Source organism: Zootoca vivipara, chromosome 1 (assembly GCF_963506605.1).
Source record: "Zootoca vivipara chromosome 1, rZooViv1.1, whole genome shotgun sequence".
Classification (NCBI taxonomy): Eukaryota; Metazoa; Chordata; class Lepidosauria; order Squamata; family Lacertidae; genus Zootoca; species Zootoca vivipara.
The window spans coordinates 71,949,133-72,017,350 of NC_083276.1; the positions used below are offsets into that span (position 1 = coordinate 71,949,133).

The 68,218-nt window shown below is 42.4% G+C and overlaps 2 protein-coding genes across 4 annotated transcripts; one reads left to right on the plus strand and one right to left on the minus strand.

Annotated features, from left to right (window-relative positions):
* Positions 1–2,118: 2,118 nt before the first annotated feature.
* Positions 2,119–22,688, minus strand: SPTY2D1 (SPT2 chromatin protein domain containing 1). Of its 2 annotated transcripts, XM_035120686.2 has the most exons (6): positions 22,469–22,688; positions 14,640–14,754; positions 12,265–13,740; positions 8,950–9,112; positions 8,072–8,149; positions 2,119–5,614 (listed from the first exon to the last, which is right to left on the minus strand). In XM_035120686.2, exons 1-6 carry the CDS (start codon positions 22,526–22,528, stop codon positions 5,518–5,520), a joined length of 1,989 nt encoding a protein of 662 aa, XP_034976577.1. In that variant the 5' UTR covers positions 22,529–22,688; the 3' UTR covers positions 2,119–5,517. The 2 variants fall into 2 exon arrangements, with proteins under 2 accessions (XP_034976577.1, XP_060132081.1); XM_060276098.1 differs by lacking the exon at positions 22,469–22,688 and having other exon boundaries at positions 12,265–13,760; positions 14,640–22,175.
* Positions 22,689–22,799: 111 nt separating this feature from the next.
* C1H18orf21 (chromosome 1 C18orf21 homolog) lies at positions 22,800–28,917 on the plus strand. Of its 2 annotated transcripts, none has more exons than XM_035120705.2 (3): positions 22,800–22,903; positions 25,358–25,444; positions 25,966–28,917. In XM_035120705.2, exon 3 carries the CDS (start codon positions 26,078–26,080, stop codon positions 26,684–26,686), a length of 609 nt encoding a protein of 202 aa, XP_034976596.1. In that variant the 5' UTR covers positions 22,800–22,903; positions 25,358–25,444; positions 25,966–26,077; the 3' UTR covers positions 26,687–28,917. The 2 variants fall into 2 exon arrangements, with proteins under 2 accessions (XP_034976596.1, XP_034976589.1); XM_035120698.2 differs by having other exon boundaries at positions 22,866–23,065.
* Positions 28,918–68,218: the final 39,301 nt, after the last annotated feature.

A 68,218-nucleotide genomic window follows, 5' to 3' on the forward strand; every position in this document is an offset into this window, starting at 1 on the left:
TTGTCTGCTGATTAGCATTCTGAAACAAGCATTGTATAATGAACTATAGCACATTTATCCTATTCTTCCCATGTAAATAAAGGGTAAAGGTAAAGGGACCCCTGACCATTAGGTCCAGCCATGGACGACTCTGGGGTTGTAGCGCTCATCTCGCTTTACTGGCCGAGGGAGCCGGCATACAGCTTCCGGGTCATGTGGCCAGCATGACTAAGCCGCTTCTGGCAAACCAGAGCAGCACACGGAAACACCATTTACCTTCCCACCGGAGCAGTACCTATTTATCTACTTCCACCTTTGAAGTGCTTTACAACTGCTAGGTTGGCAGGACTAGGGACCGAGCAACAGGAGCTCACCCGTCACAGGATACAAACCGCTGACCTTCTGATACCTATTCTTCCTATGTAAATAAGCCACACATAAAGGAGTATATAGCCTATAGGCTATCAAAGCCTATAGGGAGATGGACTTAAATAAATACTTAAACCAATTCCAGAGCCAAAGGTGTTAGCAGAGAACAGTCCAGATTATTGCATCTACTACACACCATCAAAGATAGTGCTAATTTATATTGGGGAAAATGTTGCAGAGCAGAGTACTTCTGTTCAGCATTCAGCTGCTTCATTCAATCCACACCACCTGACTCTTCATTCCAACATACTCTGCCCTCACTGGGCAAGGCTGTTTGGTTCGTTCCTTTTTTTGTACTTTGGCAAATATTGGTGTAACCTGGAACCCCAATACCCCCCCCCCTACTGTATTGTCTATAGATGGTGCTATTTTGGTACATAATATCAAATACTTGGGAGAACTGGATTCATTATTACGGTCTATGGCAGGCATCCCCAAACTGCGGCCCTCCAGATGTTTTGGCCTACAACTCCCATGATCCCTAGATAACAGGACCAGTGGTCAGGGATGATGGGAATTGTAGTCCAAAACATCTGGAGGGCCGAAGTTTGGGGATGCCTGGTCTATGGTGACTGTGTGAGAAAGCAGGTGTCCATGACAATACCTTTGAGAAGTTTTCTCATTTAATGAAAACGTCATTTCATACTTGAAAATGTCCTTTCAAGTCTTTTTGTTTCTCTTCAATAAAATGTGTCTATCCTGTTATCTTCTTTGGGAACATCCAGCACATCTTTCATGGTCATCCTTTGGGGTGTGAATGTCATCACCCTGGGAAGTATCTAGTTATCTGGAAGTCCAGAGTGTCTTTGCAGATGCTTTTTGTGTTTCCTTTGTTTGCTATTCTTAGTTGGACAAATCGTCAACCTCTGAGAATTTCAGCAGACACTGAATGTCTTAACTGGTTCCTCATCTTATAGCAATGCAGCACTCTCAATACATGCACCTGGCTCTTTAAAATTAGCTCTGTGGCTTGGCTATATTTTTGTCATCACCACTTTGCTTCCTTCTCTCTCTCTCCCCCCCCCCCCCCAAATAAAAAGAAATACAACTCATTTTTGTGCAGAAGGTATCTGGGGTGGCAGGTGGCTTTGGATACCAAAATGAAGCTGCTAAAAGTGTGGATGAAGGGGAAGAGGCCATAGGGTCATGCTGAGGGCTTGCATAATTATTTCAGTTAAATATCTAAGAGTCTTTGGCTCCCTCCTTGATTTACGGAGGCAATTACAGAATACAAAGTACAGTAAAAATATGGCAAGCATGACATGAGGTTTTTGATTTTTGTAGTAATTGGGCTAAAGCCATCAAGATGAAATTCAACATATATGCTGTGTTACAGCTCAACGGACAACTCCTTTTCCAGTTTTTAATTTCCCATTAAGATACAATCTTACACGTTACTGAACTATAGCACAGTATTTGTACTGAACTCAGTCAATATTATTCCCTAACATTAGTGACTATGACAAAGTAGTCAGAAACGGCATCATCCAATTAAAACTTTTAATATTTGATCTGCTATTTAATAACTGCTATTTTGATACTCTGTAATATGATCTAATAAATTCCAGCAGCTTCTGCATGGCTCAGACACTTAATAACAGAGCGAAAGCGCAAACATTAAGGATCAAAGACTATTTTGCAGGGAGTCCTGTGGAAGGAACACCGTGGTATTTTAAAGTCTCCTACAAATTAACGCAAACCAGTGAAAAATTCAATAAAATGTTTTAATGCCTGTAATTTATTATATACATAATTTGCTTTCAGACTGCACTTCAAATGTGCAAAAGCATACACTCTGGACAGCACCAGAAAAAAAAACAATAAGGTTAACAGTTTTTACCTGATTGGTCACATTGTGTTAAACACAATGAGCTTCACAAAAAACAGAACATGGAATCTAGAAGCATCCTCAGTTATATGCTAACACTTGATTGTAGTACTCTGACTCAACAAAATAAATAGAAATCCAACATAGTCATCACAATTAATTTACTAGTCTCTTCAAGACTGTATTTTCTTTCCAGTGTTTTGGTCTCCTGCTATATATGTAGAAATACACTTTGGGGTAATTAAATTTACAGAAAGCCAAAGCCAAATAAAAATTAGTTATGCTGGATAAAAATCAGGGGCTTATAAAAAATAAGATTTTATACATTTCGAAAGAGTTCTCCATTAAAGAATAAATCACAGTTGTTTGCTAGGATTTTCCATGAAACTTGCTGCCCTGGCTTGTCAGATACTGCTGTAAAAAGTGTAAGTACAGCCTTAATAAAATACATATAAGGCAATTGCAAAATTAAGTTTTAATTAAATACAAAGTGCCCTTCAGTTTTACTTAGTAATATCAATAAATACTAACTACTGTAGTTGTGCAATACAAGACCTGGAAGGACTTTATATAAAAAAAAACTATGCTATTTCACATGATCAAGCATCAACAAAGCATCTTTGACAGCAGAATTAACTCTTCATCCTACATTCCTGGAAAGATTAAAGTATGGAGGGGGGGGGGAAAGGCACATCTTCCACTGAACAGAACCAGCAACTTATTCTGCTAATGCAATCTATGACGTCTCTGTAAAAGCCTGACACCTCCAAAAGGAAAATATTCAATTTGTTTCTTTTGCTTCATTGTTGTATATGCCTTGGAAGAAATGAATATTCTAGTTGACTAATGAACCATTAAATAATTGATATTTTTATTTAAGGGGAAGAACCAAGAAAAATGATGGGAAAAAACATTTTCCTGCCACACGCAAATAATGCAAACAGACATGTTAAACAGCTCATCATCTCAAAAGAGAATACAATTATTCTCTAGAATGCATGATCACTCTCATGTTCAGGGCAAGTTTCTGTTTTGGAAGTTCTAAAGTGATAAAGAAATTGGCAGTATTGATTATGTTATCTTCTACAAGACAAGTAACACTGAAATGTTTCAGAATACAGTCTTGAACAGAACTTACAAGACGTGGTTAAAACATGCATGTGAATAATGAAGATTTCTGTTAAGACTTCTGGTGCTACAAATTCTTCAGCTTGCTGAGGACTGTACCTGGGCTGATGATTAAGAGACATCCTCACATTAGAATAATTATAAAATGAACAGCAGCCTGGTCATGTTTCCAACAGTCATTGCCTTGAATGAATTAAAAAGTCAAATGGGTGCATTTGCCAGATTCATGTGTGTATATATTAATCACAGCAAGATGTAACACAGACAAATGGGGGGAAATAGCACTAGTGATAACAGTAACTTTTAAGTTAAGAGTTCCAGTTCAGCTGCATGCTAATTACAGCAACTGCCCAATAGTTTCATTTCAACAGCCACCACCCAACAACAAAAAGGGGTGGCTGAAGGATTTTATAAGCAAAGGTTCTTTTATTTTCTTTACTTTACATTAATTCTCCTGATTAAACTCCACTTCCCATTTTGAAGGCTGAATTCATTCATTTCTGTTACTTATTACAATTTCACCTCCAATGATTCTTTAAACCGTAGCCAATCTCTGCTAGCCAATACCTCTCCACTAGAACACTAATCAGGCTACACTGTCCAACCTTAGTTTTAGCTTTTAGAAGAATATCATATTCTTCATTATTGGCCTGACGATGCAATTTTTAGCAAGCATAAGTTTTATTTATTTATTTGACAGCATACATGGAGACCAGAGTAATAAAATACATGAAACATGACACTGAAATCCCAAAACATAGTTCTTTTAAATGGAAAAAACCTAGAACTTTTTGTAACATACAATTACTGTGTTAAATTTGTAGTAGCTTTAAATTGGTGCGTAACCAAACTTTCAAAAACCAACAAAAACGACCTTTTGACAAACTATAAAGGTCTGTTTCTTGGTGGGGAATCTATTCAGCTGCTTTATTGAACAACTGTTCGGAGTAACTATGAAGATGCCTACAATCAGAGGGGTGTAGATTGAATTGGTGTCTATTCTGGAATAAACTAGTTGGTAATATACACCGACAGGCTTTGGGGTTGTTATACAATATGCACTTAATCTAGAAATGGAGACTGGAAAAAAATGGGGTATATTCTAAAAATATTCCTAAAATGTAGTTAAGCCAAAGTCATAGAAATTATATATCTATATAGAATGTAAGTTTGCATTTCCCAAGATAATTTTATTTTTATTTTTGGCAATGAAATCCCAGACCTACAAGGCAAACTCATCATTTGGTCCCATTTCTTATTGAAATAATTTCTAAATGACATGAAGTAGCTCAATTTTATCTTCTGCACAGCAGGAGAGGAAAACATCAGGCAGTGGACTGACTCTTATCAGCTCAAGGAAGACTTCAAACACATGGGAATAGATACAGGGTTTCCCAAGGCCCCACTTTACTGAATTCAAGAAGCCAGAGAAACAGCCTTTTATTACTAGAACCAGAAAGTTAGCTTTGCAAGGGGGACAGGATGAGATTTCTGTTGGCATGTATGATGCTTTTTTTCTTTTTTCTTCATGTCAGACACTGCTGTCTGTTTATTCCACAACAGCTACTTCGAGGGGATAGGTTCAGTCTATTAGTTTGCGAAGACAATGCTGATAACCTTTCATGATAACATTGCTTTTTCAAATAATCTTCTCCAATACAGGTCAATATTGCTTTCAACATCAAGAACAGCAGCGACAATTTTTTAATCTGTGCTTTATCTGAATGGGAAGAATGACATTTAAGAATCTTGACTCAGGACACAAATAACATTATTCCTTTTTAAAGTAAAATGAAGAATGCAGGCTGTCGTACTGGTGTGAGGGCCCACTTTTTGCAAGCCAGTGCATAGTCAGCCAGTAGTCTGCTGGCATCCTTGAACTAATTTAGGCAGTAGTAACATTCATTTCCACTTTAATTCCGTCTATATTCTCAATTAGTGCATTTATTTTATAAAAAGGAAGCATTGGCAAATATTAAAAATATGAATTTGTGGGTCAAATTAAAGAACCATATTTCTATATTTCCATTTTCTACTCAAGTTTTTACCCTTTCATATGCAAAGTAAAACTAAAGCTGAAATTTGGAACAAGCAGCAGAATGGGGGGAAAGAAATGGAAGAATAACAAGAAAACCATAGCTATGGCAAATTGATTAACGTGTTCTCAGCTTCTTTGCTTGCTTCTTTCGTTTCAATTCCTCTTCTTCACGTCTTAGCTCTTCTAGATCTTCCTGCATTCCAAGCCTCAAGCTGTGGAATAAAGATTTAGTTACACTAAAATCTGAAGATTATTAAACCCAAAATGTAGGACAAAAAATCCCTAGCCAGGTTGAAATCAACATAACCCTTTACCAAATGCACACCACTAGACAGCTTGCGGAAATCTTAGCTAGGTTTAGGATATTCCCTAAAGAAGCCATATTAGAAACTGCCTTATATTTCCTGAGATGCAACAGCACTGGAATATGCTACAATTAGACTGAGAATAGAAAAATAAAAATAAATGGTTCCCATAACATATTGAGACGGCACATGGCTACAAGCCTACAAAATACTAAAAACATGTTACATAAATACTTCCTAGAAATGCTGGCTAATTGTAATTGCTGCTGCTTGACCAAGGAGAAATTGCCTGAACAATAATGATATACCCCAATTAAGAATATAAATATAGTGAGTTAGAGTAGTTGAAATTTGTATTCACATGATGCTTTGAAGATGCTACAAGGATCAATAATACCTCCAGACGATCCTATGTATGACTAGACAGGAAACCAAACTGATCGCATTTATATTCTATTTTTGTACAGTACACTTCTGGAGGCTTAGGCATGTAAGCTTGTTGCAGCAAAACCACAGAACTGGGACCACCAATGTTTTTGGAGCAGTGGTCACTTTACAAATTTCAGGAGAGTCCTGAGGCACTAGTCACAAAATAGTGCACATGGACAGTGTGGTGTAAAACAAAATTAGAGAGAAAACTACCCCCGAAAACATTATGCTCACTGTTTAGGGAAGCTTTTAATGTTTAATAGATTATTGTATTTTAATATTCTGTTGGAAGCTGCCCAAAGTGGTTGGGGAAACCCAGCCACATGGGCAGGGTATAAATAATAATTAATAATAATATTAATAATTACTACTACTATGGGGAGCCAGCTGATTGTGGAGACCACACAACACAAACCTAGGTTACGAGTAGCAAGTATCAATTATACAACAAGCGTAACCGGCTGCTGTAACACAGAATAACTTAAATAACACAACCATAAACGTCATATCACTCATGATTCAATCCAACATCAGTTCAATGTATTCAGTCATATGGATACCCAATATGAACTACAACATATGACTGAATACATTGAACTGATGTTGGATTGAATCACGAATGATATGCCGTTTATTGTGGTGTTATTTAAGTTATTCTGCGTTTTACGTTTTAAATTAGTGTTTGATTACAGCAGCCGGTTACGCTTGTTGTATATTTGATTGTGGAGACCACACAATACACACAGTATTGCTATATAATAACAACAGAGGGCATTCCTCTGTACTAGGATAAATATACAAGGTGGCCACATCACACTCCCCCCACAGAGAAGGTACCTGTACATTTTGCCCCATAACTTTCATTTTAGGAAAGCTAGACACTTGCTTATTTTAAATGAAAACTCAGAGTGGGGGCAGTGGTGTTCCCAGGGGCACAAACAAAAGTCAATTAGTGCCAGGTTGGCAACCCCTGCCACGGACTGTTTTGCAGCAGCTTAAAGACTTGCTTGAATTAAATGTTCCGTTCTTCCAATCATTCTGCCTGTACAAGCATCCCAGCTTGCCAGATGGAACAATACCCCCCATTCTGTTTTAGGGATTCTTCTGATCCTTCCCCAGAGCCAATTTTGAGAGGCCTGTGAGGAGAGGCAGGGGAAAGCACTGTTGCACAAGCAGAGGTCCTTGTGCAGGGCTTCTTCTGACAGAGCGGGTTAGATGAAAAATGTATTAAGTATAGCAATGAAATACAGGGTGAGTCCTTTAAAAGAAGCCCCGTGGATACAGAGTACACATGTTCCACAGGACCTCTTTTAAAAGACTCATCCTGTACAAGAATTACAGTCTTAGCTTCAATATATGCTAAATAAGCACGCTAAAAATTCACCATAGCAGTAATTGGTCCATATAATCGTCTTAGCTTTGCTGAGTAGAATGACATTTGTAATGTAACCATTGTCGCCATTTGGGCCCAATATTTAAAATTGTTTTCAGGAGATCACTGACTTTCTGAGGAAGCTACAGTCTTTGATAGTCTTCCCAGGGTGTATCATTCAAGCAGGCTCTAAAGATGGGTAAGAATCCATCAGAAATAATATCCCACTTGATCTCTCCACCAAGTTAGTCACATTGTCCTCACTTATTTCAAATTTATGGAGGTTTCAGGTTGACAGCACTGTGATGAAAACGTGCAGATCTCCACAGTATGCCAATATATTCATGGCTGAAAATATCAATATATTCATGGCTGAATATATCATTTCCACAGCTTCTCTCCCCAAAAGCCTCCCCTTCACTTGAGGTCACTTCACAGAGACTTCAACCATTTTGCTCACATTGTTTCCCTGGCTCACAATGATTCCAAACTCATCATTATTCCTTTTTCATGAATGACCAAAATATGGGAGAGTGAAGTGGATAGATTCAACTTCTGCTTACCTCTTGGCTTCCTCCTTCTGCTGCTCCTTCCAGCTGCTTTCCATGTAACGTAAGGCATAATCACTTTCGTCTTTATATCTGAGAGTAATGAGCAAAAGGAAATGCAATATGCTCACTTTTGCTATAATGCATGTGTTTCGGAAACAGAATTGTATATGCATTTAAATAAAACAGAAATATGTTTCAAGTAACCTTATAATTATACGGCTGGACCAAGTCAGTTCCTTTCAGTGCCAGGGTGGGGACCTTTAGTCTCAGTAATCATATGCTTTGGCAAATATTACTACTACTTTATTATTTATACGCCACCCATCTGGCTGGGTTTCCCCAGCCACTCTGTGCGGCTTCCAAAAGAAAAATAAAATACAATAATCTATTAAACATTAAAAAGTCTCCCTAAACAGGGCTGCCTTCAGATGTCTTCTAAAAATCTGGTAGTTGTTTTCCCCTTTGACATCTGATGGGAGGGCGTTCCACAGGGTGGGTGCCACTACAGAGAAGGCCCTCTGCCTGGTTCCCTGTAAGTTAGCTTCTCGGAATGATGGGGTTGGAGACGCTCCTTCAGGTATACTGGACCGAGGCCGTTTAGGGCTTTAAAGTAAATGAATAGGCTGCATATAGTAGTACATCAGCCCTTTTCTTGCATTTTTTGAGTACATGCACATTCATATTTTTTATCCTTGATTATAGTTGACAGAAACCATTGAGAACTTTTGCTCAAACTATGTTTTCTTAAGCAGCTCCTGATTAATTTCAAAAGTACTCAAGCAGACTAAATTATGAAACTGTATCGGGGAATACTTTATTTATGCACCTTACATAAATGTTATAGAGATTGTCATAACTACACAATGGAAATGCAAAATTATTTTTCTTACCTAGCCCGATCATAGCCAAATATCTCTTTAATATGTCTAGAGATTTCTTCCTGGGACTCTCCTTCATCATCTATGAAGTCCTCCATTTCAGAATCGTATTCATCTTCATCGTCTTCATATTGCCTTTTACTAGTAATAGGTGGAAGAGATGGTCTTGGAAAACCTAAGGGGTGAAATTCAGACATGTAATACATACTTCCAAACCTGCTGCAACGTTTATTTTTGTGTTGCATTGGTTTTTCACTAATACAGAAACTGCATGAGGCTTTACATGGGTTACATTCTGGGCAGCTATTGCTGTAAAGCAGGGGCAGATTAACTTTTGGCCCTCCAAATGTTTCTGATTGCTGGTCATGGCTGATGGGGGTTGATGTGAGTTCATCATCATCTGAAGGCACACAAGTTAGTCATCCCCTCTACCAAGCATTTAAATACTAACAAATTTAGTTGGATCACTGTAAATGGCTTGGCAAAAAGAAATGTTCTTTTCAAATGCAGGGGTGTATTGCATCAACACAACAAATCTACTCTTGGAATACAAATCTGAAATCCTCATTATAGGAATACTAAATGGTGTGTGTTTACAAGGCCTTTTGCTTCAAGCATTATTAGGTAGCTTATTATGCACCAGACAGATTATGTACCAGACACAAGGACCAACCTAAAGGCTCAACTGGTCCAACATCCTGTTCTCACAGTGACCAACTAGATGCTTATAGAAAGTTTGCAAGCAGGACCTGAGTGCAAAAGAACTCTCCTCACTTGTGATTCTCAGCAACTGGGATTCAGACTTCCAACAATGGCAGTAGAACATCATTGCGAGTCCTATCCTCAGTGCTTCCAATTCACTTTTCAACATATCTAAGATGGTGTCCATCACATCTTATAGAAATGAATTTCATAGTCTAACTATGTACTGTATGCAGTAGGTCTCTTTTATCTGTCCTGAATATTCCAACATTCAGGTTACAGTGGTACCTCGGTTTAAGTACACAATTGGTTCCGGAAGTCTGTACTGAACCTGAAGCGAACTTTCCCATTGAAAGTAATGGAAAGTGGATTAATCTGCTCCAGACGGGTCCCGCAGAGTACTTAAACTAAAAGTACTCAAACTGAAGCGTACTTAAACCGAGGTATGACTGTAGTTGAATTACCCTGGGTTCCAATATTATTATTTTTTTGGGGGGGGGGAATAATTCCCATGCAGTATCTCTACACTAGAACACAAAATCTGCACTTAATTCCATCTGCTTGACATGATAGGCCCAGATTTGGAAAAGTAAGGCAAGGCGAAGGATGATTTGTGCTTTGCAGCAAAGCATTATCTGTGTACATCTACAGCAGGGGTCCCCAGACTTACCGCGCGGCGGGCCGGTGGGCGGGGGAGTGCGCGCCCGTGCGCATGCGCACACGCACACGGGCGGGGAAAAAATCGCCGGAAATCGCTTGTGTGCATGCGTGTGGGCCTCCCCCGACCCGGAAGTGCATCGGAAATGACCTCTTCCGGGTCGGGAGAGGCCCATACGCATGCGCACAAAGGATTTTCGGCGATTTTTTGCTGATTTTGTAAGAGTGGGCGGCGGCAGCGGGCGGCGGGGGTCGTCGCGGGCCGGATTGGGAGGCTGATTGGGCCGCATCCGGCCCGGGGGCCGTAGTTTGGGGACCCTGATCTACAGCATTCCAGCACCGTCTCCCTCTCCAAAATGGTTGACATCGCTTCTTCATACAGTATAAGCAGTGGAGTTGCAGCAAGCTAATCAAGAATAAGAGAACCTTTGTTATGGGAGAGTAAGGGCTACTGACTGCTGCAAAGATTAAGCTGAAATCCCATCTGCCTAGGCAAAGGATTGCTCCAAGAAAAATAAAGCTCAACTCTGCCCTACCCCAACTGGAGTGATTCCTATGCTCCAGATCAGGCACCCCCAAACTGCGGCCCTCCAGATGTTTTGGCCCACAACTTCCATGATCCCTAGCTAACAGGACCAGTGGTCAGGGATGATGGGAACTGTAGTCCAAAACATCTGGAGGGCTGAAGTCTGGGGATGCCTGCTCCAGATCAACAGAACTTCTTACCCTTAAATCAATCATGGGAATAATATCAACCACAATATTGTGGCAAGGGTGCCTAGGGAAGGCACCTGATAATTTATTAATCTGCTTCATTATGAATATAGTGGCTTATTGTATCATTATGTCTAACATAAATGTATGCCAAAGTACCTCTCAGAAATCAGTCTTTGTATTTGCCATTTTGCCTTTTACAAAAAATCCTATATTCTCTGTGCTACTGCCGCTGAGATGCTGTCTCCTTGACAGCCCAGCATTTCGTGTGTTTGCAATGATCAGTCTGCTGTATGGAATGTCTTGGCGTTCTGTCACAAGATAGGCTAGGCTGACCATATACACCGTGTTCTAGTTGGTGGAATGCCTGGAAATTGATAAGAGGAACTTGGAAAGAAGCAAGCAAGCTATAGGAAATGCAAGGAAGTCCGTGCCAATTTGTCTCTTGCTGTTTTGCCTGAAATGCTTTGCAGATCCTAATGTGCTTTATTGAGAAAGTATTGAAAGCTGTATTGATAATCATTGTGTTCTATTGATACTCGGTGCATTGATAGGGTGTTCTCTATGTATTATATTGCTTTCTAATGTTTGCCAATACCTGGCTGTATCTGTATTTCACTGATGGGCTGGAAAGCACCTAGGCATTGCCTGTAACAGCTGGATGCTGGTCGTGAGCTGGACACAGGATATTGCCTTGGACGCTTGCCCTGAAGAGGATACAGGGTGCAGGACAAAGGGATTTCTTGGCTCCTAAGTAGGTCACCGTAACCCAGGATGTTCCTAATATGGTTTGGGATTAGCTCTTCCAAGAAGGAGAAGTAAATCATATAGGTGTATATCTCTGTTACAGCCTTTCCTGCTCACACTGAATTTGTATGAACTTGTAGAAGCCAGAAATCACATAAATGTACCCGACGTTAAGAAGATCATAAAATTTACCCAAAGTTTCCTACACTCTACCATAAGTATGTTTGTGAAGAGCAATCAAATCTGCGAAGCAGTTTGAAAAACAGTCAATGTTTTTCACTTTGCTTTTTTTGTTTTGTTTACAAAGTTCATGGTAGAATGAGATCCTATACAAACTCTCGGAGTACTGTGCTACCGCTGAACTCAATGGAACTCACATTCAAGTAACATGCACTGGATTAGAAGATACGCAGCTCCAAGTCCAAACAGCTATAGTGAGACAACAAATGTATGAATGAAACAAAGAGTACATATCAAACTATTCATAAACTCAAACTTTAAAGATACCTTGTGGGGGGATCCTGGGTCTCTGCTGTGGAAATGGCCTCATTCCATTCATTTGTCCGCTACCTTGTCGTGGTACCAGATTTTTAGAAGAGATCGTTTCTGATACAACCGTACACTTTGGTTTCAGAGTTCCAACTGAAGTGGTGCTTGGCCGGCCTGGTCCTAATCCTGAGTTACTACCTCTTGCCGGTCCTGCATTTAGACTATTTGGCTGCCCAGGTCCTATGCTTTGACTACTTCCAGAACGCACTGGTCCTGAACTGTTGCCTGGTCTGCTAGACGCCACACCTAAGTTACTGCCTGGCCGTACAAGTCCCGCACTTGAGCTGCTGCTTCGTTGCCCTGATCCAGAGCTGCTACCTAATCTTCCAGGTCCCATGCCTGAACTATTGCCCTGTGGTCCACGTCCAACAATCAAACTGCTGCTTGGCCGACCTGGACCTGTACTCAAGCTGCTCTTTGCTCGTGGAAGAGGTCCTCCTGTGGCTGAATTGCGGCTTGCTTGCTTGGAGCTGACATTTTGAACACCTTCATGTTGGGAAGGAGTCACACCAGATGGTTTTGTTTGGCTAGTAGTTTTTTTCAGACCAGTTTCTTTAGTAGATGGGTGCCTGAGAATTCCATTTACAGCCGCTTTTGAAGTTGGGGTATGCGAGTTAGGTCCAGATTTCCCACCCCCATTAGATGCTGATTTAATTTGACTGCTGTTCGATGGGCTTTTCAAAGGGACCTTATGTGCAGGTTTTGCTTTCTCAGAAGGGTTGGGTTTGGAGGCAGATGACAACTTCAAATGCTTTTCATTTAAAGCTGGTCCCTTGGATTTCTTGTCAGTACCACTTTGAGAGGAAAGGCTTCCTTTCGACAAGGAATGTTTGTCCGCTGAATGCTTACTGGGTTTAGCATTTACGAGCTCCTTCTGTGAAAATTCCTTCTTGGAAGAATTTGACATAGTGACCTGTTTTATTTCTTTCCCAACTTTTTTCTCTTTTAGTATAACCCCCTTTTTGTGTTTCCGCTCTAAGTATTCTCGCTCTCTCAGTTCTTCCGCTGTCATGGGTCTTTCCTCTGTCTTTTTCAGAGGAACTTTTATTTCAACTGGTTCATACTGTTTCTTTTCAGCCAGCTTTAAAAGATCCCTAAAGTTCAATGTTGGAGGTGCACTTTTGGGAGGCGCCTTTGGCTTCACTGGTGCTTTGGATGGCTTTTCTTCATATTCTTCCGATTCATGCTCCGATTCTGTCTGATCATATTCAAATTGCTCCATTTCATCACCTGTCATGCATTCACCTCCTCCTGTGTTCCCTTCAGAACTGTTTTCACGCCCTTGCCTCTTTTTAGGCTTCTCTTCAACAGGAACGCCATTATAGCCACGGAAATTGTCCTTCGTCCGTGAAGCCATAGCTCTTGCTTTTCGGTCATGTTTCAGTTCTACACGTTTAGCGAGAAGTTCTTCTTTTCTTCTTTTTTCTTCTATGACTGTAAAAGAAGGAAAGTTCCTATGTAAAAAAAAATTTGCGCTTGAAAAATCTTGGGATAGCTTGAAAAACTGCAATGGCTAGCCTGCATTGTAAAGGTCATGCTCAGAGTTTACATTCTGACTACAAGCTATCTAAGCAATCAAATAGCAGACATAGAACATAAAAGCTACCCTTGGGAATAACACAGCAGAATTTTAATTAAGAGCTCCACTTTAAACACAAGGGCTGACTGAGATCTAAAGAACTGCACAATTAATTCAGCACACCCGGGAGGCTGTGGGTTTGAGTTTCTCAGGCAGCAGCTCCCCATTGAACATGGGTAACAGCTTGCAAAACTGAGGAGGACTTTCAAAGAGCAGTTCTGTGCTATGGCCTGGAGGTCTGGAATAGATGGACAAAAACAGTAGCTTCTGGATTTTTTCCCAAAAGGCCTGTTAAAATAAAACTTTCTTTGAAAGAGCAGGGTATCAAAACTATGCACCAATCTCTGTGATGCTGTAGTTTCTAGCTACTGTACAAACTGTGCTGTTCCAAACAACCCAGCAGCGTTGATGGAATTCCTGCTTGCCTGATGGAATTATCTCCCCCTCTCCCTGCTCGCTGCATGCTGTACTACCCCAGAGCCATTGATGGGGGAGGTGGGAAGCCTCGTTGTGCTAGCAGAAGTCCTTGCATGGGCTTCAGTAATCTGAATCCAGTTCTAAATGCAGAACAGAGGGGAGGAAATGAACCAGCTTTTTAAGTTTTGCCACTGCTTTCACAGGATTCTAGAAGCCAATACACATCCAAAAATGAGGGAACTATGGCAACAATATTCAAAAAGGAAACAGAAGACGGTTATCACCAAAAATAAATGACAGTGGCTCTTGGGAGGAGAAAGATAATTTTAAAACATACCTTTTCTCTTTTGTTCCTCTTCTTGCCGCTTGAGGAAAGCTCTCACAGCTGCTGACTGAACACCTTTCACTTTTGGATCTTTCTTGGGAGGGCCTACTGCCAAACTGTATCTTTTCTAAAAAGAGACAAAATGTCAGAACCACACGCCAATCTCTGGGGCTCTAGGTTTCTAGCTACTGTACACAACAGGTTGGGGGCTTTGGGCAATTTAACAATAAAAGCCTTTTCAGCAATTGATTTCAGTGGTGTTTAAGGTGCTTAGCACTGGCCACAATCACATGCCACAATACGTCATAAACCATCTTATCACAACTTTTTGAATGACATCATCTCAGACCACTAGCTATGTTGGTTGAAGCTAATGGAAACTGCAGTACAACATCAGAAGGGCATAGGTATAACACAACACAGGCTATATATTATTCAAAAATCTATCTCAGTGCTTGTGCAAGTACAGTGGTACCTCGGGTTAAGAACTTAATTCATTCCAGAGGTCCGTTCTTAACCTGAATCTGTTCTTAACCTGAGGTACCACTTTAGCTAATGGGGCCTCTCGCTGCCGCCGCACGATTTCTGTTCTCATCCTGAAGCAAAGTTCTTAACCCGAGGTACTATTTCTGGGTTAGTGGAGTCTGTAACCTGAAGCGTCTGTAACCCAAGGTACCACTGTAGAGTTTTTGTACTTAATTTGCAATTTATTTTGGGGGGGTTTAAACATGGTCATATTTAACTGTAATTATTTCTTTAGCTGTATGAGGGGAAAAAAAGCTGTTTTATGTTTATTTATAAACACACACACACACACACACACACACACACACACACACACACATATATATATAATAAACATATATATATGTTTATAATTAGCAATTTAGAATATATTGATATTCCTTCTCAATGAAATAAGGAACACTAAAACAAATACTTTAATACAAGACTTTATACAACACGTAGCTTGTATGAGGTATAAATGTCTACTGCAGCTACAAGTTCTCTCCTTCAACAACTCAGTGAACAAGCTGGACAGGCAGTAACATTCCATTCTCATTATTTGATAAAAGTACCAGCTTTATACAAAGATTTGTCCGCAGTGACGAAAAGCACAGGTCAAACTCTCCTGGTGTGCTTTTCAAAACACTGATTATCCTCTTCCAAGCACCTCCAGATGGCAACTGTAGGGTTGAAAGCTGTAGCAATATGCAAGCTGCAGATGGCTGTTGTTACACAGCATCTAAGCAATAATTATAAATTGAAAACCACAAAGGCATTTAAAAGTTCATTTTGTAAAGCTTTATTACACCCTCCATGCCTTGAAATATTGGTAAAAATGATTCAAAACTATGTTAGCTTCAAAATTAGCATTATCCCCTCTTTAAAAGAGAGCAGGTGTCTTTTAAAACACTGCCCTCTCCAAACTAAGAGTGAAACCACCACCTGGCTTTTCTTTAAGTTACTCTGACAGAAGTAGGCAGTTGTCATAAGTACAATGAAGAAATCCCACAACCCTGACTGAGCCAGATATTGAAATATGAGTTGCTGTGAAGCTAAAACAAAAACAAAAACAAAACCTTCCAGAATGCAATAGCCCTTTATCTGAAGATCTCAATGCTATTTCTGAATCTAAAGCTTAAGAAGAGGACAAAATCATGTAGAAATTCTAAATGTTATAATTCAAACTTTGAAAATACTTTCTCTTTTTATCTTATACAGTACTATCACATTGCCTTTGGCCAGATTCACTCCCTACGCTACACATAACCTATGTGTTACTGTTGAACAATAAAAAGGACTACAGTACTTTTTAAATCAAGTTAATAGATATTTACATACTTGGGTGAGATCTTGAGTTATAGCAACAACTGAGCTATCAGTGGAAGCATTACTAAGCCCCACTAGTCACTTCGTTTTGAAAACAGCTAATTATTGCTTAGCATAGTTTTCCCTAAGGGAGATGAACTAACAGCTCTATAATTTTAGCGAGACATGATGCAATACATTATTGTTTCTATTTCTCATATAAATGATCATGAACGTGCTTATTCACTATCTAGCAAAGATTTTGTTGTCATTTAGTCGTGTCCGACTCTTCGTGACCCCATGGACCAGAGCACGCCAGACACTCCTGTCTTCAAAAGATTAGTTTCAGTCTAAAATCCTTCTTAGCAGTAACATTTAAGTAACTGCTTACTTATTAATAATGGTTTTAAAAGTGCCTCAAATCTGAAATGATGGTACCTTCAGGAAAATTTAATACATACATTTTAATAGTCCAATCCTAGTCATGTTTACTCAGATGTAAAATAAGTTAAGACTTTCAAAGTTAATGGGCTGGATACAATGCTTCTCTTCCAATGGAAGATAATTTGAACAGAAAGATTATTTCTGCTGGAGGAACAGACTTCCTGTCAGAGGAAAGGAACATCTGAAAGCCACTCAATGTTGCCTAGGACTGCAACCACAGGAAAGCAAATGTTAACCAACTCTGCTAGCTTACAGGAAGAGATGAACATCCCAAAGTCAACAATAAAGATAACATTGTAGTAAATGCTCAAGATTTTATTGCCGGTAATCATTTCTGAGCTTTCATTCAGCACGAGCTCTTTAAGAGAAATACCCTTTCAGGAATTATATTTCTAAAACAGACGTGGCGAACCTGTGGCCCTCCAGATAGTCATGGAATACAATTCCTACCATCTCTAACCCTGGCCATGTTGGCTGGGTCAGATAGGAGGATGAGTCCAGTAACACCTGGAAAGCCACAGGTGCCCCACCCATTCTGAATTGTGATTCCTTTTCATGTATTAAATCACTTTTCCCATGAAGAGATCACGATCAACACACACTGGCAATATGCATTTAATAAAACATGAACTTTACTGATAGCTTCTTCAAACTATATAATATGTTCTCTTGAAAGAAAAAGCTCCATTTATTTACTTGTCCTATTTGGAATCTATAGTTTCTTGCTTTCTTTAAATCCCTTTTAGTAGCTTAGACTCCATTTTCCTGATATATTGTAGCCTAGCAAAAACTGCATGAACTTTTACTAACCCTTCTCATTAGGAAAAAAAACTCATTTGCTTTTAGGTAGGAACAAGCAGCAGGCAGTGACCTGACACTGAAAGAATTCAAGGTGGTCAATTGTCACAGCAATGCTGAAGGGAGACTGGCTAAGCAGAACGATTGCAATTAATATTATATCAATATATAGGAATGGATGTATTAATCACAAAATAAATGAAAGCAGATGTTGGTGGACAGCTAATAAATAAGGTAATTAATATAGATGGACATTGATGAATATTATTATAATGAGAAGGTTGGGGAGGGCTCAAAGTAGCTAAGAGATTTCTCACTGGTTTAGACAACAGTGGGATGTAACTATTATAGAAAGTTTTATTGCAACCACATTATTGGCTAATAGTAATCAAACGTGTAGCACAGTAGTATATAAGTATGCTTTCTGTATCAAGCTGCAGTCATTCCTTGATTTTTAAGGGACTGTCCCCATGTCCGTTTATACCAATTAAAGGCCTAGCTTCACCTGAAGCCTATTTTTCATAGAATTGTAGAGTTGGAAGGGACCACGAGGGTCATCTATTTCTTTGTTTTGTGTCAGGGTTCCCAAGAAGAACACCAATTTCTCTCTTTCTCTCACACCCAACCCTTCACACTTGCAGCTGTAAATGTTGAAATCTATATTGTATTCAGGAGCACTTACGAGACTCAAATTTCTATTTAATCTATTTTACATTGAAGAATGGTCCAAACTTTCAGGTTACTAAAACAGAAGAAGGCACTGCTGAAAACTATTGAACTATTCATAGAAATGGGATAAGGTTTATGTGAAGAGAGACTTGAAAGCATCTGTGACAGGGTTGTCAAACCTGTGACTCTCCAAACAAAGGGGCTCCCCACTCCCATTGGCCCCAGTCAGCATGGCTAATGATGGGAGTTGTAGCCCAGCAAGACCTGAAAGGCCACAGGTTATCCACCTCTGATCTAGGAGAGCAGTCTCCAACTAGGGGAAAAAATTCTAGATTCAGGTAGGTCCCGACACAGTTGGGGGGGGGATTGTCCAGTAGCACCTTATAGACCAACTAAGTTTGTTCTGATATAAGCTTTTGTGTGCATGCACACTTCTTCAGATACACACTTGATGGACTTCCATTTCATGCAGCTCAATGTGGTGCCTTCCATGATTCTAGATTCAGGTAGGTAGCCATGTTGGTCTGACGGTGGGCGGGGAATGTTATGGCTAAAAAAACATCATCACCTTATACAACCTACTATGAAAACTGAAGGTCAGGTATAAAAATCGGAATGGTTTTTTTCTGGGTTGTATGGAGCAGTTAAAAGAAACATTTTTTTTACATGTGTAGTAGACATGCATGGTGAACAGCTATTTGGTGCAACTTTGCTAAGAGTGCCCAGGATATATTTGCTGCCCAGCCTTTTTTCTGTATCCAATTTTTGTCTAAGACTGCAATCCTATGAGCACTTACTTGACAGAAGGTCCCACTGATTTAAGTGGAATTTATTTCAAAGTAAGCATGCATTGATTTGCCTGTAAGGCATTTAAAATAGAATTGCTAGTACATCATCTTTCCTACGTCAGCTGTGCAAAGATTATAGCTGCACACTATTTGAGGAAACTACAGCAACCCAGCACTGGTAAAGGTTTGGGGCATTAAAGCAAATATTTCAACTGACTCTGTTAATGAGATACAAAGAGAAGAACATTTTCTCATTAGACTGAGACTTGCATGTTTTTCTGGAGAAATAAAATCAAGACATGGACTAAATAAAGACCTGCAATAGGCATTTAAATCATCATGCCGTCTACTCATAGAAAATATACCTTGGTCTTGATCCATCCCCTGAGGATGTGGCATCACAAAAAGTCTCCAAAGGTTATAACAAAGCCCTGTTCCCTCCCTCCTCTACAGCATAGAATGGGGCTGTCACCATGCCAGTCCATCTCTAGCCAGTCCTCTCTGTCCCATTCCACTTGACCAAGGAAGAGTGATGAAGGGACAATGGTCTGCTCCATCTAACTCCATCGAGAGAATAGAGCTCTGTTATGCTCTAGTCTAGGGCAGGCTCCCTCAAACAGAAGGCTGGGTGCATACCAGTGGGTCTTGGGCCACTCTGAGGTTGGCCTCAGTGCCACAGCCTGTCCAGTGCCTCCTCAATTACCTGCCCAGTCTCCTAACCATGTGATAGACTTTTGATTGGACCAATGGCTGTATCAGTAACTTCTTGCACTCTGGAGTCCAGCAAACAAGTTGAGCGAGACAGAGAGAGAGAAGCAAAGCAATCCCTCAGCAAAGGACCAGAGTAAGTGTTAATGGAAATTAGATTTATGGTAATAAATAAATGAACCAATAATAAATAAACTAGGAAAAGAAAGGAAGAGGATAAGAGAAGCTGATATAAAAGGTGTAAATATAAAAGGATCAGAAAACTGGGATAAAAATATTGGGAGTTTGGTATGGAGGGAATTAAGTTGAGTATGAAAAAGAATTAGGGGAAAATACAGCAGATGGGTAAAAAAACTTTGAGAGGCATTGGTGGGGGGTGGGAAAGGGAAAATATAAATGAAAAGGCCTTCTCTACTTACAGCCTCTGGATAAGCACAATTTGCCTAAAATGGGGAGGCTGAGCAAATGTATGTACTTTGCTTGAGGAAAGCTGAACTATGGAACTCCCTGCCACAAGGAAAATACTGTGGCAAATAATTTAACGCTTTCCAAAGGTGGATCAGATATCAGTAGAAAGTGATGTCAGTAACCGACAGCTGATTGTGTCAAACTCTGCCACTGTGTGACTGGCTCTACATCTGAACCACCATATTATGACTGGTGGATCTCAGTGTAATTTGAAGCCATCTCCAGAGGGCCCTGAGGATAAAAAGCCTGAGAACCTCTGACAAATAGGAAATCCTTCATCCACACTATGGTCCATGGTGCACTGGACCAAGCTTAGGCTATTCTATTTAATGCTGCATTGGATTAATTATATGGGTAGGGGGAGAAAAAAAGAGAAAATTAAAGGCACTGTCTCTTACCAACAGCTTCCCAAAGATCATCATGACCCAGTATTTGAGAAAATATTTGATACCAAATTTTAAGATACTAAAAAAGGTGGCATAACTCTCAGGATATCCTTCCCAACATGCTTCTTCAGGAACAGGAAGAAAGAAAATGTCAATACTGTAAGCTCCTTTGTAACCCAGTAGCTACCTATCCTTAACTAATGCTACATAATACAGTGGACACTCGGGTTGCGAATGTAATCCGTGCAGGAGGCACATTCGCAACCCGCAGTGCCGCATCTGCGCGGGTCACAATTTGGCGCTGTTGTGCAAAGTGTGACTTAGTGCTTCTGTGCATGTATGTACGCCGAAACCTGGAAGTAACCTGTTCCGGTAATTTTGGGTTCGGCACAGTGCGCAACCCGAAAACGTGCAACCTGAAGCGTCTATAACCTGAGGTATGACTGTACTAATATTATGTTGCCAGTTTTGGTAACACCTGAAGCTTTTTTTATATATAAACTTTGCTTTATCAAATATCTTACACCTTTTACCAGATGAACATGCAATGATCACCATGATCCTAAAAACTTTCTTTTAGTACTTCCTTGCTAACTGTAATTCTCATACAGCCATTCAATGATACAACAAATCTATATATCCATTTGTATTCCGATTCTTTAAAATATAGTCACACATCCATAAGCCAAATTCAGATAAGTCAGATAAATATAAAACTCACAACTTGATCATACCTGCTGTCTGCAACATTTGAGTTTCACAAATAGTACAGTTGCTATTTTTTAACAAGCATCCGCCTAAAGTCTAAGTAGGCATGCTTAGGCTGGCTTTTGCTGTTGTTACACCCAGAAAATCCTGCTGCACATCTTCAAAGCCCGGAGAAGCTCTCTTAGAAAGTATAATCCAGATAAATCTCTTTAAGAATTCAAGTTGGTATAAAGAGGTGTGGGATATAGCCATTCACGATAAATTAACATGTACCATTAAGGAAGATGGGAAATATGCAGGAGAAATGATTTTGAGGAAAAATGGAGGATGTTTGTAGAATTTGTACTGTTAAAATAGAAAGGGGTCAAGCCATTGCAAGAGGTGTTGAAATTTGGGGAGGTTGGATAGCTACAATGGAATGGTCTCCGTGGTGGGATGCACGTTTTTTATTCTTTATTTAGGATTATTACTTTGTACAACCTCAATGCAAACATTAGCCCTACGTTTTTAGGTCAAGCTTCAGATCAAGTGGGAAACGATTTTAAGGTTAGCAACCTAGCATAGATAGAGGTAACTGCAAATCAACTTGTTGGTCTCGTTTTCTAAAGTTTTAAAGTTGTTATTTGCGATTAAAAAAAGGAAAGGGTAGGGATTTGAAGCCAAGTGTTCGCTATCCGGAAAAAAGCAGCAGCAGTAGCTTTGGAACAAAGGCATCTTTCTGTGACTCCAGCGAGAAAAGCATTTGAGTACATCTCTCCTACTCCCCCCCCCCCCGAAGCACCTCGCCGAACAGGCTCCTCTCGCTGGGCGCCGGCAGCTGAGCGAGCAACAGATTAGCGACACAAAAGCAGAGCGAGAGAGACAGAAAGAAGAGCCCAAGAAGAAAGTCCGCTTGGAGGAGAGCGGAGGGGGCGAGCGCGTGTGCTGGGGAAGAGGAAGAGGGACCCAGAATGGAAGCAACGGGCCGCAGCCGGTTCCGCGAGAAGCTGTCGGCGTCGCCTCCCCCCCCCCCGGCAACCGTCCTTTCGCCTCCCTCCCTCGCGCTCCCGCCAGCTCTCACCGGCACTGCGCTCAGCCCCTGCTGCTCCGATGCCACCATAAGGATATCGCGGAACTCCATCCTGGGCTCCGTGGCCCTTTCGCCCCCCGGAGAGGGGCGCCGCCGCTCCGCCTCGCTGCTCCTGCTGCTGCCCCTCGAGAGGACCTTCTCCCTCCCTCCTTCCCTCGCCCAGCTGACGGAAAAAGTTCCTCACGGACGCCTCCCTCCCCCTCCTTCCCTGCCTCCCTCCTTCCTTCCTCACTTCCGGCTCCGAAGCTCCTCTTTCCACCCCTTATATCACCTCGTAATTGTCAACCGGGTGTTTTTTTGTGTGTGTGTAAATGAGCGTGAGGTCACTTCCGCCACTCTACTCCATGCGCAAGCACGCACGCGCCCTTCTTCTTCCGGAGACTACGTGTGCCGACGCGCCACGTGACATGAACAGCGCAGGCAGGGGTAAGCTGTGCAACAGAGCCGGTGGGGTTTTCATCTCGGGTTTAAAATGCTGTGTTAGTTCGGTCCTCCGCCGGAGAAAGATTCGAGTTTTATTGTTGTTGTTTTTCTCCCGAGAGTGGTTTTTTTTGGGGTGGGAATTAGGGTACCTGCTGGGCTGACAAGGTGAGTTTCTTTGAGTGACCATCACATTTTGTCTCTGCTCTTCATTGATTGTTATTGCTTGGGGTGGACCCTGCTGCCTTGCTTCATTCGTTCGTTCACCATGGCTTCTGCTTTCACCACCGCCAATGATTCAAGCTGGTAAAGCGCTACAAATTGGCTGGCGTGCGTGTGGCAAGTGTGGCGTCTAGTTGCCATAGGGGAAGAGCCCTGGGATCTTTAGGTAGGGATGGGAAAGACTGCTGTCTGAAAACCTGGAGAGAAATTGATAATTATGGGCTAGATCAGGCATCCCCAAACTTCGGCCCTCCAGATGTTTTGGACTACAATTCCCATCTTCCCCAACCACTGGTCCTGTTAGCTAGGGATCATGGGAGTTGTAGGCCAAAACATCTGGAGGGCCTCAGTTTGGGGATGCCTGAGCTAGATGAACCAAAGGGTTTGACTGCTTAAGGCCACTACCTACATTCTTGGTGTGCATTTACTCAGAAGTAAATTTTATTGCCTGGGTTTACTTCCAAAGGAGAGGTGTGCAAGATTGTAGTCTTCACAGTTGTTATAGGAATAAATGTTCATAAATGCAAGGCAAACACACATGCATAAGTATAGTGCCTGAAACAGTACAGGAGAGAAATCCTGAAGCCATTTTGACTCTCCCAAATTGACCTCAAATATTTCTCTGCAAGGAGGAAGGAAATAGGAAAAACTTTCCAGTTGTCTTAAGCGCCCCTTGCACCGTGGTGCGACGGATCCCTCCGGCAGCCCCCCCCCCGCCCCGTTTCCCAGCGTGGTGGGCGGACGGGCAGGCACAGCGGGGGTGCCATGGGCGCAGCTGCGCGGCGGAACGGCCGGCGTCGTGGTGCCCTGCGCCACTCAGCCTGGCCGTAGGGCCGGCCCTGGAGGAAGGAAATAGGAAAAGCTTTCCAGTTGTCTTTGGACTGTAGGGGGGTTACACCTCCCTTTACAAATACTGTACAGTCTGGCAAGTATCTGTTAAGCTGAGCAAACTATCAATATATGTAAGTTGTAATTCAGGAACTACTGTACAGTATTTACCAGCACAAAAGAATGGCCGGACTGCCCAGGTTGAGCAATGATTGACCATTATCAGGTATCCTGACAGACAGGTTTCCTGCTGTAGACCACCCCCCTGTGATGTATGTATGATGTTTGGGGGGTTGGTCTTGAGCTACAGGGGAGGCAATTTCAAAAGTCTATATAAGAGCTTGCACACCATTGTTTGGGGTTCCTTTCCTCCCTCCCTGCGTGGGGGGGGAGTGGGGGACCCTGTTGCAACAGTTTAATAAAGATCATGCTTATTGGCTGCTTTGCTTCTCAATATTCTCTGGTTGGCCTCTGTTATTTTCTCCTACCAATGGAGAACCTACATAAGGACTCTGTACGGGCTCCTGGATACCCCATAAGGGATAAAGGAGTACAATGAGTTGTTTTTTCAGCTTGTTTTGGGTCAGTACAAAAATGATTTGGTTTGTGTTGATAACTTCACAACAAAGCTATTTTTCAACACTGGTGCAGAAATGGATTGTGCCAGCATCGTTCTTGCAGCAATAGAACAGTAGTTGGCAGTAAACTTTGTAAAGTCACACAATGGTAAATTGACATTGGCATATTGAAACTTTCATTCAGGTTAGCTTGACCTTGTTGGCAGCCTGGTACTTGTTAAACTTGTGGCTTTATGCTCATCTAAGCCAACTAGTTTATGCTACTCTTGCCAAGGCCTGTGAGACCCCTACAGAATCATCTTTTTAATCTTCTGCTGTACAGTATGACCACATGGGGGTGGTTCAGATATAAGTGTTTTGTGTATACATGCCAGCCCTGGAATGTGACCCCCGCACACAATGTGATCATTTTGTGCTGAGTGGTGGTCTGCTATGTAGCTGATCCCTTTTCCTATAGCCAGAGTTTCTGACTTCCACCCCCCCCCCCCAATAATTTAGCCATTTCAGTAATCTGGGGGTCAGTTTACAGCCATCAGAATCAAGTGATTATTTTGTCCATGACCATGCCAGATCAGGCTGCAATTTGGGGTAGAAGATTACATTCATGCTAAGCATTTTTGAGAGGGTACACAAGCCTAAGATCCATGCACATAACACTAAATTATGACCCCCCCCCATTGCATGTAACCTCGGCCAAGGAGTCTGTAACTTGAAATTCCATAGCTGTGCATACAGGGCTAGTGATTTGATTACTTCTCTTTGAGACTCTTAGGAGTACCTGTTTTTATTTGGGTTTTATTACTTGAATTTTCTATTCTGAATTCCCATACAGGTGCTGTCTAAAGCCTTTCTAATACAAATTTTGATTGCAAGGGTGACTGATGCAGAGGAAACTCCCCAGCTGACATTCAGACGGATAGTAAGTTTTTGTTTTTTTCTGTTGCTTCAGCCTTCATTGATCAACCCTTTTGAACAGCAAAAGAATGGGCCCCATATGATTTATTTATGTAGTTATTAAATGTATATTCTGGCCTTCATCTGGGGATCACAGGTGATTTAGAATACATATAAAACATGAAAATACATTAGAACAATGTGTGATGGCTGCACATTGTTTGAATGTCCTCAAATAATTGCTTTGTCAGCCAGTCATAATTTTGGGGAATATATCGTTTATGCTTCACAGTTAACAACATTGAAAGAAAGAAAAATGGTGAAGACACTTGTGCTTGATGGCAAGTGATGACTGATCCAGAGTACCAGGGACGGGCACAACACACCAGTGAAACCACATGTGTCTTTACTCTGCAGCAGAAAATAATATTAATTGCCTCTGTTTAATGGTCTTGCATCTATTGCATTGCAAGCTGTTAATCCAACTGCAATAATCTGTTTTTTTTACAACATTTTATTTATTTTATTTTAACTTTGCTTCTGCAGGCAGTCGCATAATTGGTGCCAGAGAGTGGGCTGCTGGAGTCCTGGCCAGCTCCATCAGCACTCACTTTGAAGCTCATCCATTTGCCACAGATATTTGGATCTGTCCAAGACGATGGGCAGGCAGCAGTTTTTGGAAGATGCAGCACGGCAACTGGCAGACACTTGCCCTGCCCAAGCACGGTTTTTACTGTGGACACTCGGCAACATAGAAGACAAAGCCCAAGATTCTGTGAGCCGAGTGTGTCATTACTGTTTCCAGTTTCTCCTTCCAGGTAATGTTAGGGTACGTCTAATGCCTAAAATGAGGGTGACTCCACAGATACAAAAACTACTTAATCGGGAAGCAAAGGGCTACAAACTCAATTTAAAACAAACAAAGCTTTTGAAGAAGTACAAGGAAGCAAAGAATGTTCTGCTGGTTACCTGCAATGCATGTGGGAAAACAACAAGGCATTCTGGGAATAGTAGAGAAGGTTTGGGTAGAAAGGCATCAGCCGGGAAGTCTTCAAACAAAACTACACCTGCCCGCCACCGTCATCCTGGATCCAACAGAGGGACACCAAATTCCAGAACATCATCTGGTCAGTCAACTCCTCGTTCTTCCTCCAGGACTCAGAGAAACATCAAAGACCACTTCACACAGCTGAAAAGACTGCTTCATCTTGAAGAAAATAAGAAAAGTAATAAGGGGGACCTCAAAAACTTCTTATTATCACTTTAATTTTTTTTGAAATAATTGGTGAAACATAATTGCATAAATTAAAGGAATGTATCCCTTAAGAAAAAGCCCACTGCTGCTGCGTTAACTATAGTTTTTCATAGAGTGAAGTGCTATGAAACTAGAGATGCAAAGGTATGGAAAAAACTTGGAAAAATGGGGGCAGGAACTGTCCTCCCTTTCTTTCCAAAGCCTTTTTTTTCTAAAAAGATTATGGAATGTTTTCTTTTTGAATGATGAATAAAACATTTAAGAAGAGCTGTTTGTATATTTACTTCCCCCACATGATTCCCCAAAACCCTTATAACAGGAAGACTTTTATGAGAATATGTACAGTATCAGATCTTTACAGTTCTTGCAAGTCCTGAGTTGCAGACTTAGACTATAGGCCCATCTGCACCATCACTTAAATCAAGTGAGAAGCAAAACTAATTGCTTAATTAGTTATGTTTCCCACTTGTTCCATCATTATTCTCAGGAAACCTTTAATGTTCTAATGAATGGGTGACATCCCAATTTCTTTTAGCTTACAATATGCCTTTTCACTATCCAAAATGCTCTTAAGAAAATGTTAAGGTGGCACCAGGAGACACCCCAGGTTTTCACTAACCTAGTTTGGCGAATGCCACCTCCCTCTTGCATCCACTGCCTCTGCTCTCCTCCATATGACTCCAGACCTTATCCTTGCTTTTGGGAGAGTCCCTCTTTATTTCTTAACCTCACTGCCCCGCACTTCATTAGCTCTTTCTGAAAAATCATTGCTGGTACTCCAGCTAGGCAAATAAACAAGTGCACACAGAGATTGTTGTTGTTAAGTCATTTAGTCGTGTCCGACTCTTCGTGACCCCATGGACCAGAGCACGCCAGGCACTCCTGTCTTCCACTGCCTCCCGCAGTTTGGTCAGACTCGTGTTGGTGGCTTCGAGAACACCAACATGCTTGTAGAGTAAGAAAAATAACAAAGTAGTTTATTGTATGAAGTAAATAACTAGGATAGGAAAGTTACTAGTTCTCTAACCTAACAAACTAAAGAAAGGCAGCCATCCTTGCTCCTTTTACTCAGGATAGCTCCCAGGTGACTTCTTGAAGTCTGACAATGTGAGGGGGATACAACCTAAGATGTATCAGTCTAAACAGAAAAAGCGAGGAGCCTTCACATTCCTGTTTAGGGAAGTTTTTAATGTTTGATGTTTGATTGTGTTCTTAATATACTGTTGGAAGCCGCCCAGAGTGACTGGGGAGGCCTGGCCAGATGGGTGGGGTATATAATAATAAAAAACATTATTATTATTATTATTATTATTATTATTATTATTATTATTATTATTATTTTCCCAGACTATCCCTGTACCTTTATGCTGACTTCTGTCTTTATGCAAACCCCTCTTCTGCAAGCTGAGTTGCACCCAAACTTCCAATTCTGTTTGTGTGTGTGTGTGTGTGTGAAAGAGAGAGAGAGAGAGAAGCTTTCTCTTTCCTGTAGTGTAGAGAAAAGGTTTGTTTCCCTCTGGGATGAGGAGATGAGTACACACATGCACACCCGTGGAAGTGAGAGAAGGTGGCGATTTTTTATTCTAAAGGTGCGTAGAAAATAGATCTCTAAATGTTTTGCAGTAACAAAAAAGATTTCTGACTTCACAATGGTTTTATAGAGGGGTCAGGAGCCTCTGACCTTCCAGGTGCTGGAGTCCCAATTCCCACTTGCCTGAGCCAGCATGAGCAAAGGTCAGGAATGGTAGGAGCTGTAGCCAAACCATGTCTAGAGGCCTGCAGGGTCATTCTTGCCCTCTGTGTAATGGCAAGAACGTCCCCACCACACCCCCAAATTAGGCTGCCTAAATGAATAAGGGTGGAGGGGAGGAATGCTTGAAAGAACTAGGAGCTTCGTTCCCTGGGCCAAGATGGATGCAAAGATCCTTAATTCTGAGTGTGTGTCTGCTCCTTTTTGTACGTTACCGATTTGCACAGTTCCAGGAAGTGGAACTCAAGAGTGTGGGGATGTGGGAGTTGGTTTTATAAACTAGGATTTGTGGATTTTAGGATTGTGTCTGCCCATTCCTACCATGTACTGGCTTAAAAAAAAAAAAACAGCTCATCTGATCACTAGATGGCACTGTCATCTCAAACCAGCAGGAACAGCAAGCAACAAGTCTTCTCTAGCTTTCTGATACCACCGTTGTGATGGCAAATGGCTTTTTAAAAATATATATTTAAAAGTGCCACAACTTGAGTCATAGGAGGTTTAGGATCCTCTGACAAAATACTGCCAAACTTGGAACTGCCATACTAGATGAACTTAGTTCTTTCGACTCTGTATGGGATGCCATCTCCACAGAATATGGCTAGCTGTTCGACAGAATACACAGGATGAAATGGTAGAATTCTGGTCTTCAGGTGGGGAATTGCATTGGGGAAGGAAAACCTGCCATCTTCATGTCAATTAGAGCCCACTCTGATGAGCCACCTTACCACACGGAGAAATATTTTTATTGTGGCAGGAGTGGAGGGCTGAAAACCCATGACACCTCAACCTCTCCGGGCTGAACTGCTCCTTGTACTTTAGGATTTCACTATCTCATTCTCAGCTCCTGCCCACCTAGCAGTTCGAAAGCACGTCGAAGTGCAAGTAGATATATAGGTAACGCTACAGTGGGAAGGTAAACTGTGTTTCCATGTGGTGTTCTGGTTCGCCAGAAGCGGCTTTGTCATGCTGGCCACATGACCTGGAAGCTCCCTCGGTCAATAATGCGAGATGAGCGCGCAACCCCAGAGTCGGTCACAACTGGACCTAGTGGTCAGGGGTCCCTTTACCTATTCATCTCATTATTTATAGCCTGTAGAATGGCTTCAGTGTTCTGTTACCTCTACCCCCATAGAACTTGACAATCTTCTCTGGTCCATGTATTTTTTAGGACTTTCGACCTCCCTAGAGTAAATTTACCAGCCATGGGACAAGAGGGGGTGCTGTTTTACAGACCAACACCTGATTAAGTTGGAATAAATGAGTGTTTTTCACAATGGAGGGATGTACAAAATAGCAATTGGGATAGTTCATACTATTTAATTCACAAATGTTCTGGATTTAGGGGTGAGCACTGAAGTGGCAAATTGCATCCAATTATTTGGAATTATGAGAACCCAAGAAAACAGAAGAGCTCCAAAAGGATCTCTTCAAACTGAGTGAGCAGGTGAGGTTCAATGTAAGTCAGTGCAAAGCAATGCACAATAAAATCACTTTATTGGGATGTAGCATTTAATGGACCAAATATTGTCAAATGATGGTTTTTTTAAACTCTTGTACCAAATAAATGGTGAGATGGCTCTCAAAAACCTCTCTTTGTCCCATGTTTTTGATGGCATCAATATAGTTGAGAGCACTGATTATATTTTAAAAATATTTTTTAAAATGGGAGGTATCCAATTAACATAATAATTTAATAATAATAGTTTATTATTCATACTCCACCCATCTGGCTGGGTTTCCTCAGCCACTCTGGGCGGCTTCCAACAAAGATTAAATTCATTAAAATAGGTAAGGTAAAGGGTAAAGGGACCCCTGACCATTAGGTCCAGTCGTGACCGACTCTGGGGTTGCGCGCTCATCTCGCATTATTGGCCGAGGGAGCCGGCATATAGCTTCCAGGTCATGTGGCCAGCATGACAAAGCTGCTTCTGGTAAACCAGAGCAGCACATGGAAATGCCGTTTACCTTCCCGCTGTAGCGGTTCCTATTTATCTACTTGCATTTTGACGTGCTTTCGAACTGCTAGGTTGGCAGGAGCTGGGACCGAGCATTAAAAACTTCCCTAAACAGGGCTTTGTTGTTAAGTCGTTTAGTCATGTCCGACTCTTTGTGACCCCATGGACCAGAGCATGCCAAGCACTCCTGTCTTCCACTGCCTCCCGCAGTTTGGTCAAAGTCATATTTGTAGCTTCGAGAACACTGTCCAACCATCTCGTCCTCTGTCGTCCCCTTCTCCTTGTGCCCTCCATCTTTCCCAACATCAGGGTCTTTTCCAGGGAGTCTTCTCTTCTCATGAGGTGGCCAAAGTATTGGAGCCTCAGCTTCAGGATCTGTCCTTCCAGTGAGCACTCAGGGCTGATTTCCTTCAGAATGGATAGGTTTGATCTTCTTGCAGTCCTGTCAATACAAGGATTTCTGTGGATGCAATAGGAAATTCCCCTGCTCCTGCCATGCACTCCCCAAATATGCTCTGGAGGGTGGGGGGAACCTCTACAACATATTTTAGGGACTGCACAGAGAGAGGAGATGTTGCATTGTGCAAATGGAAATCCTTGTGCTGCAGGGCATGTTACTTTGCATACAACCCCATATGCTTTAATCATCGTATGGTGTGATACTTGGGCAGCTTTCGAGGTCAAATCAGGGAATTGTTGTGAAACAATTCAGTTTTTAAATTGTTTCCATAACTCATGGCAGCAGGAGAAGGTAAAGAGGGAAAACATCTTAATACAGGGAGATTAGCTTCTACATTTCTGGTCCAAGATCTCAAGATTACTCTGCTGAATTTTAACTCTTAGGCAGGGTTTCATATTTTCATGTCAGTGCTATGTGTCACAGTCAGGAGATGCGATGAGACAGGGCTTCCCTGACCATTGGGACCATTGAGACTCCAACAACATCTGAAGGTTCCCCAACCCTGGTGGAAGTAAACCAGTAAGGAGCTCTTCCAGCTGATTTGAGCAGCTTGGTTTGCTCAAATAAACCAGCTTGGTTTATTTGAGCAGCTTGGTTTGCTCAAATAATAGAAACCTGCCTTTCTCGTACTGGATAAAAGGTGAGATGTCTCCCAAAAACCCCTCAAAGAAATCTTCATCCCATGTTTTTGATAGCATCAGTTGAGAGCACTGATTTTTAAATAGCTTGCCACACCTTCTGAGCTGGGCTGCGGTTCTAATAAATGGGATTCCAGTTTCTGCCTCTGTATGTGAATGAATGTATTTTGAGAATTACTCCCCTGGCAATGGAAACTTCTTACAGTAAGCTCTCCTGACTTCCAGTATTTTATTGGCAGTTGTGAGTCACCATGATCCATTGCTCCTGAACCAGAAGCAAAACGTGAAAGCTGCCTTAGGATATATATGGATAAACAAGAATAAAATTCAATTATTTCTCTTGCTTCTCACCAGCTGCGCAGGCAAACAAAGCTCATCTTTACTTTAGAGTTCTGTGAATTCTAACCAAATTGTAAAAGGGCATTATTTTTTCAAAGCTTCGGTGATAGGAATTAAATTTTGATTTCAGATGCTTTGTCCCTTACTGATTGGAGAGGTAATATTATACATTTCCTACGTCTAGCAGCAGAAGAGTTGTCTAACAGAGCAGAAATTGAAACAAGGGTTGTAAACTAAGCATTCATGAGTCTTGTTGGTTTTAATGGGAGGACTGAATGTGTGGTAAGCTCTTTCTCCCCCTTCCCTTGAAACCAATGAGCTGAACTTTGGCTGGTTCTATCGAATGTTCAGATGCCTCTAGATCAAAATATTCAATGCTTACATATATGAATGAATAGAACTGGATTTTAGTGATCTCTTCAACTATCTCTTCAATCATAGTGGCGCTGTGTTCTAAAGCACCAAGCCTCTTGGGCTTGCTGATCATAAGGTTGCCAGTTTGAATCTGCGTGAGGGGGTCTGCTCCCATTGCTTTGTCCCAGCTCCTGCCAACCTAGTAGTTCAAAAGCATGCCAATGCAAGTAGATAAATAGGTACCACTGCAGCAGGAAGGTAAACGGTGTTTCTGTTGCACTAGTCATGCTGGCCACATGATCTAGAAAAGCTGTCTGGACAAACAGTGACTCCCTCGGCCTGAAAGTGGAGATGAGCGCTACACCCCATAGTCAATATTTGACTGGACTTAACTGGACGTGGGTGGCGCTGTGGGTTAAACCACAGAGCCTAGGGCTTGCCGATCAGAAGGTCGTTGGTTCGAATCCCCATGACGGGGTGAGCTCCTGTTGTTCGGTCCCTGCTCCTGCTAACCTAGCAGTTCGAAAGCACGTCAAAGTGCAAGTAGAGAAATAGGTACCGCTCTGGTGGGAAGGTAAACGGTGTTTCTGTGTGCTGCTCTGGTTTGCCAGAAGCGGCTTAGTCATGCTGGCCACATGACCTGGAAGCTGTACGCCAGCTTCCTCGGCCAATAAAGTGAGATGAGCGCTGCAACCCCAGAGTCGTCCGCGACTGGACCTAATGGTCAGGGGTCCCTTTACCTTTAACTGTCCAGTGGTCTTTTACCTTACCTGTCCATTTCTACAAAACCACGATTTCTATATTTATATGGTTTAGGGTTGAATCCTAACAATTATTACTCAGAAGAAAGTCCTATTGAATTGAATGTGTCTTACTCCTCCCAGGTAATTGAGTTTAGGATTGCAGCCTTGGTTTGTCCCTTCTGGATGCTTCTGGCCAGTGCTCTTTTTCTGGGGTACAGGGGTACGCATACCCCTAAACATTTAGTGAATCTCTGTACTTTTGTTTCTTCTTTGTGCTGCTGTGCTAATGCAGTTATCATAGACTTTAAAAAAATTATCTCTTGATACTTATTAAAAAATATACAAAGGTTCATGCCCATCACAAAGTATTTTTAAATAATACACTTGAAATAAAGCAGCTACTTAATCTAAAAAAGAACAAGGGCACAAAGAAGAAAATAAAAAGACTGAAAGAGAAAGAAAGCAAAATCAGAGGAGAGACAAAGGATTAAAGAAAGATAAAGAAAGATAAGAAGACTTCTGGTTCTTTGTCCTGCAGCTAAATATAGTGTTTACTTTTTAAAATCCAACCATTCTGTTTTATGTAAACCAGTATTTTATTCAATCTTCAAATCCTAATATTACAAGTTCATTTTCTCATTTATGCAAGAAGTCCATACAAAGTTTCTAGTCCCAACGAAGACTGGAATTCATTTTCAGTGAATTTGAACCATGCCCAGCTCTGCCGATAAAGCCCAAGAAAATATGCAAGTCAGATATCTAATGAGCATGGCCATCAGAAATCTGGATTAACTACCATAGTAACAGGTCCGTCTGCCAACAATGTCTTCTGCTTTTTATCCAGACTCCCCCCCCTTTTTTTCTTTTTAGCTCTGCTAAAACCATTTTGGGCTGCTTCATTCTACAGCCCTGGCAATCAGGGACAAATATGGTGCAAAACATGAACTGAAATGAGGGCAGGAAGAACTCTGCAGGTCATTTCCCCTAGAAATCCCTGGAAATCAATGAAACGAACCTGGGCAAAACTTGCCCCATGTTCTGCAGAATCTCAGCTTGAGGGTATTTTGAAAATAAAGAAACAAACCCGTACTGCGTTTTTTGAGATTAGCGAGACAGAACTAGATTAGTGAGAAAGTGCAAGATAAGGGAAAGCAGCCAACTTGCATGGTTGGGTTTTTTTCTTTTAAGGTGTGTTTTCCCTCGCAGAATTCAACAGTAGCTGTTTTATTTCTAGTGAAGAAACTGCTGTGCTTAATTTGTATTGCAAAGGGCACAAGCAAAGGAAAGGCTTTTTCTGTCTTAATTGTTCCCACGGCTGGATTATTCACCACCAACTGTATTCATGATAGGATGGCCAAGTATCCTGCTTTAAAGTAGATAGTCCTCTTATTTCCAGGGCTCCCAAGTGTCTTCTGTTTCAAGGGATCTCTTAGCCCAGTGGTGTCCAAACTTTTTTCAAAGAGAGCCATATTTGATGAAGTGAAGGGCCAACCAAAGTTGTTAACCTTTTTTTAGGACTGAAATTTAGGGAAAAAAATAAGTTGCCACAGGGGGCCGGATTAAACCTTAAACTGACTGGCGGGCCGGATTAGACCCCCGAAATTGACTTTGGACATACCTGTTTTAGCCCAAGATAAAGGATCATAAGAAGGAAGAACAGGGGCCTCACCATTGCCCATTGGTGGGGCCTTAATGTAGGGGAAAGGCGGAAAATGTGAAAATAGACCTCTGCCTTTCTCCACCAGGAGAGATTTTGGTGCCAGGGCCATGCACGCTGCTTCAAGATAATGTAGCTTTATAGGATTCACCTTTGCATCTAAACTCGGAAAGATTTCTTTGGGGGAACCAAAAGAGTGCACTTATGCAGAGCATTGTATGAGCAAAGGTAGCTGTTACAGTAGAGGAAAAATAATGCTTCTTTATCCTTTATGATTCTGTAGGGCTCTCACAGGTCTTTGCAAGAGTAGCATAAACTAGTTGGCTTAGATGAGCATAAGGCCATGTGGAACAGTCGACTTTAACAAGTACCAGGCTGCCAACAAAGTCAAGCTAACCTGAATCAAAGTTTCAATATGCCAGTGTCAATTTACCATTGTGTGACTTTACAAAGTTTACAACCAACAACTATTGCTGCAAGAACGATGCTGGCATAATCCATTTCTGCACTGGTGTTGAAAAATAGCTTTGTTGTGAAGTTATCAACACAAACCAAATCATTTTTGTACTGACCCAAAACAAGCTGAAAAAATAACTGATTGTACAGAGTACTGTGTTTTAAGAAAAATACTGCTCCTTTCTCCCTTATGGGGTACCCAAGAGCCCTTAGAGAGTCCTTATGTAGGTTCTCCATTGGTAGGAGAAAATAACAGAGGCCAACCAGAGAATATTGAGAAGCAAAGCAGCCAATAAGCATGATCTTTATTAAACTGTTGCAACAGGGTCCCCCACTCCCCCCCCCACGCAGGGAGGGAGGAAAGGAACCCCAAACAACGGTGTGCAAGCTCTTGCATAGACTTTTGAAATTGCCTCCCCTGTAGCTCAAGACCACCCCCCCAAAACATCATACATACATCACAGGGGGTTGGTCTACAGCAGAAAACCTGTCTATCAGGATACCTGATAATGGTCAATCATTGTTCAACCTGGGCAGTCTGGCCATTCTTTTGTGCTGGTAAATACTGTACAGTACTTCCTGAATCTCTTACATATATTGATGTAGTATATGTAAGCTTAACATATACTTGCCAGACTGTATTTGCAAAGGGAGGTGTAACCCCCTACAGTCCAAAGACAACTGGAAAGCTTTTCCTATTTCCTTCCTCCTTGCAGAGAAATATTTGAGGTCAATTTGGGAGAGTCAAAATGGCTTCAGGATTGCTCTCCTGTACTGTTTCAGGCACTATACTTATGCATGTGGGTTTGCCTTGCATTTATGAACATTTATTCTCTCTATATAAGACCTTAGAATTCCTATAACAGTAGTTGTTTTAGAAATTCATTAATTAAACTGAAATAAACAGGCTTCAGGAAAACTCCATAGATGCAGTGACCGCGAACAGGAAAAACAAGGATTTCTGCTTTTTTACAGGAATGGCCATGACGCTACTGCTGCTGTGCTGGAAAGGTATCGATGTTTTAATTCTATAGATAGTCTACAGTGGCTTTTTCTTGCTCTGCATGTCAGTCATGTGCTGCTGAACTAGCTAGCTGACACGGCACTTTCTGAACACTGCATGCATCAGAAAAGAAGTTCTTTGTGTTTTCCGCAGGGGACACAAAAGGGGACAGTCGAATGACAGGTTGGGGGGAAATAGCATCCTTTTTCACTGGAGGAAATGGAGGAGAGGCTCACACAAGGTGCTTTGCATGAAAATAAAGTGCTTCACCACATGTTATGACGATCCGCGGCACCAACCTCATTCATCAACATATGCTGATGGGGGAATCACACACAATCAATTGCCCTGTGGGGCATGATTGTTCAGTGCGCTGGGCTACCTTAACCAGTCTGGAGACAGCTGAGGCTGCAATATGTTACGGAAGAATCTGTCATGGTGGCTTCTCAAAGTTCCAATCAGTTTTGTTCACCACATTTTGGCCACCGGTTTGCCATTTTTTAAACTCCTCGTGAAAATTTGTCAGCATCATACTTGTGTGCATTTCTCCCGATATACCATACGTTATAATGCATTTGTTCCTAATAAACAGATTTTTAAGTTATTTTCACTCAGTTATGCCTTTTTCTGTACATACACATTTTTTGATTGAAGAATTGCTTCACAAAATTTGGAGAAGTGTGGCTATTGATGGATAGCTTACATTATTTATTATTATTATTATTATTATTTGTTGAATTTATATACCGCCCTATACCCGGGGGGTCTCAGAGCAGTTCACAGAATAAAATCAAGATATAAAACCACAAAATAGCTAATAAAAATAAAAACAACAACTCGATAGCCCCCCCCCAACCTAATAGCTCCCCTTATGTTTATTGGTTTGGGAAGGGCAAACTAGGTAAATTAGCATTAAAATGTGAACAGAAGTAGATTTCTCTCCTATCCCTAGTCACAACTGTTTGTGTACATGCACAGGAGGGAGGGATAAGTGATAAGTGATTGACAGGTCTTCCTTCTTCCTCTGTTTACTGCAGGCTATATGGGTAGTCTGGGTGTAGCCTCTGTAGCAAATGCTTAGCCTGTGTCTGAACCAGAGCAAATCTTCAGCTTGCTTGTACATCAGGTACATCAGATAATGATGATAATATATGATGGTAAGTGCCTACAGGTAACAAATCCAAGATCTTGCCTGGAAAGCTTGTCTGCAGAAATGCGAGATGGAATGAAAGGAGAGGGACAATAAATCTGCACAGCGACAGATGAGACTGATGTGTCAGAGAAGCGTAATAGTCTTAACAGAGTGTGACTTTCTCTTGTGTTCGCTCCTGGGTCGCATCATTGAGAGCTGACACTGTGGAATATTTTGCTGACAGTTTGAAAACTAGAGGAAAGCCACCTTCTTTAGCCTACAGTTGCTTGACTATTACACTAGGGGGAGGTATGGGAACAGAATAATACACCCAGGAAAACATCAGCATCTGCCGGCACCCCCATGATAGTGGCAATGCAGACTGCAACAGGTAAAGCTCATACAGGACCACTAACTGTAGGCTAAAGACCTACATTTTTTGATCTGGGGGAGGCTGATCTAGAAGGAGATCAGGACTGCAGCATGCCGGGTGGGGGGGAGATCATTAGCTCCCACTACAGTCCTGATTTGGGCTGGGATGCAGGGGGACATGGATGCTGTTCGGCCCAAGAAAGAAGATGGCATTGGTGCCTTCTCCCCAGGGGGGAAATGGCAGCTATGTCCCGTCTCTTCCACCAGTCTGGATCAAGGCTGTGGTGGGGGCAAAGGGACAAATCCAAAATTGTCCCAATCCACTCCTTATCCAGATTGTCCCCTTCCCTGCAGCTACAATTAATAAAGAGGGGGGGGGGGGACCAAGCAAAGGAAATGCAGATAATTAATGTCATATGTGTCATTTCACTCATAGAACACAGTTTGGCTTAAAAAAAATAGCAACAGCAGTAGGATCAGACATATTTGTGTAGCTTTTGGCTGGTTCTCTTTGGAGTGTTGTACTTTCTGTCTTTCAGTTCCTGAAACGTCGTTCTATTCTTCCACCATTCTGGTGGTGGTCACACAATGCCCCGTGCGATTCTTAGTTTTTACTCCAAATGCTGAAGCCCCTACTGGCCACACACACTTGTAGCAGCCAAGCTTCTTTGGCATCAGCCTGCAGGATCCCTCCAATGCTACAGATGTGCTTCTCCATGACAGCAGGAACCCTGGCTGATCTGGTTCTCACTCATGTGGAAGAGTCCCAACGTCCAAGCACCTGTTTGTACACAGGGCTCCTGTACATCAATGCTGATACCTGGGCATGACCAGCAGGTGGCATCTTGCTCTTCCCTTATGAGTTTGATAAATGGACAGAGCACCCTCTGAACACACAGGAGCATAGGATGCTGCTGAAACCAAGTGAGGCCATCTAGCACAGTGTCTCTACTGACTGGCAAGGGCACTGCAGGGTTTCATGACCATCTCTACCTGGAGATGCCAGAATTTGAAATTGGGACCTTCATCACACAAAAGAGGTGCTCTGCCACTGAGCTACTGCTCTTCCCATACAGCCACACCTGAGAATAATTAAGACACAGGGCAAAGCTATTTTTTGGGGGGGGGTGTTATTGGGTTGTGGGCATTATTTTTATTGTGCATTTTGTGATTTTATATTGTTATTTTATGTTGTGAACTGCCCAAGGCCTGCGGGTATTGGGTGGTATACAAAGGTAATAATAATAATAATAATAATTAATTCCAGTAGCATTCCAGTTTGTCATAGGTATGAGCTTTCGTGTGAAGTGTGCATGCACACGAAAGCTCATACCTATGACAAACTTAGTTGGTCTCTAAGGCGCTACTGGAAGGATTTTTTTATTTTGTTTTGACTGCGTCAGACCAATGCGGCTACCTACCTGTAAATAATAATAATATTCTGATGGAGTCATCAAGGGACCAGACAAATTTAGTCCAAACCTTGATTAAATCCTGAGGGCACCCATTGACTCTTTCTTATAATAGAGCCTTTGCACAGGGTGGTTGCTGTAAGTTGGCTCTGTGAATTGGAGGCCGGGGGATGGACGGACAGCCCAACTCAGCAGGCGTTGAGCTCTCCTGTCAACCCAGACTTATGCAGAAGTAAGTCTTGCTGAATTCAGCAGGGTTTGTTCCAAAGTAAATGTGGGCAGGATACCACCCTTAGGCTGCAGTTTTATGTTAGCATCCCTAGGAGCAAATCCAATTGAACTCAGTGGAACATAACCTCTGAGTAGCTACATATAAAGTTGCATTGTCCATCCTTAAAAATAGTTATCTGTTTTTTTTCCAGCAGTAGAAATGTGTTAAGCCGAAGAGACTTTTTAAAGGAAATACCAGCCAAACACTGGAATTTGAGAACCCCCCCATACAAATGATGACAGGCTGTGAGCCATAACATGACATTATTACACCACGCATAGCCAAATAAGAGATATTTAAATATTCTTCATTCAACTAAATCTTTGGGAAAGTTCATTCAAGGCATACAATGAAGCATTTGTCTCTTGCAGTTGAACCAGTCACAGAAGGTTTATGGGAAACATTTAGAAAAACACTCATTAAAGCAAAGACAATCTGAAATGGGAATGAAGAACAACAATGCATCAAAGAAACCATACATACATACAAAGAGTCCCTAGATTTATAGACATCAGAGGACAAAGCTGACAAAGGAGGTTTGTGTAAGATGAGGAGTTACATCACTTCCTCTTTTGAAAAGCAATCCGTAGCCTTGGGATGAATCTCCGTCAAGCTGGCAACAAAAAAAGGAAAGAACTTCACATTCCACTGCTGCACATTGGAAAGAGTTGCATGGAAATAACCAGTATCAGAGGAATTTGTACCAGGAGTGGATGGATTTAAATGACAGCTTGTTCAGGACATCTGAATGGGTATTTGTCTTGTCACCTATGGGGTCCCCAATCTGTGCCTGTTTGGCAAACTAAGAAGCTATCTTGAACACCACAAAATACCCATTTCACAGACAAAAAACTGATCATGCTAATAGCTGTATCCCTACCCCAAATGGGGACAATGCCTTCACATGTCCTCAAACAAAATAAAACAAAGAAAGCAGGCAGCAGCTTTCTGCACAAGAGTAAACGACCACCAAGCAAATAACCTCCTCAAAACCAAAAGCAAAAATAACAACCCCCATCCAATTTTTAAATAGATAAAACTTGGGAGGGTCAGGGAGTCTTAGCAGGCACCAAGGAAAGTATCTGAGGATATATGGGTGCCACGCTGAGACCCTAGATTTACAGTAAGCATAGTACTTTAATGTCCACAATTTAGAAAGTGTCAAAACACTTTCCCACATACTCCTGAGAGCTCTGAGCTCCCTGCCTTTATTATTATTGCATGTATTACCTTTTTCTTATTTTATCGTTATACTTTGCTTTATTTATTCATTCTTTAAATATGCATGTACACAGAACCATCAGTGTGTATATGGTGTCTTTCTGAGTTATGTAGGAAAAAGAGGGAGTTCTTTGCCCCCAAGGAGCTTACAGTCTGGACAATGTGGGAAAGACTATAGTGAGGGAGGCAGAGCCAAGGAGGAGGAGGGAAGACTGATGGGCCAATGCAGCTGCTTGGTTGCAGCTGGGAATGATAAACAAGGGAGCTGCAAAAGGTAACAATGAGCAGGTGAGTTTTGGGAAGGGCTCAGAAGAAAGAGAGAGCAACAGGAACAGTTTGCTCAGTGGGGGTGGAGCCTTTTGGTGGCAGCATTACTGCCATTTACTGAGAGAGAGAAGTTAAAAGGTAAGCACATGGAGCTTGAAAGGAGATGTGACTCCAGAGAAGAGATGTGACTCCAGAGAAGGGTTGTGAATAGGTGTGGACAACAAGATAGGTTGAGAATTGTGGCAACAGTGTTTTGGATAGAGATGAAAGGAACAGAGTGTGAAGTGGAAAGATTGAGTAGTCAGGACAGAAGATCAGATCACAAACCAAGGTTTGCTTGAGGGAACAAAAAGGAATGTTGCTGCTGCAGGGGTCTACAAAGTGAAATGGCATGATTTGATAACAGCAAGGAGGTATCAATGGCTGTGATGCTGACAGGTCAGGTATGGTGTGGGATCAAGGAGTGGGAGTTGTGGGATGAAAAATAAGCAGCTTAGTCTTGGACATCTTGAGTGTGCAACTGTGTCAGATGCCAGCCTGCTACCTACCTGCTGTGGTTAACACTTCCACTGCCCACCTGGCTACTAGGTGGCACTGCAGAAAAACCATCTGGAGCACAATTCAGAACCTGGGTCCATAATCCTCTTGCCATTCCACTCCTCACTCAGTTATGTTATAGACCCCTGCAAACTGCCTAAGAACCTGCAGCAGAACTGTGAAAAGAACTATCGGTGAAATATTCAGTTTGGATTCAGAGCGCTCTGTGTGTTGAGTCAATATGTATTCATATGTATGTTTAGGTAACTGAAAATGAGAACAAAATTGATTTCATATTTAAGCAATTCTCCTTCCTGTTGCAACAGGGGCATTGTTTTGTTTTTGTTCCAGTTTTTATTGTGTATTTTGTGTTTTTTTTAATCTTGTATCTTTATGTTGTGAACCACCCTCTGATCTACTAATGAAGGGCAGTATAAAATTTTAAATAATAACATCAAGTTTCCACCTTAACCAGAAACCCCTCCTGCAGCATTTTATAAGGGTACTCATAGAGAAGCAGTAGCAGAATTAAAAATTGAGATGTGTATGAATAAAAACTGAGATGTGTATGAAGAGTCTTCACAATTCAGAGGCGGGCAGGCTACATCCCTGTGTGCTACTTCAGGGAATCGAGAGCCCTCCAGTGCCTAATGGCCCTTGCTAAGGAAGCAGGTACTCAGCTCCATACTGATGCTGTTCCAAGCTCTAGATGGCTGACAATGTCAACCTGACATCGACCAGAAAGGAGAGCTGGAAGGCTCCTGTGTACGAGTTCCTTCAGGGCTGCAAATTCAGAGGACGTGACTGTGATGACTCACTGTGTATTTTCCCAGTTTTACTGCACTGGCCTTCTGTTGGTTCCACCTGCTGCTTGTTTTTTACTCCACTCCGTTTCATTTGAGTTTGTACAAAGGTATCAGATGATCCCCGCACTAACTTAGATCTATATATGAGCTTATCCCTTTTGCAGCTCAGCTCCTCTGTTCATGCCATCTCGGAAGCAAGCCACGTTGCGTTTCAGCAGGGTTTGCTCCCAAGGAAGTAGGAACAGCCCTCGGTAAGGTTGACTGGCAACTTGAGAATGCACAGTAACAAGAACTAAATGCCCATCTAGTCCAGCATCCAGTTCTCAAAGGGGACAGCTAGCTTCCTCTGGGAAACCCACAAGCAGGATCTGAGCCCAAGAGCACTCAACCCACTTGTGTTCTCCAGCAACTGGTATTTAGAGACATGCCTAGTCTGATAGTGGAGGTAGTACATAGCATCATGGCTGGCAGCTATTGATAGGAATAAGGTCTGTGATGTCACCATGGTAGATAAAGACATGAGCTTCAGCGGTGCCCATGTTTAATTAGAACTGTAGAATTCAAAAACCGATGTAGGAAGCAGGCTGCAGGCAGAGGTATATTATGAAGTACATTCCAGAGACAATAAAGATGGCTGCTGTGTCCTGCTTTTCACCATCAGATCCTGAGGTTGAATTTGGCTACATCTGTCCAGAAATCTGACCCACTTTCTTTAGTTCCCTTTACCAGGCTATGAGGTGCTGAATAAAGGGCACCATTGTTCCTTTTGTATATTCCTCCTCTATTATTCAGGACCTTTATTCATACCACCTTTCTGAAAGGAACTCAAAGAACTTTTCTCGTGTATAGGACTCTATGGGGCAGATTAGGGTATAATGTAACCTATTGCCCTGCAGGTTTTTAATTCCAAGATTGTTTCAACTAGTATGCCACCCATTTGATGGCTTCTGTGGCATCGCAGGACTTTCACCAGCTGCAATCCTTCCTGCACAGAGTTCATGGGCCACTCTTGTCCATGGCCATTAAGAGTACTACAGTGCATTGCATGCCTTTGGGAGACTTATTGGGAACTCCAGTTCAAAATTCAGCAGCTAGGTTATTAACTGGGCCAGCTGTATGAAACAAATAAACACTACTGCCCACTCATCTGTTTCTGAGAAGAATCCAGAGTGATTGCGCTTTCCATGGAAGCCAACTTACAACAGAAAAGCCTAAGCTGCTTGGGATCTGGGTACCTAAGGACCACCTTTTGTCACATCAGCCTGCCTGACCACATCAGAGACTGTCTTTTCAATTCCCCCACCTGCATCTGAAATTAGCTGCGATAAGAGAGGAGGCTAGGACCTAAACCAATGGCTTCAGGTTACAAGAAAGAAGATTGCGATTAAACATCAGGAAGAACTTTCTGACAGCAAGAGCTATTTCAAGAGTGGAACAGATTCCTTGGAGGTTTTTAAGCAGAGGTTGGATGCTTTAGTTGTCAGGGATGCTTTAGTTGAGATTCCTGTGCTGCACGAGGTTGGACTAGATGACCCTTGGGGTCCCTTCCAACTCTACAATTCTATGATTCTCAGTCTTCTTCTTCTTTATTATTATTAAAAACTTTTTATTAAGAACATATAATTTAATATGAAAATAAGAAAAACTAATACAATAGAAAATGAAAATTAAGTGCACGCACACACAGAGAGAAATAAATACAAATTTGGGTTATTTCATTCACAATCTCTGAGATAAACAATAATAAGGTAGTAACATATTAGATAGATAGATAGACAGACAGACTACACACACACACACACCGGTAAAACTTGGAAAATTAGAATACAGTATCGTCGAAAAGTGCATTTGTTTCAGTAATGCAACTTTATTTTTATTTTTATTTTTACAAATGCTTTCTTTTGGAAATTCCACAGTAATAAAACAAATAGTTACAATAATACAAAAATAAACAAAAATAAACATCGCTATTACATTTCATTAATTACATTCCATTTATAATTGACCCGCCTAATGACAAAAAATTACATTTATAAAGGCTTGACATATCTTGCTTTGCATGTCATGCATCTATCTCATATATTGGTTTCACCTTTTAAGTTGCATTACTGAAATAAATGCACTTTTCAACAATATTCTAATTTTCCAAGTTTCACGTGTGTATATACCGTGTATAAAATTTGCTTTATTCAAAAATATCAGGATCTTGTCTTCAAGGTGATATTCTTACTTGAAGCTGAAAATTTACTAGGAATTCCAAACACAGCATATTTCACAGGAGGCATTTAAACATTGTTGTCATCATATGTATCTGCAAAATAAACTTTTGAAACATAGTTTTAAATCTTTTTTAAAACTTGTCCTTTAGTATGCTTAATTTTAGGGACACAGATGGTGCTGTAGTCTAAACCACAGAGCCTAGGGCTTGCCGATTGGAAGGTCGGCGGTTCGAATCCCCGCGACGGGGTGAGCTCCCGTTGCTTGGTCCCTGCTCCTGCCAACCTAAGAGTTCGAAAGCATGTCAAATTGCAAGTAGATAAATAGGAACCGCTCTGGCGGGAAGGTAAATGGTGTTTCCGTGTGCTGCCGTGGTTCGCCAGAAGCGGCTTGGTCATTCTGGCCACATGACCTGGAAGCTCCCTCGGCCAGTAAAGCAAGATGAACGCCGCAACCCCAGAGTTGTCCGCGACTGGACCTAACAGTCAGGGGTCCCTTTACCTATGCTTAATTTTTGAGTTGTTTTTTCAACAGTAGCTATGGACCAGATTTGACTATACAACAAATCCTTATTTAATTCCTCTAAGTAGCTCCATTTTTTTTACAATAGCCATCCTGGCAGCTTACAATAAATACATAATCAATTCATTATCCAAGCCTTCTTCATTTGACCCGCCCCATTTCCCCAGTAATGCTAATGGTGTGGCAGCATTATGGACAGGGAGGAGTGAAGTGGCTGCTGTCTCCTCTCCAGGACATGCGAACCAGGCCACTATGCATTGCATGATTAACATATGTAGGACAATTCTATTAATAGCTTTTATCATGGTTAGTATTCTATAAATGAGTGTGCATTTCTTATGGAATGGTAAGTGGAGGTTTTCAAAACTACTGCAAACCCGCCCCATCATGCCATTATCACAGTGGCTGGGAGGCCTTTCTACAATGATTACATATACGAATATAATTGAAAAACCATTTATTATTATTATTTTTTAAATGAAGTGCTCCTTCTTTAGGAACAGGTCCATTTAACTGGTAATTTTGGCTTAAGTTCAGCTCTTGAGAGCTTCATTATAGGATTCCCCCCCCCTTTACTGCATCAAGGAAAATGCACTCCGTAGATAAGTCAGGCAACTTTATAGGACAGAAAATATTCTGCACCAATGAAGGGAAACCTTTGGCCCTCCAGGAGATTGAACTCCAATCCCCACCCACTCCATCATGGCCAATGGTCCGGGATGCTGAGAGTTGCAGAGCCACAACATCCCCCTTCCTGTTTGACACTCTATCAGTGTCGTTCCAGTATTATTTCATGGCTTGAGTTCATGTGATCCAGATGGTAAACTGTCATGGGATTTAGTACAGCCATGTTCCTCACTGTCAATCCTAGTGTTAGAGCACTGCATGGTTCTCCTACATTAGGGATGGAGGAATCTTTGGCCCTCTAGATCAGCCATAGGCAACCTTGGCTCTCCAGATGTTTTGGAACTACAACTCCCATGATCCCTAGCTAACAGGGCCAGTGGTCAGGGATCATGGGAGTTGTAGTTCCAAAACAGTAGTTGCCTATGCCTGCTCTAGATGATGCTAGGTGTTGTACAGCTCCCATCAGCCCCAACAACCATGGCCAATGGTCAGGGATGATGGGAGTTGTAGTTATGGAATATCTGAAGGGCCAAAGATTCCTTCTCTTTGAGGAACCCTGTGGAGTCCTCCCACTCTCTGGATCAGCTGAAAGCCCTGATATGTGGACATTCTCAAATCAGTTCACCAAGGAGTTAAAACACCTGAAATTGTTAGCAGCACGCTGACATTTATACCTCTTCATGTTCAGGCATTTGGCCCTGATCAGACTGGACAGCTGAATATAAATAGGAGTCAATCCTCTTCAGCGTAATTAATTGCACCCACAGCAATAATTTCATAACCAAAGGAGGATGAAAGCAGATTGATTATTGATTCACTTTCTGTAATTGTTGTTTTGGCTTGTACATTTTCAGCGATGCTATTAGTATAGATGTTGTGTTCTGTGTTTGTGATAAAACATCTATGCTGATGTAATCCGCTCTTTTTCCTATGCATAGAAAAGAAACAAAAACTCCATCAAAAATGATCAATATTGCCCCAAAGATGTTAAGCGCTACAAATATAGGGATCTCTAGGTGGGACTGCAGAGGGGAAGAATGTTCCGCTGTGAAAGCAGAAACTCATGCCCTGATGCATTGTTCACCTTAGCACTATGTTGGATTTAATGGTAGTGCAATTGCATAGAAAATGAGTCTTTTCTTGTAGATAATTCTCACAGTTAACACAGGTAGCTTAGGGTTAGCTTAGTTATTGGGATGTGACACGTTTCCTATAGGGAGGAACTGCAGCAGTTTCACATCTGAACATTTAAGTCAAGGACTCTAGTTTGTTACTTTTTTTGCTAAATTAATTTATTACAGTGGTACCTCGGTTTATGAACACAATTGGTTCCAGAAGTCTGTTCATAAACTGAAGCGTTCATAAACTGAGGCGGACTTTCCCATTGAAAATAATGGAAAGTGAATCCGTTCCAGATGGGTCTGCAGCGTTCGTAAACCAAAAATTCATAAACCGAGGTGTTCATAAACCGAGGTTCCACTGTATGCCTTTGTAGCATGTTCACATTTTAGGTGGCTCTGCCACAAAGCTTTAACTCAGGCATCCCCAAACTGCGGCCCTCCAGATGTTTTTGCCTAGAACTCCCATGATCCCTAGCTAACAGGACCAGTGGTCAGGGAAGATGGGAATTGTAGTCCAAAACATCTGGAGGGTCAAAGTTTGGGGATGCCTGCTTTAACTTGACTGGGCCCTCCATTCTAGATCAAGATCATTGTGTTAAAAACATAAGTGATTCTTTAACGTGTCATTTATTAATTAGCTTTGTTCCAGTTGTACAAAATAAACTCAGTCAAACATTTAACTTTAAGTTTTCCTATCCTCTTAACTGTCTTCATATAAGCCACCACATAACACCACACCACACCTTCCTCCCTCTCCCTCCTAACTCACCAAAACCGACACTCCCCCCTTTCAAACCTGGCACAGTCCCGCCCCCATCAGAGTTCTATGCCAGTCAGGCTGGAGGTGGGTTAACTCCTTGCCAGCCGGGCAGGAATAAACATTTTAAAAGTGCTTCAATTTGTCACATATCTCCCCCCCCACAAAGACATTGCGTCGGCTTGCTCTTAACTAACTAGAGCAATGCCAAAGCAATGGGCTTGGGGTTAAAAATACTTCAATGCATTCTATAACATTCATATTACAAAGTCAACTAAATTAACATCTCATAAACTTGTACACAGATAAACCATGTTTGGCATGTGTCAGACTATAATGCCTAAGCACAAATGTTCTGCTAGGGTTATCACTGTTTCATATAATCATTTGCACCATTCTATACCTCTCAAAAATACCTGGATAAAGCGTCCGCTATGATGTTTTCCTTCCCACTTATGTGCTTACCCTGTGTCTATTACATGAGTTGCTAGGTTGGTCCTCCCTGGGATGTTTGAGAAGATCTGGGCAAACTGAGCAAGGACTAATTTTAACTGCTCCTTTTGCTCTGGGGTCAGACTTTCATCGAATGACACCTCTGCTAGAGTTGTGCCCTTACTCAGCTCTCCCCACCCAGTTAAATGAATCCCTTGGGTCACCTTCCCCTTTACTTGCAACACCAACTTATTTCTGTCAAAATAAGGCTTAAGTAAATTTACATGAAAGTTTTTACATCGGTTCCCTTCCCCATCTAACTCTACCAAATAGTTCACCGCTGATATCCTCTCGACCACTTTGAAGGGACCGTCCCACGACATCTCCAACTTCTTTCGACGTCTTGTTCTTAACACGAGCACACTGTCACCAGGCTGGAAAGTTCTGTCTCTTGCGTGTGCATCATACCACTGCTTCTGTCGACGCTGTGCCTGCTGCAAGTTGTGAGCAGCTTGCTCCCGTAGCTCTTGAAGGTCGCTCTGCAGCTCCTGTAGATACGTCACAACATCAGGGCTGTCGATCTGCTCCTCCCCTGACCACGCTGCTTTCATCAAGTCTAGGGGTCCTCGTGGCTGTCGTCCAAATAGGAGTTCAAAAGGACTGAACCCTGTGCTCTCTTGCGGCACTTCGCGATAACCAAATAGGAAGTGTTGCAGCCTCTCATCCCAGTCGTTAGGATGATTGATGGAATAGGTTTTTAGCATCCGGCTCAGGGTCGAATTAAATTTCTCCGTCAAGCCATTCGACTGTGGATGATAAGCCGTAGTTTTAACATGCTTAATCCCACAAAGAGTTAAAAGCTCTTCCATGGTCTTGGACGTGAAGGATGTCCCTAAATCTGTTATAATTTCCTTGGGGAATCCCAGCCTTAAGAACACCGACATGAGGGCTTTTGCTACAGTCTTTGAGTCAATGTCCTTTAGAGGTATTGCTTCTGGATAGCGCGTAGCATAATCCACGAGGCATAAAATAAACTTATTCCCCCTTTTTGTAACTCTGGAGATAGGCCCGAGGATGTCCACTCCTACTCTGGAAAAGGGCTCAGTAATTACGGGAATAGACTGTAACAAGCCTCGCGTTTTGTCCGCTCTTTTGCCTGCTTTTTGGCAGATCACACAGGACTTGCAATACTCTTTGATGTCTTTGCCCATCCCAGGCCAGTAAAATCTTGCTTGGATTCTATCACTAGTCTTTCTAATGCCTAGATGCGCTGCTGAGGGTGCGTCGTGTGCCATTTGTAGCACTTGCAACCGGTAAGCTCTTGGCAACACTAACTGTTTCTTCCTTTCCCAAACAGCAGCAGTTTTCCTCCTCCTAGAAATTCTATACAGTCTTCCCTCAATGGTGGTAAATAAGCAGGGGTTCTCCACAGTTACTTCTGCAGTAGGACTTTGTGCTTTACCCCACAGCTCTTTTATAGTTTCATCCTCTTTTTGATCACTCAAGAATTGGGCACCGTGCTCCTGGACCACTGGCACGCTAATCAGCCCTTCATCCTCACCAGGCTCTATGGGTGACTCTATAACTGCAGGAGGATTACTCTCAGTGACTTGAGACTGTGACCTAGTTATCACTTGAATACGGTGCTTCTGACTAGCTAGGTCATTCCCTATTAAAAAGGGCACCTCCAATTCATTTAGGATTCCTACTCTCCATTTGCCACAAAATCCTTTGTAGGCAATATCAACTTCAGCTAATGGTACTTCAAAATGTGGGCCCCATATGCCTTTTAAACTATAGGACTGACCCTTGAGGTACTGCTCCTTTGGAACAAATTGTGATTTGACAAGTGAGACTTCTGCTCCTGTGTCCCTCAAACCTAAACAAGACTGACCATTTAATTCAATTGGCTCCATGTAATCTTGGTTGCACTCCTGCTCAGCCCTCCAGACCTGCAAGACCTTAGAAGTAGTCTCAGCTGGACTGTCTGCTTTCTCTGAGCTTTCTGTCTGAGGCGAGCTATTTTCCTGTGACTGCGTTACTAGTTTTATTTGTTTAGCTGCAGTAGGTGTAGTTTGCGACTTAACCAGCAGGGGGCACCTGGCACGTACATGGCCCTCACGATTACAGAAAAAACAAGTGATTTTCTTTGACCCTGTCTTATCAGAAACTGATTCCCTGACAGGAAAATTTTCTTGCCTGTCTTTATTTTCTCTGTTTCTCCATGGATTACCCTTCTGTGAGTGTTTTGGGAATGCTATTTCATTGAAATCTCCTTGTAGTTCGTCTAAGACCTCGGCAACCCGTGCCACAGTTTTCAGTTTTTTATCCCTCAAGAACCAACGTATATTGCTAGGGATTTGTTTAAAAAATTGTTCTAAACAAATTAATTGTTTTAACTCATCAAAGTCCTTCACTCCACTCCCTTGAATCCATCTGTCAAGTAATTTATCTAAGCGGCTAGCTAGTTGGGCATAAGTCTCTTTATGTTCCTTTTTTGCCTCACGAAAAGCCTTTCTGCTTTGTTCAGCCGTGAGTCCACATCGAACCCTGACCCTTTGCTTAAATACTTGGTAACTTGACAGCTCTTCTTCCCTCAGGTCAGCATAAATTTCACTTAGTATCCCACAAATTTGAGGTCTTAAATAAAGCACCCAGTTCTCCTCAGGTATTTGAAATTCCACACAAACGCGTTCGAAGGTAAATAGAAACGATTCGACATTATCGTCTTTTCCAAATTTGGGGAACCTTTTTAAATTAATTGAGGTACTATCATTATTAGCTGGGCTCTGAGTTAATTCTGATCTCAAACGTATCTCTTCAAGCTTCATTCTGTCCTGTTCTAATTGAACCCTTAACCTCTCGGACTGCATTCTCTCCTCAGCTTCAATTCTAGCTTTTTCTCTCTCACTTTCAGCTTCAATCCTAGCTTTTTCTCTCTCACTTTCAGATGCTATCTTTTCCCTCTCAACTTCAATTCGGGCCATCTCAATTCGTAGTTTCATCAGTTCTACCTCAGAACCTGGGCTTCCCTCAGCCCCTTCCGTTCTTTCATCTCCTTTTGCCTCTCTGGGGAGGCTGTGAGTCCTGGTACCTCGCTGGAAAAATACAGACGGACCTCTTGTTGGCAAAAACAAAGATGAAGTTTTATTGTGGTAAAAACATAAGTGATTCTTTAACATGTCATTTATTAATTAGCTTTGTTCCAGTTGTACAAAATAAACTCAGTCAAACATTTAACTTTAAGTTTTCCTAGCCTCTTAACTGTCTTCATACAAGCCACCACATAACATCACACCACACCTTCCTCCCTCTCCCTCCTAACTCCAAAAATGTGACGACCCGTGTCCCACTCTGCCTTACTATCACTGCAACACAGGAATCCAGAGGGGAAAACACCCACCCTCTTCTCCTGCCGCCTCAAAAAATAAACCCCTTTTCCTAATGGGTTTCTAAGTAAGGAGAGCCTTTCAGCCTACGTGGCCTGGTACCTTAAGAAACTCTAGGCTGTCCCCCAGGAATAACCTCTTGCCTCCTGTAAAGGGTCTCCCTCAGTTGGATTCCCCCACTGTAGAAGTTTGCCCTAGGCACTCTGGCAACTTCTTGGCACCTCAGGTTACCCTTCTAAGCCTCCTCCGTGTAACTTCAGGACACAAACCACCACCTCCCTGCCTGAGGTGAGTTTGGCCCTCTCTTGAGTCACCACGGCTGTGAGTCCTGGTACCTCGCTGGAAAAATACAAACGGACCTCTTGTTGGCAAAAACAGAGATGAAGTTTTATTGTGTTAAAAACATAAGTGATTCTTTAACGTGTCATTTATTAATTAGCTTTGTTCCAGTTGTACAAAATAAACTCAGTCAAACATTTAACTTTAAGTTTTCCTAGCCTCTTAACTGTCTTCATATAAGCCACCACATAACACCACACCCCACCTTCCTCCCTCTCCCTCCTAACTGACCAAACCGACACTCCCTCCTTTCAAACCGGGCACAGTCCCGCCCCCATCAGAGTTCTAAGTCAGTCAGGCTGGAGGTGGGTTAACTCTTTGCCAGCCGGGCAGAAATAAACATTTTAAAAGTGCTTCAATTTGTCACATATCTCCCCCACCACAAAGACATTGCGTCGGCTTGCTCTTAACTAACTAGAGCAATGCCAAAGCAATGGGCTTGGGGTCCAAAATACTTCAAGGCATTCTATAACATTCATATTACAAAGTCAACTAAATTAACATCTTATAAACTTGTACACAGATAAACCATGTTTGGCTTGTGTCAGATTATAACGCCTAAGCACAAATGTTCTGCTAGGGTTATCACCGTTTCATATAATCATTTGCACCATTCTATACCTCTCAAAAATACCTGGATAAAGCGTCCGCTATGATGTTTTCCTTCCCACTTATGTGCTTACCCTGTGTCTATTACATGAGTTGCTAGGCTGGTCCTCCCTGGGATGTTTGAGAAGATCTGAGCAAACTGAGCAAGGACTAATTTTAACTGCTCCTTTTGCTCTGGGGTCAGGCTTTCATCGAATGACACCTCTGCTAGAGTTGTGCCCTTACTCAGCTCTCCCCACCCAGTTAAATGAATCCCTTGGGTCACCTTCCCCTTTACTTGTAACACCAACTTATTTCTGTCAAAATAAGGCTTAAGTAAATTTACATGAAAGTTTTTACATCGGTTCCCTTCCCCATCTAACTCTACCAAATAGTTCACCGCAGATATCCTCTCGACCACTTTGAAGGGACCGTCCCACGACATCTCCAACTTCTTTCGACGTCTTGTTCTTAACACGAGCACACTGTCACCAGGCTGGAAAGTTCTGTCTCTTGCGTGTGCATCATACCACTGCTTCTGTCGACGCTGTGCCTGCTGCAAGTTGTGAGCAGCTTGCTCCCGTAGCTCTTGAAGGTCGCTCTGCAGCTCCTGTAGATACGTCACAACATCAGGGCTGTCGATCTGCTCCTCCCCTGACCACGCTGCTTTCATCAAGTCTAGGGGTCCTCGTGGCTGTCGTCCAAATAGGAGTTCAAAAGGACTGAACCCTGTGCTCTCCTGCGGCACTTCGCGATAACCAAATAGGAAGTGTTGCAGCCTCTCATCCCAGTCGTTAGGATGATTGATGGAATAGGTTTTTAGCATCCGGCTCAGGGTCGAATTAAATTTCTCCGTCAAGCCATTCGACTGTGGATGATAAGCCGTAGTTTTAACATGCTTAATTCCACAAAGAGTTAAAACTCTTCCATGGTCTTGGACGTGAAGGATGTCCCTAAATCTGTTATAATTTCTTTGGGGAATCCCAGCCTTAAGAATACCGACATGAGGGCTTTTGCTACAGTCTTGGAATCAATGTCCTTTAGAGGTATTGCTTCTGGATAGCGCGTAGCATAATCCACGAGGCATAAAATAAATTTATTCCCCCTTTTTGTAACTCTGGAGATAGGCCCGAGGATGTCCACTCCTACTCTGGAAAAGGGCTCAGTAATTACGGGAATAGACTGTAACAAGCCTCGCGTTTTGTCCGCTCTTTTGCCTGCTTTTTGGCAGATCACACAGGACTTGCAATACTCTTTGATGTCTTTGCCCATCCCAGGCCAGTAAAATCTTGCTTGGATTCTATCACTAGTCTTTCTAATGCCTAGATGCGCTGCTGAGGGTGCGTCGTGTGCCATTTGTAGCACTTGCCACCGGTAAGCTCTTGGCAACACTAACTGTTTCTTCCTTTCCCAAACAGCAGCAGTTTTCCTCCTCCTAGAAATTCTATACAGTCTTCCCTCAATGGTGGTAAATACGCAGGGGTTCTCCACAGTTACTTCTGCAGTAGGACTTTGTGCTTTACCCCACAGCTCTTTTATAGTTTCATCCTCTTTTTGATCACTCAAGAATTGGGCACCGTGCTCCTGGACCACTGGCACGCTAATCAGCCCTTCATCCTCACCAGGCTCTATGGGTGACTCTATAACTGCAGGAGGATTACTCTCAGTGACTTGAGACTGTGACCTAGTAATCACTTGAATACGATGCTTCTGACTAGCTAGGTCATTCCCTATTAAAAAGGGTACCTCCAATTCATTTAGGATTCCTACTCTCCATTTGCCACAAAATCCTTTGTAGGTAATATCAACTTCAGCTAATGGTACTTCAAAATGTGGGCCCCATATGCCTTTTAAACTATAGGACTGACCCTTGAGGTACTGCTCCTTTGGAACAAATTGTGATTTAACAAGTGAGACTTCTGCTCCTGTGTCCCTCAAACCTAAACAAGACTGACCATTTAATTCAATTGGCTCCATGTAATCTTGGTTGCACTCCTGCTCAGCCCTCCAGACCTGTAAGACCTTAGAAGTAGTCTCAGCTGGACTGTCTGATTTCTCTGAGCCTTCTGTCTGAGGCGAGCTATTTTCCTGTGACTGCATTACCAGTTTTACTTGTTTAGCTGCAGTAGGTGTAGTTTGCGACTTAACCAGCAGGGGGCACCTGGCACGTACATGGCCCTCACGATTACAGAAAAAACAAGTGATTTTCTTAGACCCTGTCTTGTCAGAAACTGATTCCCTGACAGGAAAATTTTCTTGCCTGTCTTTATTTTCTCTGTTTCTCCATGGATTACCCTTCTGTGAGTGTTTTGGGAATGCTATTTCATTGAAATCTCCTTGTAGTTCGTCTAAGACCTCGGCAACCCGTGCCACAGTTTTCAGTTTTTTATCCCTCAAGAACCAACGTAAATTGCTAGGGATTTGCTTAAAAAATTGTTCTAAACAAATTAATTGTTTTAACTCATCAAAGTCCTTCACTCCACTCCCTTGAATCCATCTGTCAAGTAATTTATCTAAGCGGCTAGCTAGTTGGGCATAAGTCTCTTTATGTTCCTTTTTTGCCTCACGAAAAGCCTTTCTGCTTTGTTCAGCCGTGAGTCCACATCGAACCCTGACCCTTTGCTTAAATACTTGGTAACTTGACAGCTCTTCTTCCCTCAGGTCAGCATAAATTTCACTTAGTATCCCACAAATTTGAGGTCTTAAATAAAGCATCCAGTTCTCCTCAGGTATTTGAAATTCCACACAAACGCGTTCGAAGGTAAATAGAAACGATTCGACATTATCGTCTTTTCCAAATTTGGGGAACCTTTTTAAATTAATTGCGGTACTATCATTATTAACTGGACTCCGAGTTAATTCTGATCGCAAACGTATCTCTTCAAGCTTCATTCTGTCCTGTTCTAATTGTGCCCTTATCCTCTCTGACTGCATTCTCTCCTCAGCTTCAATTCTAGCTTTTTCCCTCTCACTTTCAGATGCTAACTTTTCCCTCTCAGCTTCAATTCTGGCTTTTCCCCTCTCATTTTCAGCTTCAATCCTAGCTTTTTCTCTCTCACTCTCAATTCTAGCTTTTCCCCTCTCCCTTTCACTTTCAATTCTGGCCATCTCAATTCGTAGTTTCATAAGTTCTACCTGAGAATCTGGGCTTCCCTCAGCCCCTTCCGTTCTTTCATCTCCTTTTGCCTCTCTGGGTTTTCTTACGTGAGTCATTTTCCTCACAGGAAAATCCTGACAGACTCAAACCAAACTAGGCGCGTGAGCTTTTAATTTCGATCACGACGCTGCCACCAAAAATGTGACGACCCGTGTCCCACTCTGCCTTACTATCACTGCAACACAGGAATCCAGAGGGGAAAACACCCACCCTCTTCTCCTGCCGCCTCAAAAAATAAACCCCTTTTCCTAATGGGTTTCTAAGTAAGGAGAGCCTTTCAGCCTACGTGGCCTGGTACCTTAAGAAACTCTAGGCTGTCCCCCAGGAATAACCTCTTGCCTCCTGTAAAGGGTCTCCCTCAGTTGGATTCCCCCACTGTAGAAGTTTGCCCTAGGCACTCTGGCAACTTCTTGGCACCTCAGGTTACCCTTCTAAGCCTCCTCCGTGTAACTTCAGGACACAAACCACCACCTCCCTGCCTGAGGTGAGTTTGGCCCTCTCTTGAGTCACCACGGCTGTGAGTCCTGGTACCTCGCTGGAAAAATACAAACGGACCTCTTGTTGGCAAAAACAGAGATGAAGTTTTATTGTGTTAAAAACATAAGTGATTCTTTAACGTGTCATTTATTAATTAGCTTTGTTCCAGTTGTACAAAATAAACTCAGTCAAACATTTAACTTTAAGTTTTCCTAGCCTCTTAACTGTCTTCATATAAGCCACCACATAACACCACACCCCACCTTCCTCCCTCTCCCTCCTAACTGACCAAACCGACACTCCCTCCTTTCAAACCGGGCACAGTCCCGCCCCCATCAGAGTTCTAAGTCAGTCAGGCTGGAGGTGGGTTAACTCTTTGCCAGCCGGGCAGAAATAAACATTTTAAAAGTGCTTCAATTTGTCACATAAGGAATCCAGAGGGGAAAACACCCACCCTCTGGTCCTGCCGCCTCAAAAATAAACCCCTTTTACTAATGGGTTTCTAAGTAAGGAGAGCCTTCCAGCCTGCGTGACCTGGTACCTTAAGAAACTCTAGGCTGTCCCCCAGGAATAACCTCTTGCCTCCAGTAAAGGGTCTCCCTCAGTTGGATTCCCCCACTGTAGAAGTTTGCCCTATGCACTCTGGCAACTTCTTGGCACCTCAGGTTACCCTTCTAAGTCTCCTCCGTGTAACTTCAGGACACAAACCACCACCTCCCTGCCTGAGGTGAGTTTGGCCCTCTCTTGAGTCACCACGGCTGTGAGTCCTGGTACCTCGCTGGAAAAATACAAACGGACCTCTTGTTGGCAAAAACAGAGATGAAGTTTTATTGTGTTAAAAACATAAGTGATTCTTTAACGTGTCATTTATTAATTAGCTTTGTTCCAGTTGTACAAAATAAACTCAGTCAAACATTTAACTTTAAGTTGTCCTAGCCTCTTCACTGTCTTCTAACAAGCCACCACATAACATCACACTACACCTTCCTCCCTCTCCCTCCTAACTCACCAAACCGACTCTCCCTCCTTTCAAACCTGGCACAGTCCCGCCCCCATCAGAGTTCTATGCCAGTCAGGCTGGAGGTGGGTTAACTCTTTGCCAGCCGGGCAGAAATAAACATTTTAAAAGTGCTTCAATTTGTCACATATCTCCCCCACCACAAAGACATTGCGTCGGCTTGCTCTTAACTAACTAGAGCAATGCCAAAGCAATGGGCTTGGGGTTAAAAAATACTTCAATGCATTCTATAACATTCATATTACAAAGTCAACTAAATTAACATCTCATAAACTTGTACACAGATAAACCATGTTTGGCATGTGTCAGACTATAATGCCTAAGCACAAATGTTCTGCTAGGGTTATTACCGTTTCATATAATACTTTGCACCATTCTATACCTCTCAAAAATATACCTAGACAAAGCGTCCGCTATGATGTTTTCCTTCCCACTTATGTGCTTACCCTGTGTCTATTTTATAAGTTGCTAGGCTGGTCCTCCCTGGGATGTTTGAGAAGATCTGAGCAAACTGAGCAAGGACTAATTTTAACTGCTCCTTTTGCTCTGGGGTCAGACCTTCGTCGAATGACACCTCTGCTAGAGTTGTGCCCTTACTTAGCTCTCCCCACCCAGTTAAATGAATCCCTTGGGTCACCTTCCCCTTTACTTGTAACACCAACTTATTTCTGTCAAAATAAGGCTTAAGTAAATTTACATGAAAGTTTTTACATCGGTTCCCTTCCCCATCTAACTCTACCAAATAGTTCACCGCCGATATCCTCTCGACCACTTTGAAGGGACCGTCCCACGACATCTCCAACTTCTTTCGACGTCTTGTTCTTAACACGAGCACACTGTCACCGGGCTGGAAAGATCTGTCTCTTGCGTGTGCATCATACCACTGCTTCTGTCGACGCTGTGCCTGCTGCAAGTTGTGAGCAGCTTGCTCCCGTAGCTCTTGAAGGTCGCTCTGCAGCTCCTGTAGATATGTCACAACATCAGGGCTGTCGATCTGCTCCTCCCCTGACCACGCTGCTTTCATCAAGTCTAGGGGTCCTCGTGGCTGTCGTCCAAATAGGAGTTCAAAAGGACTGAACCCTGTGCTCTCCTGCGGCACTTCGCGATAACCAAATAGGAAGTGTTGCAGCCTCTCATCCCAGTCGTTAGGATGATTGATGGAATAGGTTTTTAGCATCCGGCTCAGGGTCGAATTAAATTTCTCCGTCAAGCCATTCGACTGCGGATGATAAGCCGTAGTTTTAACATGCTTAACCCCACAAAGAGTTAAAAGCTCTTCCATGGTCTTGGACGTGAAGGATGTCCCTAAATCTGTTATAATTTCTTTGGGGAATCCAAGCCTTAAGAACACCGACATGAGGGCTTTTGCTACAGTCTTTGAGTCAATGTCCTTTAGAGGTATTGCTTCTGGATAGCGCGTAGCATAATCCACGAGGCATAAAATAAATTTATTCCCACTTTTTGTAACTCTGGAGATAGGCCCGAGGATGTCCACTCCTACTCTGGAAAAGGGCTCAGTAATTACGGGAATAGACTGTAACAAGCCTCGCGTTTTGTCCGCTCTTTTGCCTGCTTTTTGGCAGATCACACAGGACTTGCAATACTCTTTGATGTCCTTGCCCATCCCAGGCCAGTAAAATCTTGCTTGGATTCTATCACTAGTCTTTCTAATGCCTAGATGCGCTGCTGAGGGTGCGTCGTGTGCCATTTGTAACACTTGCAACCGGTAAGCTCTTGGCAACACTAACTGTTTCTTCCTTTCCCAAACAGCAGCAGTTTTCCTCCTCCTAGAAATTCTATACAGTCTTCCCTCAATGGTGGTAAATAAGCAGGGGTTCTCCACAGTTACTTCGGCATTAGGACTTTGTGCTTTACCCCACAGCTCTTTTATAGTTTCATCCTCTTTTTGATCACTCAAGAATTGGGCACCGTGCTCCTGGACCACTGGCACGCTAATCAGCCCCTCATCCTCACCAGGCTCTATGGGTGACTCTATAACTGCAGGAGGATTACTCTCAGTGACTTGAGACTGTGACCTAGTTATCACTTGAATACGGTGCTTCTGACTAGCTAGGTCATTCCCTATTAAAAAGGGTACCTCCAATTCATTTAGGATTCCAACTCTCCATTTGCCACAAAATCCTTTGTAGGTAATATCAACTTCAGCTAATGGTACTTCAAAATGTGGGCCCCATATGCCTTTTAAACTATAGGACTGACCCTTGAGGTACTGCTCCTTTGGAACAAATTGTGATTTAACAAGTGAGACTTCTGCTCCTGTGTCCCTCAAACCTAAACAAAACTGACCATTTAATTCAATTGGCTCCATGTAATCTTGGTTGCACTCCTGCTCAGCCCTCCAGACCTGTAAGACCTTAGAAGTAGTCTCAGCTGAACTGTCTGCTTTCTCTGAGCCTTCTGTCTGAGGCGAGCTATTTTCCTGTGACTGCATTACCAGTTTTACTTGTTTAGCTGCAGTAGGTGTAGTTTGCGACTTAACCAGCAGGGGGCACCTGGCACGTACATGGCCCTCACGATTACAGAAAAAACAAGTGATTTTCTTAGACCCTGTCTTGTCAGAAACTGATTCCCTGACAGGAAAATTTTCTTGCCTGTCTTTATTTTCTCTGTTTCTCCATGGATTACCCTTCTGTGAGTGTTTTGGGAATGCTATTTCATTGAAATCTCCTTGTAGTTCGTCTAAGACCTCGGCAACCCGTGCCACAGTTTTCAGTTTTTTATCCCTCAAGAACCAACGTAAATTGCTAGGGATTTGCTTAAAAAATTGTTCTAAACAAATTAATTGTTTTAACTCATCAAAGTCCTTCACTCCACTCCCTTGAATCCATCTGTCAAGTAATTTATCTAAGCGGCTAGCTAGTTGGGCATAAGTCTCTTTATGTTCCTTTTTTGCCTCACGAAAAGCCTTTCTGCTTTGTTCAGCCGTGAGTCCACATCGAACCCTGACCCTTTGCTTAAATACTTGGTAACTTGACAGCTCTTCTTCCCTCAGGTCAGCATAAATTTCACTTAGTATCCCACAAATTTGAGGTCTTAAATAAAGCATCCAGTTCTCCTCAGGTATTTGAAATTCCACACAAACGCGTTCGAAGGTAAATAGAAACGATTCGACATTATCGTCTTTTCCAAATTTGGGGAACCTTTTTAAATTAATTGCGATACTATCATTGTTAACTGGACTCCGAGTTAATTCTGATCTCAAACGTATCTCTTCAAGCTTCATTCTGTCCTGTTCTAATTGTACCCTTAACCTCTCTGACTGCATTCTCTCCTCAGCTTCCATTCTAGCTTTTTCCCTCTCACTATCAATTCTAGCTTTTTCCCTCTCACTTTCAGCTTCAATTCGGGCCATCTCAATTCGTAGTTTCATCAGTTCTACCTCAGAACCTGGGCTTCCCTCAGCCCCTTCCGTTCTTTCATCTCCTTTTGCCTCTCTGGGTTTTCTTACGTGAGTCATTTTCCTCACAGGAAAATCCTGACAGACTCAAACCAAACTAGGCGCGTGAGCTTTGAATTTCGATCACGACGCTGCCACCAAAAATGTGACGACCCTGGTCCCACTCTGCCTTACTATCACTGCGACACAGGAATCCAGAGGGGAAAACACCCACCCTCTGGTCCTGCCGCCTCAAAAATAAACCCCTTTTACTAATGGGTTTCTAAGTAAGGAGAGCCTTCCAGCCTGCGTGACCTGGTACCTTAAGAAACTCTAGGCTGTCCCCCAGGAATAACCTCTTGCCTCCAGTAAAGGGTCTCCCTCAGTTGGATTCCCCCACTGTAGAAGTTTGCCCTATGCACTCTGGCAACTTCTTGGCACCTCAGGTTACCCTTCTAAGTCTCCTCCGTGTAACTTCAGGACACAAACCACCACCTCCCTGCCTGAGGTGAGTTTGGCCCTCTCTTGAGTCACCACGGCTGTGAGTCCTGGTACCTCGCTGGAAAAATACAAACGGACCTCTTGTTGGCAAAAACAGAGATGAAGTTTTATTGTGTTAAAAACATAAGTGATTCTTTAACGTGTCATTTATTAATTAGCTTTGTTCCAGTTGTACAAAATAAACTCAGTCAAACATTTAACTTTAAGTTGTCCTAGCCTCTTCACTGTCTTCTAACAAGCCACCACATAACATCACACTACACCTTCCTCCCTCTCCCTCCTAACTCACCAAACCGACTCTCCCTCCTTTCAAACCTGGCACAGTCCCGCCCCCATCAGAGTTCTATGCCAGTCAGGCTGGAGGTGGGTTAACTCTTTGCCAGCCGGGCAGAAATAAACATTTTAAAAGTGCTTCAATTTGTCACACCTGCTTTAACTTGACTGGGCCCTCCATTCTAGATCAAGTGCAAGGGAATCCCCACACAGAGCACATTCCAGTAATGCAGTCTTGAAGTAAACAACACATAGACTACTGTACTGTAGCCAAGTTTTCTCAATCCAGGAACCGTTGTAGCTGTTGTACAAGTCGCAGCTGGTGAAAGGCGCTTCTAGCCATTGAAGTGACCTGGGCCTCCAGAGACAAAGCTGGATTCAGAAGCACCCCCAAACTTCACCTTTGGGGCACCTCCAAGCACTTGACCTTTTTTAAGACATGGGAACCACTCACCCACAGAGCCTCTGTCTTGCCAGGATTCAAGCTCAACTTGTCTTTCCTCATCCATTTCACCACTGTGTCCTCTCCTGATTCAGATGTTGTGAAGAAAGACTATTGGCACCTTGCCCCAAAGCTCCTAATGACCTATTCCCGCAGCTTCATATAGATATTAAAGAGCATGGAATAGTCTCTTACAGATAGAAATTCCATAACCCGACTAGTTCTGGTGTTGCAAGAGCCTCAGTTAAGAGGTCACCACCCAAGGTATCTCAGGTATTGATCCACTCTAGGTATCTCAGCTGGCGAAGTCTGCTAAATTAATGTGATGTGGTTGGAGACAGACTTTATTAAAGCTCCACAATGGTGCCACAGTTCTCTGTTGCTATGGAAACCAAGCTGTGGGAAGGCATAAAGACCAAAAAATAATAATAAATTGAGACCCAAAGCATCAGCTCTCTTCTTTTTTCTCTTTTTCATGTGATGTTCCCATGGGGACCGTTGAAAGCCTCATGGATGTATAACCATGAGAAAAGTCTAGAAAGGCTCCACGGAAAAGAGCAAGTCTCGGCTCTCTTTGTCAGTCACCCACAGCTGAACAATCAGCAGTATTCTTTGATGACAGTGCGAGGGGGAGAGAGAAAAGTGTCACACAAAAGCCATTAAGTCAGGCAGGACAGACTTTGTGTACCGAAATGATACTAATAACGACAGAATGGCTGCTAATAAGACTAGCTTTACCGTAGCACTAAAGGAGCTTGGTGCAGTTTGTTCCCGCATCAATTATCATATCTGGCAAGAAGTCCTGATCTTAGCAGATTTATGGCTAGTTCCTGGGATGTTGCTGGAGCAGCATTAAGTTAGAAGAAATGCAAAGGAAGTCAAAGAGGAAAACAACTACCAGACTTTTAGAAGACATCTGAAGGCAGCCCTGTTCAGGGAGGCTTTTAATGTTTGATGGATTACTGTGTTTTATTTTTCTGTTGAAAGCCGCCCAGAGTGGCTGGGGAAACCCAGCCAGATGGGCGGGGTATAAATAAAAAAATATTATTATTATTATTATAAGTCAGTCGCTCTGCTAGACTTGTTTTGTATTGTGCCATCATAGAGTGCCAAGGAACAGACACAAAGGAAGGGCAGATTACATTTCAAGTCAAAGAAAGGGAAATAGTAAATAATAATGATAATAACTGATGATGGCTCTCTTTTTGAAAGCCTAGGTGAGCTGCTCTTGGAGACCTATATTCATGCACCTGTGCTTTGAGCAGACCTTGAAAGCCATTTCAAATCCAGCCAAGGCTAAAGAAATCAAAAGAGTCTTTTCCTCTTGACTGCATGACAGTAAAAGGCCCCTCTTCAAAACGACTCTGTTTCCTCTCTGTCTCAAAAACACCCCTATCCCTGCACAGCTGAAAGGATTTTTATGCTGAGCACAGACTCTGGCAAAGAGCCTGAAGCTCATCTTCTATCACCACTCTTTTCTAAAAAGTGCTCCTCCCCAATATTTCCTTTCCCCCTCAAAAAGTAGGGCTTGCGAGTTGCACCCTGCGGCCCAGTGACTGAGGCAGAGTTACTGGTATATACCAGTCCCCGTGGCTCTGGAAGGCCACATAAAGATGTCAACTTGGGCAGTTTCAAAAGAAGATCAGACAAATTCATGGAGGCCAAGGCTATCAGTGGCTCCTGTCAAGAAGCTTCTGAATGCCAGTTGGTGGAAACTGCAGGAAAGGGAGAGGTCTTTGCCTTGTGGATTCCCCATGGGCATCTGGTTGGGCACACTGAGAACAGGATGGCGGACTAGATGGGCCTTTGGCTTGATGCAGCTGGGCTCTTCTGACATTCACAGAAGGAGCCAGTTGGTACCACTGTTCTCTCCCTCCTCCCATCCCACAAAGTGAATGGCATTTTAACATTACACTGAAAGTGAGGGCTGCTATTACACTGGGGTTGAGTATCGGCTCCAGCGGAAGGCCACCCTTGTTTCCAATCCTGTGAATCACTGGACCAGGAGGAAGACAGTGAACATTTCAGAGCCCAAGGGATGTTGTTTGGGGGCGGCGGATTAGGGCCTGTGCCCCAGGTTTGTTGTGTCAGGCCCTAGAATTCCTCACCTCCTTTTTTTTTTAAAAAAGTGTGGGTGTTAATTCAGTGTCACGCTATGGTGAATGTCCCATCAGCACATGTTTTGCAGCTTGCCAGACAGAACGGTCCCTCCCCCTCTCCATGCACACTTCTGGGGGTCCTCCCCTCCCCCAGCAATTTCCTCCCAATATTCCCAGTACTTCCACTGTGACTATGTCAATCACTTCTTCCCTGTTGGTGAGGTCCAGGTCCAAGATAAATGACCCCCTTCTTGCTTCTTCCACCTTCTGGAAAATGAAATTATCATTGAAGCAATGGAAGAATTTGTTAGAGTATGTGCTTCAACAGATACTGGGGTAGTCTTTCATGACTACTAGATCTCTTTCTTTTGAATGTTTGGTAATCTGTTGGAGAAGGGCATCATCCAAGTCTTCAATCCGTCTTAGAGATCTATAGCAGGCACCCACCGCAAAGTCACTGTTGTTTCCCTCTCTTACAGTTTTTACCCATTCACTCTCAATCTGCCTTCCATATTCCAGGCCATGGATCTCTTCGCAAGTGTATACTTCATTTACATATAATGCTGCTACTCCTCTCTTCCTGTTTGGTCTATTCCTTTTGAACAGGTTATACCCCTCAATTTCTACATTCCAGTCATGCATCTCATCCCATCAGGTTTCAGTAATGCCTATTGGGACATATTTACCATCCTGTATTAAGAGCTCAAACCATGGTTGTCATGGAGGCCATGAAGTCTTGAGCTAGTTGATATGATTATTGTGATTGCCGGATTATATTTGTTTTTACTCTGTAAAGTCTACAGTGTTAGCTGAGGATGGAAATATTAGAAACCATGTGCCGATCAAGTGTGATCTAACACTACCTCAACAGTCTTAGTTCTTCTCCCACAGCATACTTTTGTTTTGGTTTTTTAATTTTAATCTTATTAAAGGTTTTCTTGGTTTTCAAAAGTAAATGCCTTGTCTTTTTCAGGTTGTACAGTCTTACAAATCAGTTACATTTGTTGTGAGACCTTAGTGTTTAGTACAATATAAGGTTGGGGAAGAAGGGGGGGAGAGGAGGGGTAGGGTGGGGTGGTGAGGCTTATATTCTTTTGTATCATGTGCGTGGGGTTTTTTGTGTCCGAGTCAACTGGGTAGGTCCTCTTTCTATTTGTTTATTACATTTCCTTGGTAGTGAGAGATAGTGGGGGGGGCAGGATGTGGTTGGTTGTCTGTGGTTGGTTGCAGTGGAGTTTGTTTGCACTAGGGGGGGGCTTGTTGGGTCAGGTAAACCAGATTGATTTGTATGCTGTCGGGGGATTCTTGTTGTTTTCTTGTTGTGTTGTGTATGTGACAAAGGGGTGCCATACTGGAGTGAAGGCGTCCTCTTCTATTTCTCCCTATGTCAGTTTCAGTTTATTGGTTACCGTATTTTTCGCTCCATAAGACGCACTTTTTTCCTCCTTAAAAGTAAGAAGAAATGTCTGTGCGTCTTATGGAGCGAATGTGTGGTCCCTGGAGCCGAATTGGCCAGGGGATAAAGGCAGATTGTGTGTGTGTGTGTGTGGTTTTTTTAAAGAAAGAGCTAAAGGCTAACAAGAGGGGAAGAGAGTGTTGAAAGGACCCGCTCAGCAGCTGAATGCAAGAGATCGGGGAGGGAGATAAAGGAGCTAGCTCCCTTCCCGGCCCCGCCCAGGCCTCAATTGTTGTCTGCAGAGGGAGGCTGCTTGTTTCCCCAGTGACATGTGACTGGCTGATTAGATTATCTGTCTGGAAACTGTAGAAATGGGTCCCTTTCCTTTCCTAGAGAAGCTGCAAAACTGTGAGTTGAACCCCATAAAACCAGGATCCCCCCTTGCAAGGTAAGCTCAACAACTTTGAGCTGATCCTCAAAAACGGAGCTTTCCCCCTTTGCAAAAAAAGCTGCACAACTTTGAGCTGATCCTCAAAAAAATGGAGCTTTCCCCCTTTGCAAAAGAAGCTCCCTCAAATATTTAATTGGGGGCGGGCGGCGGGCAAAGGCACCTAGGCCTCTAGGAGTTGGCTGCTATGCCTAGGACAATTCAAGACTCTTATAGGACTGCTGTCCAGAAGGGTTGGATTTTAGGGCATTCCCACCACATGTGGAGGTATGTGCCTCTGGAGGTGCAGACTCTCCAATATCCTGGTGAGGTTCCTGGGTGTATCAGCACCAGTTTCCATGGTATTTAGTACCACCTGTAGGTGAGTTTCAGAGTGAGTTCCCTTCTTTTGGCTGATACGGACTTAAAGGGAGGTTTAGACCACATTCTGGTCCCTTGGGTGGGGTTAATTTCAAAGCCTATGCCGTGCTCCCATTGTTCTTTGATTGCATCAAGGGAGTTTGTGGGATTTTTGGAGCAGTATTTTGTATACATATTGTGGATACCATCCCTTTACTGTGTCCCTTTGCCGTCAGGAAAAGATTTTTGAAGGTGGTCAAGGGCCTAGTGGCTGCTGATTTTACTGCTCGATTGTTTAAGAAGGCATGTAGTTGAATGGTGTGTTAGCCAAGGTATTTGGGTGTCCCTTAGTTTGTCTTGTATTTCTTGTTTTGGTATGGTATGGGTTTGTTGTTTTTTGTAGAAGTCTTTTAGACAGTGTAGGCCTTTGGCTTGCCAGGTTTTTGTCTGGAGATTTTGTGTTATGTGTTGGAATAGTGGGTGATAGGCCAGGGGAGTTAGTGGGGATGGGGATAGTTTGCCTACTTTTCCCTTCTGTGTGAACCTGTTGTGGGGATTTTCTTTAGTTTGTTTTGGAGAAATGGGCATGCTGTTGTGGGGATGTTTTTGATGGTGTCTCTCTCCAAGTGGACCCATTGTTTCATCTCATCTTCTAGAGTGTATGGAATTATGTAGCATACTTGGTTGGTGATGTAATTGGTGATGTAATATGATTCTATGTTGGGGATTCCCCATCCTCCTTCTGAGGAGGGGAGGTGCAGGTATTTAGGGCTTATTCTTGGCTTTTTGTGTGAGAAAATAAACAAGTATAGTTTTTTCTGCCACTTCTGGAGCTGGGTTGGGGGAATCCAGATTGGGGTTTGGAATAAACAGGTTAGTTTTGGAAGGGTAATCATTTTGAACACAGCATACTTTTGTGATTATGATGATGAAATCTAATTGCATCACAAGGGGCTGCCACCTTTGGCTCTAGAAAAGGGAATAATTACATCCACAATTAATCATTTACATGATGTAGGAGGATGATTAGACAAATTCATGAAGGATAAGGCTATCGTTGACTGTTGGCCATTATGGCCATACTCTACCTCCCCTCCACAGCAGGAAGCAGCAATGCTTCTGAATGCCAGTTGCTAGAAACTGCCAGAAGGGGGTGTGTTCTTGTGCTTGGATCCTTCATCTGTGTTTCCCACAGACACCTGTTTGGACACTGTGAAAACAGGATTCAGTACTGGATGGGCCACTGCCTGATCCAGCAGGCTCTTATGTTTTTATATTGGAGGACGGACGAACATATTTGCTAGGGTGACTCCTAGATCTGTCAGTCATGGAGGAAGTTAAAAGGCTGTGCCTCAATTTGCCAATTAAGTTCTCCTTACTCAAGAGCTCCAAAAGAGGGAACACGGTATGTGATTTAACATCCAAGGGCTGATTTTACATTTGTCACTTGTATTTTCTTCTAACTTCACAAAGTTCATGGTTAATACATTTTGCATTTTGCACCAAATACATTAAATATGATGTAAATGTCAAACACCCAGATAAGTTCTAGAGAGGTAGCCCTATTAGTTACTTGCAACAAAAGCAAGACAGAGTTAAGGACTATCCATTATAATAATACAGAAGTCTTGCACAAGACTGATGTTGACCTATACTGAAATCCTGATCAAAGTGTCTTGCACAAGACCTCTATATTATTATTTTTTAATAATAGGTACTACTCTTAGAGTCTGTAAGCTAATCCTCCCTTTGTGCTGAGATATTGCAAGAGTAGGTCCTCTGAACTGGGGCAGCATACATTGAAAGCATGTTTAAAGCACACCCCTTTCTGCAAAGAACCCTGGGACCTGTAATTTGTCTAGGGTGTTGGGAATTGTAGCTCATTGAGTAAACTACAGTTCCCATGATTACTTGGGGATGTGAAACTATGACTATTAAAACTGTATAAATGTGGTTTAACTGTATGGTGCAAATCCACCTTTAGGTACCAGGTGAACATGTTCCTCTTCAACCAGGCCTTTGGCTGATTAGCATGAGATACCCTTTTAAATGTGTTGGGGGTGGATTATTGGTTTGTTTTTGTTCCTCTTCTTCTTATATATTTTGTGTTTTTTATATTGTATTTCTGTATTGTAAACCACCCTGAGATCTAGAGGTGAAGGGTGGTATACAAATTTAAATAAATAAATGTGTGCCTTCAGCATATGACATTTGGTGGGAATAGGCACTCATATTGTCTGGGTTGCCAGAAGCACAATGGCTAAGTTGTGTGTTCATGTGAGGAGTAAATGGATGCATGGGCATAGCCAAGGAGAGGAAGGGAGGGGCAGCGGGCCCCCTATCAATAAAAATAAATAAAAATACATAGCTAACTGAGGTTCTGCCTCCACCCAACAAAAGACCTGCCCTCCCAACAAAAGGCCTGCCCCTCCCCCCAAAAAATCCTGGCTATGCCCATGAATGGAAGTAGGGATGATGTTGCCACCACCCTGCAAAAAAATGTAATAATGAGCTTCAACAAACACAATAACTGTGGATGTATAAAGGGTTATTACTTAGCTCATTTTCCAAAGTAAGAGGAAATCTGTATGAAATGTAAAAAAAAAGGAGAAAAAGTAAAAGATGGCCT

Excerpts from the sequence above, each read along its gene's own strand:
- SPTY2D1 (XM_035120686.2), bottom strand. The coding sequence starts at position 22,528 with ATGGAGTTCCGCGATATCCTTATGGTGGCATCGGAGCAGCAGGGGCTG. Across the intron at positions 14,755-22,468 it reads AGGGGCTGAGCGCAGTGCCG|AAAAGATACAGTTTGGCAGT; the intron begins GTGAGAGCTGGC and ends GTCTCTTTTTAG. Across the intron at positions 13,741-14,639 it reads AGAGGAACAAAAGAGAAAAG|TCATAGAAGAAAAAAGAAGA; the intron begins GTATGTTTTAAA and ends CTTCTTTTACAG.
- C1H18orf21 (XM_035120705.2), top strand. The coding sequence starts at position 26,078 with ATGGGCAGGCAGCAGTTTTTGGAAGATGCAGCACGGCAACTGGCAGAC.